At 50.2% G+C, this 72,089-nt stretch overlaps 1 protein-coding gene across 2 annotated transcripts; it reads right to left on the reverse strand.

Annotated features, from left to right (window-relative positions):
* Positions 1 to 518: 518 nt before the first annotated feature.
* BTF3 (basic transcription factor 3) lies at positions 519 to 15,933 on the reverse strand. 2 transcript variants are annotated; one of them, XM_040341450.1, is made up of 6 exons: positions 15,829 to 15,933; positions 9,866 to 9,934; positions 8,279 to 8,392; positions 5,966 to 6,167; positions 3,403 to 3,459; positions 519 to 793 (listed from the first exon to the last, which is right to left on the reverse strand). In XM_040341450.1, exons 2-6 carry the CDS (start codon positions 9,932 to 9,934, stop codon positions 747 to 749), a joined length of 489 nt encoding a protein of 162 aa, XP_040197384.1. In that variant the 5' UTR covers positions 15,829 to 15,933; the 3' UTR covers positions 519 to 746. The 2 variants fall into 2 exon arrangements, with proteins under 2 accessions (XP_040197384.1, XP_040197385.1); XM_040341451.1 differs by lacking the exon at positions 15,829 to 15,933 and adding an exon at positions 15,587 to 15,710.
* Between the last annotated feature and the right edge of the window lie 56,156 nt (positions 15,934 to 72,089).

The raw sequence follows: 72,089 nt of genomic DNA on the forward strand, positions 1-72,089 counted from the left end.
AAAATTTTTTCTTAAACAAAAGTGTCCCATGATGTAGATCCATCAATCACGGCGCTGACAGTCAAGGAGAAGCAGGAACCCCCCCCACCCCCTCTCAGCCTCAATGGGAGGCATACCACCGACTGCAGCCTTTTCACGGCAATCCAGGCACCCTAGTAGGCTCAGTTTTAAAATGTATGATTTTATAGAAAAACCCACATACCATCAAAATAGAAGGTTGCACTTTACTTATTGTTGGCATTAGCTTGGGTCAATAAATACGATTGGACCTTCATATGCATGTTGTGTCATACAGCAACACTATATTGTATATCGACAAAACAGTCATTTTGCTGTGCCTTTATCTCTGTAACAAGATGATACACAATACCCTTGTATTGATGTTGGAAAAACTGCAGTGTCAATATTATGCCATGTCCAACTCCAAAAATGTTTGCAGAGAGTAAATAAACCACGGTGTTCAATGGGATATCAGCCAATCCCATCAACTATACAGAACACTAAAACACACAGCTCAGTAAAGTTTTACGCATGATCAATCTTTATTTCTAGTGGTCTTCAGTTGGGCTGGGCCGCAAGGGGTCTGCACAGAATGCGACTGAAGCGAGCTGCTACATATTGGGCATCTTTAAAAGGAATTCAAACTTTAATCTCATCGGGTCAAAAACAAAAAAAGCACAAATAGATAAATCACAATATAAAATAGCAGCTCTGTTCAGCTTATTAAGCTCCATAGTGGTTTCAGTTTAGACCGCTTCATTCTTTGAGGCTTCATCAAAGTTCTCAACCAAGTCTGCAAAAAAGAAACAAAATTTAAAAAAGGAAAGCTCTTTTCAAAGGACTACAGCTGTTCACAGATAAGTCAAATGGCTTTGTGTGCCATTGAGAAGGCGATTAGCTACACCTGATTAAAGCAGTTTACCGTTGGGAACATGTTACATGCTCCACTAGATTTTAGGGTGGAACATGCAACACATTCCCAGCGCTCCAGCTGCCCCCCATTCCCTGTGGCAGTACAGGGAGCCACCGGTAACGGCACAGTCACTAAAAGCAACGTCACATACATGCCATTGCTTCAGTGCCGATTACGTCAGCACATGCAAATACAGGAGTCTGAGATATCCAGGGTAGCTACAGGCTTACCTGTAGAGAAGGAAGAAAAAAAAATAAAATAAAAAAAAAAAAAAAGTGTTGTAAGGGTTTCACAACCACTTTAACCACTTAAGACCCAGACCAATATGCAGGTAAAGGACCAGGCCTTTTTGAGATTCGGCACTGCGTCGCTTTAACTGATAATTGCATTCGTGCGACGTGGCTCCCAAATAAGATTGGTGTCCTTTTTCCCCCCACAAATATAGCTTTTTTTGTGGTATTTGATCACCTGTGCGTTTTTTTTTTTAAAACAAAAAAAAAAACAAAATATATAAAAAAGTTTTCCTCAGTTTAGGCCGATACGTATTCTACCTACCTATTGTTTATATAAAAAAAAAAAAAAAAGTGTTTAACGATTTGTTTGCGCAAAATTTATAGCGTTTACAAACTAGGGGATAGTTTTATGGCATTTTTATTATTTTTTTACTACTAATGGCGGCGATCAGCGATTTTTTTGTGTGACTGCGACATTATGGCAGACACATCGGACAATTTTGACACATTTTTGGGATCATTGTCATTTTCACAGCAAAAAGTGCTATAAAAATGCATTGTGAAAATGGCAATTGCAGTTTAGGAGTTAACCACTAGGGTGGCGCTGTACGGGTTAAGTGTGACCGCATGTGAGTTTCTAACTGTAGGGGGTGGAGCTGGACTTGTGAAGTCACTGATCGTCTTACCCTATATCAGGGAACAGACGATCAGTGATGCTGCCAATGTGAAGAATGGGGAAGGTGTGTTTATACACACACACACACACACACACACACACACACACACCTCTCCCCGTTCTTCAGCTCCTGTGACCGATCGCCGGCGATTGGGTCCCACGGCTGGGCACTTAAAAAGGACGTACAGGTACGCGATTGTGCCATTCTGCCGACGTATATCGATGTTAGGCGGTCCTTAAATGGTTAACCCTTTCACGTCGACGGAACGCATATATGTTTCCCCGGCTTTCGGGGGTAATACTGGGATGATGCCTGCAGCCGCAGGCATCATACCGGTACCGTTGTTTAGAGCCGGCGATCGGCTATCCAAACATAACAACCGATGCGGCTAAAAGCCACTCGGTTGTTATGCCGGAGGAGTGGGAGGGGACATCATCCCCTCTGACTGGGCCTCCCGTTCCACCGGGAGACCCGATCCGGCGCCCTGCATCGTCCAGGCGCGCTCTGAAACAAAGCCGTAAACTGCTTTGATTCAGTGTCCACATTGAAAACACGGAAGCGATGTCATGACGTCACTTCCGGGTTTCTCGGCTGCCAATGGCGCCAGATTTAAGAAAGTACACAGTATTCAGAATCGCCGTTTTCGGCGATCTGAATACTTTGAAGTGCAAAGGAGGGCTCGGGGGTCTTTTAGACCCCCGATCCCTCCATAAAGAGTACCTGTCACCACCCATTACTGTCACAAGGGATTTACATTCCTTGTGACAGCAATAAAAGTGATCAAAATGTAAAAAACACAAAGAACACATACGGAAGTCGTGCCCGCATATGAAAACGGTGTTCAAATCACACATGTGAGGTATCAGAGCGAGAGCAATAATTCCAGCACTAGATTTCCTCTAACCTGGTAACCGTAAAATAATAAAAAAAAAAAAAAAGTTTAAAGCGTCGCCTATGGAGATTTTTTAGGTACCGTAGTTTGTCGCAATTCCACGAGTGCGTGCAATTATAAAGCGCGACATACTTAGTATCCATTTACTCAGCGTAAAATCATCTTTCACATTATGCAAAAAAAATTAAGCCAATTTTATTTTCATTTTTTTAAAATTCGTGAAAGTTAATTTTTCCCAAAAAGTTGTGTTTAAAACACCGCCGCACAAATACCGTGTGACATAAAATATTGCAAAAAAAAAAAATCGCCATTTTATTCTCTAGATTATGCGATATAGAATATATATATAAAATTTGGGGGTTCCAAGTAATTTTCTAGCCAAAAATATGGATTTCAACGTGTAAACACCAAATGTCATAAATAGGCTTAGGCACGAAAGGGTTAAACAAACTACATAAATACGTAGACAGCCATATTTTTTATTACCGGTCTAGAATTCAGCTATAAAAACTCCAGTAACCAAACTGCACTCTACAGATAACCATTGTCGAATTTCCAATATAATTACACTTCAGGTGGAGAGCTGAATGACATTCACAATACAGTTTTGAGTCCCTTGATCACCAAGCACTCAAAAAAAAAAAAAAAAAATTTTTTTTTGATAAAACATAAGATCTAAGAACTTACCAGGAACTTCATCGTCTTCTTCCTCCCCAGTGGCAAGTGGTGCTCTACCATCTAAAGCTAAAATAATAAAGTCCAATTGTTAACACAAGACATATACATATATATATATATATATATACACATACATATACACATACATATACACATACATATACACATACATATACATATACATACACACAAAACACTCATTGTATTTAAAATGGCATGCTGTATGTGTTTTGCGCATTGCTTTTTTTTTTTAGAAAACAGGATACTTTATCACGCAAGTACATGGTACAGCAGGCACAGATCAGGAATATTAATTGTTGGGGGTTACAAAAACGTGCCATTTTCTATTTAAAGTGGTTGTAAAGTCTTAAATAAAACCCACACAAACACTTACCTCCTATGTGCAGTTGGATTTGCACATGGCAGCATGGATCTTCTGACTTCTCCCTCCTGTTGAGTGCACCCACAGCAAGCAGCTTGCTATGGGGGCACCTGAGCCAAGCTGCAGCTCCATGTGTCTATTCAGACATGGAGCTGCAGCTCAGCCCCACCCCCTGCACCCCCACAGCTGCGAGAGCCAATGGCACCGTTGCTGTGTCTCAGCCAATCAGGAGGGAGAGTCCTGGACGGCCAAGGGACTCGTGGACATCGCAGGACAGAGGGGCTCACGTATTAGGGGGTGCTGGGGAGGCTGCTACACATAATGCATTAAGATAAAAAGAAAAATTCTGCAGAAAAGTAATAAAGGGAAATCGGGTCCACCAATGAATTCCCTTAATTTGCAGGGAATTCCCCATGTTTACTATATGGGATATGTTTGTTACTAGCAATGGCGCCGATTAGCGACTTAAAGCAGGACTGCGATATTGCCACGGACAAAATCGTGACACGACACTCGGTGCTAAAAAAAATACTGCATTAATGACACTGGCTGGGAAAGGGGTTAACAGCAGGGGTGAGCAAAGGGTTAACTGTGTGCCTAGCTGGTGTTTTAGTGTAGTGGGGAGGGGGTGCCTTTACTAGTGGAAGGCATGGATCGTGTACCCGCTTTCTTACTTCTGCTGTGTGTGTGTTACAGGAATTGGAGAATTCCCTCTACTTTTGTTGTACAGGCAGCAAACCCTGTCAGACGTTTATCTCCTCTCTACTCCATCCCAATCTACAAAAGGGTTTTGCTATACATACACTTTAAAATCCATGCAATGTAGAGGAAACATTACAGGAAGATACATCCTAAGACAGGAACAGAAGCAGGCTTCACTGCTAAAGGCCAATGGTTAAAAGCCAGTACAGTTTTCATCAATAAGGAAAATGATCTTTTGATGCCAGTAGTGTGTTAGCTATCCCACTAGACAAACTATTTGGCCTCATGCATTTTTTTCTATAGTTGCTTCTTGGGCATATTTTCCTGCTTCTAAAAAACCCTGCATGTTAGCCTGTGTCCATGCACACAGACTTGGCAGCGTTTAGTGGCGGGGGCTCTTAGAGGCAGGAGAAAAAAAAAAAAAAAAAAAAAGACGCTGCTAAACACACCTATATTGCTAGTGCATTAATTGCAATGGCCAGACAAATGATTTTATTCTGGTCAATGAAATGAACACCCAAGTGCGTGACACCTAAAAGCTTTAGAGACATTTTTCTGCAAAAAGGCTGCTGGCTTCTCGGCAAGTTAAATGTCCTGTGTGCATGAGGACTTCAGCTGAAATCTTTTGGGTGTACAAAATCAGTTTTTCAGCACATTTGTATTCAAAAGCCAATCCAATATTACATGTCAAAAATGCACAAGGTTTTCAAAGCCCAGTAAAAAATACATAACCAGATCATATACATTTTACAGAAAAAACAGTCAATGAGGACTTCAAAGATCCAAACCTTCAAGCAGTCCCTAAATCTAATGACCTTAATGTCGTATTAAACCCAAAACTAAAAGTGTAATATATTGCAGCTGACTAATCCTTAGATGTGGTCACCGCTTTCTCCCCCTCAGTTTTCACCTGCTGATGACGCCAGTAACTCACATCTTGTATGTGCGCTAATGAAACTGCACCGATTATCAGTGTAAATGCTCCCCGTCAGACTTACTGGCTCTCCTTTCCTCACGTTGCAACAGCAGGTGAGGAAAGGAATGCCTATAACTTTGCTTGGCCCTTTACCTAGATCACAGAGCATGTGCAGGTGGGTGTTCTGGGAGGAATTCTAAGGACACCCTGCCATAACAAGCACACAGGTTGTCAGCACATGCCAGCTGCTACAGAACTCTTAGTGACCCTCAAAGCCTTGGACAATTACTGTACTTCCTTCCCAATGCACAATCAGTAGACTCCTGGTGGCTTAGAGGAGTGTACCTGTGCAAGAAAGAAAGACTTATACCCTTTGCTGATCTCCCCTTTTAATGCTAGTTTCCTGGCTTCCTTTGTTTGGACCTTGATCTGTTCACTAAAAAAAGAACACGAGGCAGCAGCCAGTTAAACATTTTTTGTTTTTACCCAGACATGCGCGCACACACACTGCACAGGCATGTGAAATAAGACTGTCACCTCTTGAAGACTCACTATTTGCTGCATCCACTTACATTGTTTTGGCAGGGCCTCTGCAAGTCTTCGCAGGCTGGTGAGGCTGTCTGCCCCAAGCTGGTTCAGAATGCTGGGTAACATCTCTGTAAGCTGTTTGGTCTCAGCGTGACCTGTAATGGTGAAGGTATTGGCAGCCAAGGAAGCCTGTACTTTGGGATTGTTGAAGTGTATAACTGTCCCTTGGTTTGTAAACATGTTGACCTGCAAAGACATGATCAAGACATCTTACTATAAAACATGTCCTCCGCCTATTTGTGCATTTTCTACATTTGTAGAATGGTGTGCTCTAAAGCAGAGTGAAATATATATCACACACTTATATTAAATCAGTGTGCAAAACTCCACTAAGTTTTTTTCCCCCAAAAACGTGTGAGCACTGCAATACTGAGACTATAGTTCAAGGTAACGATCAGAATATAAAATTAAAACGTTTATTATTCAATAAGCCTTAGAACCAATTCCTTAGAAGGATATTCTCATAAGGCTCGTTAAGCATTTCAACAGATAATAGCAAGCCACAAATGCATGTACATTTATTAAATCTTCTGCCCTCGTTTTAACTTTGGATGGTAAAACTTTTTTTTGCCAGTAAATACCTTATACAGCCTACTTTGTTTGTCTGGTAAAAGCCTAGACTTATGACATCAAACACAGCTCTCTGAGAGTTTGCCAGGGAGGGGGATGAGTCACAAGAGGGCAAATAAGAGCTGCAGGTGTTTCTGTAAATCCAGGAAGTGAACAGGCAGCAGCTTCAGCTGCCCACAATTAAAATGTATGTAGCCAGACTGTGGAGGGAGATTTCTGCAGCATATTTGCTAAGAACAGAACCACAGTATATATAAAAATAAGCTTCCCTCCAACCAATTTGCATAAGAATGGTAAAGGTGTTTTTAATACAAATTATGTGAGCAGACTGCAGTTCCTCAATAACAGAAGGGGTAAAACACTTTGAGTGCTGCTAGAGATCCCCTGCAATGCTGTCATCAGGTCTGAAGAGAGCCAAAGTGAACTACAACAGACCCCTTAAAGCGGTTATAAAGGATCAGCTTTTTTGCTTTTTAAACGTGCTATACTTACCTGCTCTGGTATTGCACATAGCAGACCTGAACCTCTTCTGGGGACACCCGCTAACACTACTTGGTGCATCCCCATAGGAAGTTGCCTATGGTGGTGCACCTGCGGGCACTCTCCCAAGACAGACTGTGTGCATCCACTGACACAGTATGGCTTATCCCCGCCCTCCAGCTCCCTCATCAAAGGATTTGATTGACAGCAGCAGAAGCCAGTGGCTCGCCCTGCCTCAGCAAAGCATGCACTGCCTTTTGGTCAGATTAGGAGTACAGGAGGGACCCTGGAGCATTGCCAGTATCTCATTTTACAATATACTTTTTTTTTTTCCCTGTAATAAAAAAAAAAAAAAAAAAAAAAAAAACACACACCAGATGCTGCTGGCCCCCCGTTTTACTTACCTGACCCTTCAAAAAGTCCGGCGCTGGCTCCCATCATCCTCCTTGAGTTGAAGCCCGGGCGTTGATTGGCTGCAGTGGATGGAATGAAAGCAGCGCAGCCATTGGCTGGCGCTGCCGTCAATCACATCCAATGACACGCCGGGGGCAGGGCCGAATGATACAGCGGCAGCTATGGCCGCCAATATCACGGGAGCGTGCCCGCAACAGTTACACACCGTGCTCGCTCGCATGTGTGTGTAGTTGCTGCGGGGGAGGAGCCGCAACAGCTGCCAAAGGACCCCAGAAGACCAGGATCGGGGCCACTGTGTGCAAAACAAACTGCACAGTGGAGGCAAGTATAACATGTTTGTTATTTAAAAAGAAAAAAATAAATTCCTTTGCAACTCTTTAATAGTAGTTGAGAGTACTTGGAAGATCTCAACCAGTGCACTAGGTGACCCAGATTTAGAAATCCATTCAGCAGCACCTAACAGATGCCAGAAATGAAACGCAAACATTTTAATTGCAGCTTCCAGGAATAAAGCGCAGGCTATACTTCCATTTTAAATACAGCTTCCAGGCACTATTAAAAATATGAAGTGTGGATCTATGCACTAGAAAGAATTTAATACCCTACACAGAATATAAAAGGTTGAGGGATCCATCTGTTCCCACAATCAAGGATACTTCATATGAGCAAAGCCACAGTACTAGTCACATGGTGTCTATATTGGCATAACAGGAAGCATTCTCTAGTCATGTAAAATGCCATCATTACAAACTGCACTGACATTTGTGACCAATATAGGCAACATTGTCCACACAATGTACAACTCTGCACAGTTCCAATTCTACACAACTCACCTCTTCTATGCCAGAGATGTTGTTCACACCCAGCTTTTTCAAGGAGAACTGTAGTTTCTTATCGTCTGCAGTAGCTGTTCTGTGGACAACCTTCTTCTTTCTGCGGGCTGTCCCCTTAAAGTGTGGAGGAAAAACAAAGTTTAAAGATGTTTTGCTTCAAAGCAACACAGACAGCTCAGCCTCAGATAAAAATAAAAGGTTATTTAGTAAATATAATTTCTATAGTTTGACAGTACTACAATTCTAGAGATCTGCATTAATTGTGGTGGCCATAGTTTGTGAAGAACAAGCCCACTTGCACTGAGCCGCCCCAGTGTGAACTGACACACACACATATTTTTTTTTTCCCCCTGCAAACACATATAGGGAGTTTCTGCACAGGCATTTGAGCATTTAGTGTTTGATACCAGAAATGCAAACCAGGTTTTTTTTGTTCAGCCTCGTAAACGCAGAGCTTAAAATATGCCTCTAAAACTTCCTAATGTGCATATACCCATAGGATAACATTGAGCTGCTTCTATAGTGCCTTCAAAAAGTATTCATACCCCCTTGAAATTTTCCACATGGTCATGTTACAACCAAAAATGCATGTTCAGTGTTATGTGCAGTGTTGGTTTTCCACCACACATAGCATTTTGCTTTTAGGTAAAAAAAAAAAAAAGTACAGTTTTGATCTCATCTGACCAGACCACCTTCTTCCACATGTTTGCAAGAAGCCATGTGGGGGATGCAAACAGGGCTCGGGGCTTTCTTCTTGCCACTCTTCCATAAAGGGGGGGGGGGGGGGGGGGGGATTCGTGCCGATTGATTTTTAGTTGTTGCGCGATCTCGCACAGCGCACTGTGAACCAGCCCTAAGTTCATTCAGCCTTACTGGGTGCAAGTATAAAATGTGAGAAATCCACCACTCCCTCACATAATACATCCTGGTAATATAGGAACGTTGCATATGTGATCAGGTGACCTCAGACACACCACATTGCAATATAACGATAATAAGAAGATCACTCAAGCTCTGACTAAATACATCTCCCCTAATAACTTGTCTATGAATATTCTGATGGCTGTTCACTGCAGCATTTCCTCATCACACTAAACTGTGGATCACACCCCATATTATGAAAACATCTAGTCAAAACACAGGAAAGGCAGCCAATCCTGGGAGAGCTGGAGGGGAGATGTGAATTGTGAACTCCAGGCTAGTGCACGAGATATGTAAATAACCTGTCACTTGAAGCAAGAGGGCGAAAAGGACTGTTTTTTATCTGCAAGTCTTTATTTTCACTGAATAAAGAGGATTGCTCAGAGCTGGATTAACTGTGTGGCAAGACTGGGCACAGATGATGGGAAATATCTATATTATTATATAAAAAAAAATAATTGGGTTTACATCCACTTTAATGATTGTAGAAAAAACAGTCTACAGCCAAAAACAGCTGCTGTAAAAAACCTCCAGCGTGCATGAGGCCTTGAAGTGAAAAATCAAAGCACCATTTCAAATCTGGGAGACGGGATAACTAGAACAAAAAGATGTTTAGGATATGTTGGTACAAAAATTATGCATTGTATTTGTAGAAAATTAGCTTACCTTTCCACCAATGCGCACTTGTGCTTGCAGTTTGGCTAACTTTTCTTGATTCATGATGGTTTCTTTCATCTAAAAGGCAAAAAAAAAAAAAATATATTTTAATACTTAAAATATCCTGACAGTTTGTATTTTACTTTACCCCCTTCCAAGGCTGGGGATCTAAAGGCAGAAATATAAAACAATCCAGCGTAATCACATAATCCATTCAATAAGGTATGCTCTTTTCCCTCTCACTGGCTGGTATGTCACTACAGGACTTACAAGCCTCTGGAACGAAACCAGCAAGCATTAGAATTCAGCAGGACTGGCCAATATTGGATCCATGTAGGGCCCACTTGTTGAGAAAAAAAAGCCATGCATAGCCAGCTTTAGTAACAGACATACAAGCCAAGAATCTGAAAAAAACCCCCACACAATCAGGATAAGCTCCAGGAAAGCAGCTAAATACACAAAATTGAAATAAATGTTCGTTTACCATTTTATCTTCCAAAGGATTTGCATTTCTGTCCAGATAGCCTTGAGATTTAAACAGTGCTGTCAGATGGCACTGCCAGTACAGTCACCCCCACACTTCTTGACTGAAGCCAAGCAAATAATGATCAAACTCTTACACCCAGTCTGAAAGCTCAGTGATGAAACAGTAAGAGGAGCTCCTGTCAGCATGTTCCCTGTCAGCACATCTGATAAGCTATTAGGTCTGCCCTCCCTCTGTGACAAGATTGCTACTGTGCAAAATAGAACATGGAGGTAAAGACAAGTCAACACCAAGTAGTTACACCAATCACAAAATTCATAGTTTAACCCCTTCGTGACAGAGGGTAACAAATAATAATGCTTGAACACAACTTTGACATGTGTTAGTACAACTGTACATATCACAACTACTTTGTGTATCCAGGTGGCTTATACCTTGTTTTACAGGACAAATTGCAATCCTTTTTTTTATTATTATTCTCAAACAAAAACTAGCCTAAAACGGTTTTTAATGAAGCCGGTAATTTCTTGCTATTGGCATCATTTACACCCAAAGAACCACCCAACATGTCTCCTGCTCATCACAGCGATACCATATACTGGCAAAAGTATTGGGACGCCTGCATACGCACACTTGGTGGAGGGGGGGATTATGGTGTGGGGTTGTTTTTTCAGGGGTTGGCTTGGCCCCCTTAATTCCAGTGAAGGGAACTCTTAAGGCGTCAACATACCAAGACAATTTCATGCTCCAAACTTTGGGAAACAGTTTGGGGATGGCCCCTTCCTGTTCCAACATGAACGCACCAGGACACAAAGCAAGATCCATAAAGACATGGGTGAGAGCTTGGGGTGAAGGAACTTGACTGGCCTGCACAGAGTCCTGACCTCAACCCGATATTTATCCCAAAGGTGTTCTTAGAGTAGAGACTGTGAGCCAGGTCTTCCCTTCCAACATCAGTGCCTGACCTCACCAATGCTATTCCGGAAGAATGGTGAAACATTCCCATAGACACACTCCTAAACCTTGTGGACAGCCTTCCCAGAAGAGTTGAAGCTGTTATAGCTGCAAAGGGTGGGCCAACTCAATATTGAACCCTACGGACTAAGACTGGGATGCTATTAAGGTTCATGTAAAGGCCGGTGTCACAAAAACTTGACAATAAAGTGTATGTTAGTTGTTTTTTGTACCCATAGTAAGGCCCAGAAACAACAGTTACAGAACACACTGACACCAATAATAATGAATATATAATTGCATCAACTCTTAGGCTTCATTTCCATGGACGTTTTTACAGCCACTTTCTTTAGCCTTTTTTACAGCTTAAAAACGCATGTCCATGTTTATTTTTTAATTGTTTTTTTTTTTTTAAATGGAGCTTAAAAACGCTGCGGTAGCGTTTTTGCACGTTTGAGCGTTTAACGTCTGGCGTTTTTACAGCTCTACTCTGGAGCTTCAGAACGCACTGGTCCTGTTTTTTTTTTGCAGCTTAAAAACGGCTCAGCCATCTACAGGTCAAAAACGTCATGGTGGGCATGAGGCCATAGACTAACATGGAGAGCCGTTTTTAAGCTGCAAAAAACAATCTGCCTGGAATTCAGCATTTAACTGAGTGGAAAAGAGGCGAGAGCCACTGTGGATCAGAGTTAGGAGGAGGACAGGTGTGGCCGTCTGTCACACGGATTCTAAATGTTATATTGTGAGCCAGACAAGGAATAGAACGCCAGTGCAGGGAATACAGGGAGTGCAGAATTATTAGGCAAATGAGTATTTTGACCACATCATCCTCTTTATGCATGTTGTCTGACTTACTCCAAGCTGTATAGGCTCGAAAGCCTACTACCAATTAAGCATATTAGGTGATGTGCATCTCTGTAATGAGAAGGGGTGTGGTCTAATGACATCAACACCCTATATCAGGTGTGCATAATTATTAGTCAACTTCCTTTCCTTTGGCAAAATGGGTCAAAAGAAGGACTTGACAGGCTCAGAAAAGTCAAAAATAGTGAGATATCTTGCAGAGGGATGCAGCACTCTTAAAATTGCAAAGCTTCTGAAGCGTGATCATCGAACAATCAAGCGTTTCATTCAAAATAGTCAACAGGGTCGCAAGAAGCGTGTGGAAAAACCAAGGCGCAAAATAACTGCCCATGAACTGAGAAAAGTCAAGCGTGCAGCTGCCAAGATGCCACTTGCCACCAGTTTGGCCATATTTCAGAGCTGCAACATCACTGGAGTGCCCAAAAGCACAAGGTGTGCAATACCCAGAGACATGGCCAAGGTAAGAAAGGCTGAAAGACGATCACCACTGAACAAGACACACAAGCTGAAACGTCAAGACTGGGCCAAGAAATATCTCAAGACTGATTTTCTAAGGTTTTATGGACTGATGAAATGAGAGTGAGTCTTGATGGGCCAGATGGATGGGCCCGTGGCTGGATTGGTAAAGGGCAGAGAGCTCCAGTCCGACTCAGACGCCAGCAAGGTGGAGTACTGGTTTGGGCTGGTATCATCAAAGATGAGCTTGTGGGGCCTTTTTGGGTTGAGGATGGAGTCAAGCTCAACTCCCAGTCCTACTGCCAGTTTCTGGAAGACACCTTCTTCAAGCAGTGGTACAGGAAGAAGTCTGCATCCTTCAAGAAAAACATGATTTTCATGCAGGACAATGCTCCATCACACGCGTCCAAGTACTCCACAGCGTGGCTGGCAAGAAAGGGTATAAAAGAAGAAAAACTAATGACATGGCCTCCTTGTTCACCTGATCTGAACCCCATTGAGAACCTGTGGTCCATCATCAAATGTGAGATTTACAAGGAGGGAAAACAGTACACCTCTCTGAACAGTGTCTGGGAGGCTGTGGTTGCTGCTGCACGCAATGTTGATGGTGAACAGATCAAAACACTGACAGAATCCATGGATGGCAGGCTTTTGAGTGTCCTTGCAAAGAAAGGTGGCTATATTGGTCACTGATTTGTTTTTGTTTTGTTTTTGAATGTCAGAAATGTATATTTGTGAATGTTGAGATGTTATATTGGTTTCACTGGTAAAAATAAATAATTGAAATGGGTATATATTTGTTTTTTGTTAAGTTGCCTAATAATTATGCACAGTAATAGTCACCTGCACACACAGATATCCCCCTAAAATAGCTAAAACTAAAAACAAACTAAAAACTACTTCCAAAAATATTCAGCTTTGATATTAATGAGTTTTTTGGGTTCATTGAGAACATGGTTGTTCAATAATAAAATTAATCCTCAAAAATACAACTTGCCTAATAATTCTGCACTCCCTGTATCTTTTTTTTTTTTTTAAAGAACTTCTATCTTTTCTAATCCTGAGCCAATGATTGTTTTCCTATTCTACCGATAGTCAGGTTTCCGATGTAAACCTTACATGGGCATTTTACCAATCTGTTCATACATTATAATGAGGAGCTTTATTTTCATCTTCTATCTAGACAAATCTCTACACCCAATATATTCCCATACTTGTGCCAGGAGCCCCAGTCACTGTAGATCAGGGGGTCTCAATCTGGGGGTCCTCCAGCTGTTTTTCAAACACCCCACCTTGCTCCTGTCTCCCAAGTCCTCATACCCCCCAATCTGCTCCTGTCTCCCAAGTCCTCTCCCCCCCCCCTCTGCTCCTGTCTCCCAAGTCCTCCCCCCCCCCCCTCTGCTCCTGTCTCCCAAGTCCTCTCCCCCCCCCCTCTGCTCCTGTCTCCCAAGTCCTCTCCCCCCCCCTCTGCTCCTGTCTCCCAAGTCCTCTCCCGCCCCCCCTTGCTCCTGTCTCCCAAGTCCTCTCCCGCCCCCCCCTTGCTCCTGTCTCCCAAGTCCTCTCCCGCCCCCCCCCTTGCTCCTGTCTCCCAAGTCCTCTCCCGCCCCCCCCTTGCTCCTGTCTCCCAAGTCCTCTCCCGCCCCCCCTTGCTCCTGTCTCCCAAGTCCTCTCCCGCCCCCCCTTGCTCCTGTCTCCCAAGTCCTCTCCCGCCCCCCCTTGCTCCTGTCTCCCAAGCCCCCCCCCCTCTGCTCCTGTCTCCCAAGTCCTCACCCCCCCCCTTTGCTTCTGTCTCCCAAGTCCCCCCCCTTGCTTCTGTCTCCCAAGTCCTCACCCCCCCTTGCTTTTGTCTCCCAAGTCCTCACCCCCCCCCCCTTGCTCCTGTCTCCCAAGTCCTCTCCCGCCCCCCCCTTGCTCCTGTCTCCCAAGTCCCCCCCCCTCTGCTCCTGTCTCCCAAGTCCCCCCCCCTCTGCTCCTGTCTCCCAAGTCCTCACCCCCCTTTGCTTTTGTCTCCCAAGTCCTCACCCCCCCCCCCCTTGCTCCTGTCTCCCAAGTCCTCTCCCGCCCCCCCTTGCTCCTGTCTCCCAAGTCCTCCCCCCCCCCCTTGCTCCTGTCTCCCAACCCCCCCCCCCTCTGCTCCTGTCTCCCAAGTCCCCCCCCCCCCCCCTTTGCTTCTGTCTCCCAAGCCCCCCCCCCTTGCTTCTGTCTCCCAAGTCCTCACCCCCCCTTGCTTTTGTCTCCCAAGTCCTCACCCCCCCCCCCTTGCTCCTGTCTCCCAAGTCCTCTCCCGCCCCCCCCTTGCTCCTGTCTCCCACGCCCCCCCCCCTCTGCTCCTGTCTCCCAAGTCCCCCCCCCTCTGCTCCTGTCTCCCAAGTCCTCACCCCCCTTTGCTTTTGTCTCCCAAGTCCTCACCCCCCCCCCCCTTGCTCCTGTCTCCCAAGTCCTCACCCCCCTTTGCTTTTGTCTCCCAAGTCCTCACCCCCCCCCCCCCTTGCTCCTGTCTCCCAAGTCCTCACCCCCCTTTGCTTTTGTCTCCCAAGTCCCCCCCCCCCCCCTTGCTCCTGTCTCCCAAGTCCCCCCCCCCCCCTTGCTCCTGTCTCCCAAGTCCTCACCCCCCCTTGCTTCTGTCTGCCAAGGCCTCACCCCCCCCCCCCTTGCTCCTGTCTCCCAAGTCCTCACCCCCCCCCTTGCTCCTGTCTCCCAAGGCCTCACCCCCCCTTGCTCCTGTCTCCCAAGGCCTCCCCCCCCCTTGCTCCTGTCTCCCAAGTCCCCCCCCCCCCTGCCCCTGTCTCCCAAGTCCCCACCTCTCCCTCCCCCCCATTCATACACTGACACTCCCGGGCTCAGCCCAGCGCCCGGATAACACACACTATGCCGGGCACTACAGCCCATAGACAGGCCCGGTTATAGGGCGAGCACAGGGCGCCCCCTTTTCATCACACCGCAGAAAGCCGTCTCCCCTCGCCACTCCTCACCTTCTGCAGCCTGCAAGCGGGTGTGTGTGTGGACTGGAGTGGGTTTAAAGGCCTCCGGGAAACCGCGGCACCAAGCGCGTACACACGCGGGGAGAGAGATGGAAGCCAAGAGGGCGGGCAGGAAGTGACGCCGAACCATGTGACCCGCGCCTCTCCCCACGTGCTGTGCCGAGTGTCGCCGCTAGTGGCTGCGCCATGCGTCTGGTGGGATGCGCTGATTAGGATAGGGTTGGGTACTGTACCTGTCTGGTGGGAGCATGGACAGCGGTGTGGAGGCGTGCTCCTCAATGGCTTTGTGTGGCTGATCCTCTGTGCTGTCCTCCTCCAACCAGAGCGCTATCTGAGGGGGACACCCTACTGACCACGCCCAAAGTTGATAGGAAGGGGCAGGGCTATTAGTGTTACACATTCAAAGCACATGTCAAGTGATAGGTAATGGTATAGTCCACAGGTGTCAAACTGGTGCAGTGTCATATTCTGCTCCCTATCACAGAATGCAGCCTAAGTCACGTGGCGGCGAACTGCGCATGCGCAATGCGTTCCAATGCCAAATGTGATGCGTTCCAGGGGATTCACGACACTACCCCTCAGTGAACCCATCACAATTTGTCACGGAAGTGACGAGGAACCATAACGAGGAGGTGCAGTGTCATATTCTGCTCCCTATCACAGAATGCAGCCTAAGTCACGTGGCGGCGAACTGCGCATGCGCAATGCGTTCCAACGCCAAATGTGATGCGTTCCAGGGGATTCACGACACTACCCCTCAGTGAACCCATCACAATTTGTCACGGAAGTGACGAGGAACCATAAACGAGGAGGCATACACAGAGCGGGGGGGGGGCGGGACAGAACATGCAGATCCAATGAGAAACCTACAAAGAGCGGGGGGGAGACGGAGGAGAAAGAGACATGCAGATACATTAGGCTGCATTCTGTGATAGGGAGCAAACGGTGACACAGCCCCGCCTCCAGCCCCGCCCCCAAAGCAGAGGCTTATTGAGGTCCGGAAAAAACATAGACTCTCTGGCTTTTAAAGCATCCCCCGTGTATAATAAAATGTCACATTGTTTTGGTGTGCGCAATAAAGACTGTGAAGAAAATGTGTATGTAGGAGGAGGAGCTTCTGAATACCAACAATCACATTTCCATTTTATTCCTCATTTCAATGGGAAAGTTTAAGGTGGAACTTTAGGTTTGATTTATCTTTGAAGTGAAATGTTACCCAAAAAGTAAAGTTCCGCTCTTCTGTATTTTTTTAGGCTCCATGTACACGGGACCATCCTCCCAGCTGCAGGGAACACCCCCCCCCCCCACCGCCATCCTCCCAGCTGTACGAATCACCCCCCCCCCCACCGCCATCCTCCCAGCTGCAGGGATCACACCCCCCCCCCACCGCCATCCTCCCAGCTGTACGAATCACCCCCCCCCCCACCGCCATCCTCCCAGCTGTACGAATCACCCCCCCCCCACCGCCATCCTCCCAGCTGTGCGAATCACCCCCCCCACCGCCATCCTCCCAGCTGTACGAATCACCCCCCCCCCACCGCCATCCTCCCAGCTGTGCGAATCACCCCCCCCACCGCCATCCTCCCAGCTGTACGAATCACCCCCCCCCACCGCCATCCTCCCAGCTGTACGAATCACCCCCCCCCCACCGCCATCCTCCCAGCTGTGCGAATCCCCCCCCCCCCCCACCGCCATCCTCCCAGCTGTGCGAATCACCCCCCCCACCGCCATCCTCCCAGCTGTACGAATCACCCCCCCCCCACCGAATCACCCCCCCCCCACCGCCATCCTCCCAGCTGTGCGAATCACCCCCCCCCCCACCGCCATCCTCCCAGCTGTGCGAATCACCCCCCCCACCGCCATCCTCCCAGCTGTACGAATCACCCCCCCCCCCCACCACCATCCTCCCAGCTGTACGAATCACCCCCCCCCACCACCATCCTCCCAGCTGTACGAATCACCCCCCCCCCCACCGCCATCCTCCCAGCTGTACGAATCACCCCCCCCCCCACCACCATCCTCCCAGCTGTACGAATCACCCCCCCCCCCCCCCACCACCATCCTCCCAGCTGTACGAATCACCCCCCCCCCACCGCCATCCTCCCAGCTGTACGAATCACCCCCCCCCCCACCGCCATCCTCCCAGCTGTACGAATCACCCCCCCCCACCGCCATCCTCCCAGCTGTACGAATCACCCCCCCCCCACCGCCATCCTCCCAGCTGTGCGAATCACCCCCCCCCCCACCGCCATCCTCCCAGCTGTGCGAATCACCCCCCCCACCGCCATCCTCCCAGCTGTACGAATCACCCCCCCCCCACCGAATCACCCCCCCCCCACCGCCATCCTCCCAGCTGTGCGAATCACCCCCCCCCCCACCGAATCACCCCCCCCCACCGCCATCCTCCCAGCTGTACGAATCACCCCCCCCCCCCACCGCCATCCTCCCAGCTGTACGAATCACCCCCCCCACCGCCATCCTCCCAGCTGTAGGGATCACCCCCCCCACCACCATCCTTCCAGCTGTAGGGATCACCCCCCCCACCGCCATCCTCCCAGCTGTAGGGATCACCCCCCCCCCCCACCGCCATCCTCCCAGCTGTAGGGATCATTCCCCCCCCCACCACCATCCTTCCAGCTGTAGGGATCAGATCTGTAGTAAAAAATCCTCGGACCTGTGAAAAAATCGTACCGCGTCACTTCCGGTGCTCGTATGCCAGGAGCACAGCTGATCGCGGGTCCACGGCGCATGCGCAGCTGCTTTTTCTTTGGTCCGTGAATATCCTAGACTGGGGTAGGTCACTTGTGCCCGTCATACGCAGCCAGTGTGCCCTCTATTTGCAGCTACTTGTGCCCGTCATACGCAGCCAGTGTGCCCACTATTTGCAGCCACTTGTGCCCATCATACGCAGCCAGTGTGCCCACTATTTGCAGCTACTTGTGCCCATCATACGCAGACATTGTGCCCACTATTTGCAGCCACTTGTGCCCGTCATACGCAGCCATTGTGCCCACTATATGCAGCCACTTGTGCCCATCATACGCAGCCAGTGTGCCCACTATTTGCAGCCACTTGTGCCCGTCATACACAGCCATTGTGCCCACTATTTGCAGCCACTTGTGCCCGTCATACGCAGCCATTGTGCCCACTATATGCAGCCACTTGTGCCCATCATACGCAGCCATTGTGCCCACTATATGCAGCCACTTGTGCCCATCATACGCAGCCAATGTTCCCACTATTTGCAGCCACTTGTGCCCATCATACGCAGCCATTGTGCCCACTATTTGCAGCCACTTGTGCCCGTCATACGCAGCCATTGTGCCCACTATATGCAGCCACTTGTGCCCATCATACGCAGCCATTGTGCCCACTATATGCAGCCACTTGTGCCCCTCATACGCAGCCAATGTGCCCACTATTTGCAGCCACTTGTGCCCATCATACGCAGCCATTGTGCCCACTATTTGCAGCCACTTGTGCCCATCATACGCAGCCAGTGTGCCCACTATTTGCAGCCACGTGTGCCCATCATACGCAGCCATTGTGCCCACTATATGCAGTCACTTGTGCCCGTCATACACAGCCAGTGTGCCCACTATATGCAGTCACTTGTACCCGTCATACGCGGCACTTCCTTCTTCTTCTGTAGCGGCGGCTGTGGCTCCTGTGTCCGCTTGGCTCCTCAGGCTTCCTCCGTCATGTCTCCTTTTCCGCCAATGCGTTAGGCATCCAATAGGATCGCCTAAAGCTTTGGCCAATCGGGAGACAGGTTTTACTGACCTGCCTGCTGATTGGCAAGGAGGAACTTTAGTGTGAAAATAGCTTCTGGCTCTTATCACGTGCTTCGAAATACACACCCCGCCTATTCCCGCCATAGTATTTCATGTGTCCGGCATCCTGAAAGGGGCCAGGCACATGAATAGGGAGGGCGGCAGAGGTGACGGGGGCGGTGCCCATGCATTGTGGGCCCACCATGCAACCATGCAGGGGCCACCACTGGTCTTTGATCTCTGTCAAGTGCTGGGGTCTGGATCGCCTCCGCTGCTTTTCCTCCAATCGGGCCAAAGAAGCTGAGTGCGAGTTTACCTATAGCCCTCACACTGGAGACTTGTACACCATCATCATGGCATCCCAGGACGGTGGGTATCAGGTCACAGGAGGGCAGAGCGCATGCGTGTCCCGCTTTGGGGTCACTGGTGGCTTAGGGAGAAGGCATCATTTACACCCAAAGAACCACCCAACATGTCTCCTGCTCATCACAGCGATACCATATACTGGCAAAAGTATTGGGACGCCTGCATACGCACACTTGGTGGAGGGGGGGATTATGGTGTGGGGTTGTTTTTTCAGGGGTTGGCTTGGCCCCCTTAATTCCAGTGAAGGGAACTCTTAAGGCGTCAACATACCAAGACAATTTCATGCTCCAAACTTTGGGAAACAGTTTGGGGATGGCCCCTTCCTGTTCCAACATGAACGCACCAGGACACAAAGCAAGATCCATAAAGACATGGGTGAGAGCTTGGGGTGAAGGAACTTGACTGGCCTGCACAGAGTCCTGACCTCAACCCGATATTTATCCCAAAGGTGTTCTTAGAGTAGAGACTGTGAGCCAGGTCTTCCCTTCCAACATCAGTGCCTGACCTCACCAATGCTATTCCGGAAGAATGGTGAAACATTCCCATAGACACACTCCTAAACCTTGTGGACAGCCTTCCCAGAAGAGTTGAAGCTGTTATAGCTGCAAAGGGTGGGCCAACTCAATATTGAACCCTACGGACTAAGACTGGGATGCTATTAAGGTTCATGTAAAGGCCGGTGTCACAAAAACTTGACAATAAAGTGTATGTTAGTTGTTTTTTGTACCCATAGTAAGGCCCAGAAACAACAGTTACAGAACACACTGACACCAATAATAATGAATATATAATTGCATCAACTCTTAGGCTTCATTTCCATGGACGTTTTTACAGCCACTTTCTTTAGCCTTTTTTACAGCTTAAAAACGCATGTCCATGTTTATTTTTTAATTGTTTTTTTTTTTTTAAATGGAGCTTAAAAACGCTGCGGTAGCGTTTTTGCACGTTTGAGCGTTTAACGTCTGGCGTTTTTACAGCTCTACTCTGGAGCTTCAGAACGCACTGGTCCTGTTTTTTTTTTGCAGCTTAAAAACGGCTCAGCCATCTACAGGTCAAAAACGTCATGGTGGGCATGAGGCCATAGACTAACATGGAGAGCCGTTTTTAAGCTGCAAAAAACAATCTGCCTGGAATTCAGCATTTAACTGAGTGGAAAAGAGGCGAGAGCCACTGTGGATCAGAGTTAGGAGGAGGACAGGTGTGGCCGTCTGTCACACGGATTCTAAATGTTATATTGTGAGCCAGACAAGGAATAGAACGCCAGTGCAGGGAATACAGGGAGTGCAGAATTATTAGGCAAATGAGTATTTTGACCACATCATCCTCTTTATGCATGTTGTCTGACTTACTCCAAGCTGTATAGGCTCGAAAGCCTACTACCAATTAAGCATATTAGGTGATGTGCATCTCTGTAATGAGAAGGGGTGTGGTCTAATGACATCAACACCCTATATCAGGTGTGCATAATTATTAGTCAACTTCCTTTCCTTTGGCAAAATGGGTCAAAAGAAGGACTTGACAGGCTCAGAAAAGTCAAAAATAGTGAGATATCTTGCAGAGGGATGCAGCACTCTTAAAATTGCAAAGCTTCTGAAGCGTGATCATCGAACAATCAAGCGTTTCATTCAAAATAGTCAACAGGGTCGCAAGAAGCGTGTGGAAAAACCAAGGCGCAAAATAACTGCCCATGAACTGAGAAAAGTCAAGCGTGCAGCTGCCAAGATGCCACTTGCCACCAGTTTGGCCATATTTCAGAGCTGCAACATCACTGGAGTGCCCAAAAGCACAAGGTGTGCAATACCCAGAGACATGGCCAAGGTAAGAAAGGCTGAAAGACGATCACCACTGAACAAGACACACAAGCTGAAACGTCAAGACTGGGCCAAGAAATATCTCAAGACTGATTTTCTAAGGTTTTATGGACTGATGAAATGAGAGTGAGTCTTGATGGGCCAGATGGATGGGCCCGTGGCTGGATTGGTAAAGGGCAGAGAGCTCCAGTCCGACTCAGACGCCAGCAAGGTGGAGTACTGGTTTGGGCTGGTATCATCAAAGATGAGCTTGTGGGGCCTTTTTGGGTTGAGGATGGAGTCAAGCTCAACTCCCAGTCCTACTGCCAGTTTCTGGAAGACACCTTCTTCAAGCAGTGGTACAGGAAGAAGTCTGCATCCTTCAAGAAAAACATGATTTTCATGCAGGACAATGCTCCATCACACGCGTCCAAGTACTCCACAGCGTGGCTGGCAAGAAAGGGTATAAAAGAAGAAAAACTAATGACATGGCCTCCTTGTTCACCTGATCTGAACCCCATTGAGAACCTGTGGTCCATCATCAAATGTGAGATTTACAAGGAGGGAAAACAGTACACCTCTCTGAACAGTGTCTGGGAGGCTGTGGTTGCTGCTGCACGCAATGTTGATGGTGAACAGATCAAAACACTGACAGAATCCATGGATGGCAGGCTTTTGAGTGTCCTTGCAAAGAAAGGTGGCTATATTGGTCACTGATTTGTTTTTGTTTTGTTTTTGAATGTCAGAAATGTATATTTGTGAATGTTGAGATGTTATATTGGTTTCACTGGTAAAAATAAATAATTGAAATGGGTATATATTTGTTTTTTGTTAAGTTGCCTAATAATTATGCACAGTAATAGTCACCTGCACACACAGATATCCCCCTAAAATAGCTAAAACTAAAAACAAACTAAAAACTACTTCCAAAAATATTCAGCTTTGATATTAATGAGTTTTTTGGGTTCATTGAGAACATGGTTGTTCAATAATAAAATTAATCCTCAAAAATACAACTTGCCTAATAATTCTGCACTCCCTGTATCTTTTTTTTTTTTTAAAGAACTTCTATCTTTTCTAATCCTGAGCCAATGATTGTTTTCCTATTCTACCGATAGTCAGGTTTCCGATGTAAACCTTACATGGGCATTTTACCAATCTGTTCATACATTATAATGAGGAGCTTTATTTTCATCTTCTATCTAGACAAATCTCTACACCCAATATATTCCCATACTTGTGCCAGGAGCCCCAGTCACTGTAGATCAGGGGGTCTCAATCTGGGGGTCCTCCAGCTGTTTTTCAAACACCCCACCTTGCTCCTGTCTCCCAAGTCCTCATACCCCCCAATCTGCTCCTGTCTCCCAAGTCCTCCCCCCCCCCCCTCTGCTCCTGTCTCCCAAGTCCTCTCCCCCCCCCTCTGCTCCTGTCTCCCAAGTCCTCTCCCGCCCCCCCCTTGCTCCTGTCTCCCAAGTCCTCTCCCGCCCCCCCCTTGCTCCTGTCTCCCAAGTCCTCTCCCGCCCCCCCCTTGCTCCTGTCTCCCAAGTCCTCTCCCGCCCCCCCCTTGCTCCTGTCTCCCAAGTCCTCTCCCGCCCCCCCTTGCTCCTGTCTCCCAAGTCCTCTCCCGCCCCCCCTTGCTCCTGTCTCCCAAGTCCTCTCCCGCCCCCCCTTGCTCCTGTCTCCCAAGTCCCCCCCCCTCTGCTCCTGTCTCCCAAGTCCCCCCCCCCCCCCTTTGCTTCTGTCTCCCAAGTCCCCCCCCTTGCTTCTGTCTCCCAAGTCCTCACCCCCCCTTGCTTTTGTCTCCCAAGTCCTCACCCCCCCCCCTTGCTCCTGTCTCCCAAGTCCTCTCCCCCCCCCCCCTTGCTCCTGTCTCCCAAGTCCCCCCCCCTCTGCTCCTGTCTCCCAAGTCCCCCCCCCCCTCTGCTCCTGTCTCCCAAGTCCTCACCCCCCTTTGCTTTTGTCTCCCAAGTCCTCACCCCCCCCCCCTTGCTCCTGTCTCCCAAGTCCTCTCCCGCCCCCCCTTGCTCCTGTCTCCCAAGTCCTCCCCCCCCCCCTTGCTCCTGTCTCCCAAGTCCCCCCCCCTCTGCTCCTGTCTCCCAAGTCCTCACCCCCCCCCCTTTGCTTCTGTCTCCCAAGTCCCCCCCCCTTGCTTCTGTCTCCCAAGTCCTCACCCCCCCTTGCTTTTGTCTCCCAAGTCCTCCCCCCCCCCCCCTTGCTCCTGTCTCCCAAGTCCTCTCCCGCCCCCCCCCTTGCTCCTGTCTCCCAAGTCCCCCCCCCTCTGCTCCTGTCTCCCAAGTCCCCCCCCTCTGCTCCTGTCTCCCAAGTCCTCACCCCCCTTTGCTTTTGTCTCCCAAGTCCTCACCCCCCCCCCCTTGCTCCTGTCTCCCAAGTCCTCACCCCCCTTTGCTTTTGTCTCCCAAGTCCTCCCCCCCCCCCCCTTGCTCCTGTCTCCCAAGTCCTCACCCCCCTTTGCTTTTGTCTCCCAAGTCCTCACCCCCCCCCTTGCTCCTGTCTCCCAAGTCCTCACCCCCCCCTTGCTCCTGTCTCCCAAGTCCTCACCCCCCCCCTTGCTCCTGTCTCCCAAGTCCTCACCCCCCCCCTTGCTCCTGTCTCCCAAGGCCTCACCCCCCCTTGCTCCTGTCTCCCAAGGCCTCACCCCCCCTTGCTCCTGTCTCCCAAGTCCCCCCCCCCCTGCCCCTGTCTCCCAAGTCCCCACCTCTCCCTCCCCCCCATTCATACACTGACACTCCCGGGCTCAGCCCAGCGCCCGGATAACACACACTATGCCGGGCACTACAGCCCATAGACAGGCCCGGTTATAGGGCGAGCACAGGGCGCCCCCTTTTCATCACACCGCAGAAAGCCGTCTCCCCTCGCCACTCCTCACCTTCTGCAGCCTGCAAGCGGGTGTGTGTGTGGACTGGAGTGGGTTTAAAGGCCTCCGGGAAACCGCGGCACCAAGCGCGTACACACGCGGGGAGAGAGATGGAAGCCAAGAGGGCGGGCAGGAAGTGACGCCGAACCATGTGACCCGCGCCTCTCCCCACGTGCTGTGCCGAGTGTCGCCGCTAGTGGCTGCGCCATGCGTCTGGTGGGATGCGCTGATTAGGATAGGGTTGGGTACTGTACCTGTCTGGTGGGAGCATGGACAGCGGTGTGGAGGCGTGCTCCTCAATGGCTTTGTGTGGCTGATCCTCTGTGCTGTCCTCCTCCAACCAGAGCGCTATCTGAGGGGGACACCCTACTGACCACGCCCAAAGTTGATAGGAAGGGGCAGGGCTATTAGTGTTACACATTCAAAGCACATGTCAAGTGATAGGTAATGGTATAGTCCACAGGTGTCAAACTGGTGCAGTGTCATATTCTGCTCCCTATCACAGAATGCAGCCTAAGTCACGTGGCGGCGAACTGCGCATGCGCAATGCGTTCCAATGCCAAATGTGATGCGTTCCAGGGGATTCACGACACTACCCCTCAGTGAACCCATCACAATTTGTCACGGAAGTGACGAGGAACCATAACGAGGAGGTGCAGTGTCATATTCTGCTCCCTATCACAGAATGCAGCCTAAGTCACGTGGCGGCGAACTGCGCATGCGCAATGCGTTCCAACGCCAAATGTGATGCGTTCCCAGCTGTACGAATCACCCCCCCCCACCGCCATCCTCCCAGCTGTACGAATCACCCCCCCCCCACCGCCATCCTCCCAGCTGTGCGAATCACCCCCCCCCCCACCGCCATCCTCCCAGCTGTGCGAATCACCCCCCCCACCGCCATCCTCCCAGCTGTACGAATCACCCCCCCCCACCGAATCGGGGGAGAGAATGGTGTCCCAGTCCTCCAGGGGAGAGAATGGTGTCCCCGTCCTCCGGGGGAGAGAATGGTGTCCCCGTCCTCCGGGGGAGAGAAGGGTGTCCCCGTCCTCCGGGGGAGATAGGGGTGCCCTCTCCTTCTGCCACGGACACCCAGGGGCCCGCTCCTTCTCCCTAAGCCACCAGTGACCCCAAAGCGGGACACACATGCGCTCTGCACTCCCGTGACCTGATACCCACCGTCCTGGGATGCCATGATGATGGTGTGCAAGTCTCCAGTGTGAGGGCTATAGGTAAACTCGCACTCAGCTTCTTTGGCCCGATTGGAGGAAAAGCAGCGGAGGCGATCCAGACCCCAGCACTTGACAGAGATCAAAGACCAGTGGTGGCCCCTGCATGGTTGCATGGTGGGCCCGTCACCTCTGCCGTGAAGCACGAGATAAGAGCCAGAAGCTATTTTCACACTAAAGTTCCTCCTTGCCAATCAGCAAGCAGGTCAGTAAAACCTGTCTCCCGATTGGCCAAAGCTTTAGGCGATCCTATTGGATGCCTAACGCATTGGCGGAAAAGGAGACATGACGGAGGAAGCCTGAGGAGCCAAGCGGACACAGGAGCCACAGCCGCCGCTACAGAAGAAGAAGGAAGTGCCGCGTATGACGGGTACAAGTGACTGCATATAGTGGGCACACTGGCTGTGTATGACGGGCACAAGTGACTGCAAATAGTGGGCACACTGGCTGCGTATGACGGGCACAAGTGGCTGCAAATAGTGGGCACACTGGCTGCGTATGACGGGAACAAGTGACCCACCCCAGTCTAGGATATTCACGGACCAAAGAAAAAGCAGCTGCGCATGCGCCGTGGACCCGCAATCAGCTGTGCTCCTGGCATACGAGCACCGGAAGTGACGCGGTACGATTTTTTCACAGGTCCGAGGATTTTTTACTACAGGTCTGATCCCTACAGCTGGAAGGATGGTGGTGGGGGGGGGGATGATCCCTACAGCTGGGAGGATGGCGGTGGGGGGTGGGTGATCCCTACAGCTGGGAGGATGGCGGTGGGGGGGGGGGGTGATCCCTACAGCTGGGAGGATGGCGGTGGGGGGGGTGATCCCTGCAGCTGGGAGGATGGTGGTGGGGGGGGGGAGTTCGTACAGCTGGGAGGATGGCGGTGGGGGGGGGGGGGTGATTCGTACAGCTGGGAGGATGGCGGTGGGGGGGGTGATCCCTGCAGCTGGCAGGATGGCGGTGGGGGGGGGGGTGATTCGTACAGCTGGGAGGATGGTGGTGGTGGGGGGGGGGGTGATTCGTACAGCTGGGAGGATGGCGGTGGGGGGGGGGTGATTCGTACAGCTGGGAGGATGGCGGTGGGGGGGGGTGATTCGTACAGCTGGGAGGATGGTGGTGGGGGGGGGGGGGGGTGATTCGTACAGCTGGGAGGATGGCGGTGGGGGGGGGGGTGATTCGCACAGCTGGGAGGATGGCGGTGGGGGGGGGTGATTCGTACAGCTGGGAGGATGGCGGTGGGGGGGGGGGTGATTCCCACAGCTGGGAGGATGGCGGTGGGGGGGGGTGATTCGTACAGCTGGGAGGATGGCGGTGGGGGGGGGGGTGATTCGCACAGCTGGGAGGATGGCGGTGGGGGGGGGGGGTGATTCGCACAGCTGGGAGGATGGCGGTGGGGGGGGGTTGATTCGCACAGCTGGGAGGATGGCGGTGGGGGGGGGGGTGATTCGCACAGCTGGGAGGATGGCGGTGGGGGGGGGGGTGATTCGCACAGCTGGGAGGATGGCGGTGGGGGGGGGGGGTGATTCGCACAGCTGGGAGGATGGCGGTGGGGGGGGGGTGATTCGCACAGCTGGGAGGATGGCGGTGGGGGGGGGGGGGGTGATTCGCACAGCTGGGAGGATGGCGGGGGGGGGGGGGTGATTCGTACAGCTGGGAGGATGGTGGTGGGGGGGGGGTGATTCGTACAGCTGGGAGGATGGCGGTGGTGGGGGGGGGGTGATTTGTACAGCTGGGAGGATGGCGGTGGGGGGGGGGGATGATTCGTACAGCTGGGAGGATGGCGGTGGGGGGGTGATTCGTACAGCTGGGAGGATGGCGGTGGGGGGGGGTGATTCGTACAGCTGGGAGGATGGCGGTGGGGGGGGGTGATTCGTACAGCTGGGAGGATGGCGGTGGGGGGGGGGGATGATTCGTACAGCTGGGAGGATGGCGGTGGGGGGGGGATTCGTACAGCTGGGAGGGTGGCGGTGGGGGGGGGGTGATTCGTACAGCTGGGAGGATGGCGGTGGGGGGGTGATTCGTACAGCTGGGAGGATGGCGGTGGGGGGGGGTGATTCGTACAGCTGGGAGGATGGCGGTGGGGGTGTTCCCTGCAGCTGGGAGGATGGCGGTGGGGGGAGGGTGATTCGCACAGCTGGGAGGATGGCGGTGGGGGGGGGGGGGTGAGGATGGTCCCGTGTACATGGAGCCTAAAAAAATACAGAAGAGCGGAACTTTACTTTTTGGGTAACATTTCACTTCAAAGATAAATCAAACCTAAAGTTCCACCTTAAACTTTCCCATTGAAATGAGGAATAAAATGGAAATGTGTTTGTTGGTATTCAGAAGCTCCTCCTACATACACATTTTCTTCACAGTCTTTATTGCGCACACCAAAACAATGTGACATTTTATTATACACGGGGGATGCTTTAAAAGCCAGAGAGTCTATGTTTTTTACGGACCTCAATAAGCCTCTGCTTTGGGGGCGGGGCTGGAGGCGGGGCTGTGTCACCGTTTGCTCCCTATCACAGAATGCAGCCTAATGTATCTGCATGTCTCTTTCTCCTCCGTCTCCCCCCCGCTCTTTGTAGGTTTCTCATTGGATCTGCATGTTCTGTCCCGCCCCCCCCCGCTCTGTGTATGCCTCCTCGTTATGGTTCCTCGTCACTTCCGTGACAAATTGTGATGGGTTCACTGAGGGGTAGTGTCGTGAATCCCCTGGAACGCATCATATTTGGCATTGAAACGCATTGCGCATGCGTAGTTCGCTGCCACGTGACTTAGGCTGCATTCTGTGATAGGGAGCAAACGGTGACACTGCAGGGGCATACACAGAGCGGGGGGGGGGGCGGGACAGAACATGCAGATCCAATGAGAAACCTACAAAGAGCGGAGGGGGGGGGGGGGGGGGAGACGGAGGAGAAAGAGACATGCAGATACATTAGGCTGCATTCTGTGATAGGGAGCAAACGGTGACACAGCCCCGCCTCCAGCCCCGCCCCCAAAGCAGAGGCTTTTTGAGGTCCGTAAAAAACATAGACTCGGGTGGGCGGGCGGAGGCTTACATCCCCCATGTATAGTAAAATGTCACATTGTTTTGGTGTGTGCAATAAAGACTGTGAAGAAAATGTGTATGTAGGAGGAGAGCTTCTGAATACCAACAATCACATTTCCATTTTATTCCTCATTTCAATGGGAAAGTTTAAGGTGGAACTTTAGGTTTGATTTATCTTTGAAGTGAAATGTTACCCAAAAAGTAAAGTTCCGCTCTTCTGTATTTTTTTAGGCTCCATGTACACGGGACCATCCTCACCCCCCCCCCCCCCCACCGCCATCCTCCCAGCTGTACGAATCACCCCCTCCCCCCACCGCCATCCTCCCAGCTGTACGAATCACCCCCCCCCCACCACCGCCATCCTCCCGGCTGTGCGAATCACCCCCCCCCCACCACCGCCATCCTCCCGGCTGTGCGAATCACCCCCCCCCCCCACCACCGCCATCCTCCCGGCTGTACGAATCACCCCCCCCCACCACCGCCATCCTCCCAGCTGTACGAATCACCCCCCCCCCCCCCTCACCACCATCCTCCCGGCTGTACGAATCACCCCCCCCCCACCACCGCCAACCTCCCGGCTGTGCGAATCACAATCCCCCACCACCGCCATCCTCCCGGCTGTACGAATCACCCCCCCCCACCACCGCCATCCTCCCGGCTGTGCGAATCACAATCCCCCCCACCACCGCCATCCTCCCGGCTGTACGAATCCCCCCCCCCCCACCACCGCCATCCTCCCGGCTGTGCGAATCACAATCCCCCACCGCCGCCATCCTCCCAGCTGTACGAATCACCCCCCCCCCTCACCACCGCCATCCTCCCGGCTGTGCGAATCACCTCCCCCCCACCACCGCCATCCTCCCGGCTGTGCGAATCAACTCCCCCCCACCACCGCCATCCTCCCGGCTGTACGAATCACCCCCCCCCACCACCGCCATCCTCCCGGCTGTGCGAATCACCTCCCCCCCACCACCGCCATCCTCCCGGCTGTACGAATCACCCCCCCCCCACCACCGCCATCCTCCCGGCTGTGCAAATCACCTCCCCCCCACCACCGCCATCCTCCCGGCTGTGCGAATCACCCCCCCCCCCCCACCACCGCCATCCTCCCAGCTGTACGAATCACCCCCCCCACCACCATCCTCCCAGCTGTACGAATCACCCCCCCCCCACCACCGCCATCCTCCCAGCTGTACGAATCACCCCCCCCCACCACCATCCTCCCAGCTGTACGAATCACCCCCCCCCACCACCATCCTCCCAGCTGTACGAATCACCCCCCCCCCCACCACCATCCTCCCAGCTGTACGAATCACCCCCCCCCCACCACCATCCTCCCAGCTGTACGAATCACCCCCCCCCCCACCACCGCCATCCTCCCGGCTGTACGAATCACCCCCCCCCCCACCACCGCCATCCTCCCAGCTGTACGAATCACCCCCCCCACCACCATCCTCCCAGCTGTACGAATCACCCCCCCCACCACCGCCATCCTCCCAGCTGTACGAATCACCCCCCCCCACCACCATCCTCCCAGCTGTACGAATCACCCCCCCCCACCACCGCCATCCCCCCCGCTGTACGAATCACCCCCCCCCCCCCACCACCGCCATCCTCCCGGCTGCGCGAATCACCTCCCCCCCACCACCGCCATCCTCCCGGCTGTGCGAATCACCCCCCCCCCACCACCGCCATCCTCCCAGCTGTACGAATCACCCCCTCCCCCCACCGCCATCCTCCCAGCTGTACGAATCACCCCCCCCCACCACCGCCATCCTCCCGGCTGTGCGAATCACCCCCCCCACCACCGCCATCCTCCCGGCTGTGCGAATCACCTCCCCCCCACCACCGCCATCCTCCCGGCTGTACGAATCACCCCCCCCCACCACCGCCATCCTCCCAGCTGTACGAATCACCCCCCCCCACCACCCTCCTCCCAGCTGTACGAATCACCCCCCCCACCACCGCCATCCTCCCAGCTGTACAAATCACCCCCCCCCCCCCACCACCGCCATCCTCCCGGCTGCGCGAATCACCTCCCCCCCACCACCGCCATCCTCCCGGCTGTGCGAATCACCCCCCCCACCACCGCCATCCTCCCAGCTGTACGAATCACCCCCTCCCCCCACCGCCATCCTCCCAGCTGTACGAATCACCCCCCCCCCCACCACCGCCATCCTCCCAGCTGTACGAATCACCCCCCCCACCACCACCGCCATCCTCCCGGCTGTGCGAATCACCCCCCCCCCCCCACCGCCATCCTCCCAGCTGTACGAATCAACCCCCCCCACCACCGCCATCCTCCCAGCTGTACGAATCACCCCCCCCCCCCCCACCACCGCCATCCTCCCGGCTGTGCGAATCACCCCCCCCCCACCACCGCCATCCTCCCGGCTGTGCGAATCACCCCCCCCCCACCACCGCCATCCTCCCAGCTGTACGAATCACCTCCCCCCCACCACCGCCATCCTCCCGGCTGTACCAATCTGCCCCCCCCACCACCGCCATCCTCCCGGCTGTGCGAATCACCCCCCCCCCCCACCACCGCCATCCTCCCAGCTGTACGAATCACCCCCCCCCCACCACCGCCATCCTCCCGGCTGTGCGAATCACCCCCCCCCCACCACCGCCATCCTCCCGGCTGTGCGAATCACCTCCCCCCCACCACCGCCATCCTCCCGGCTGTACGAATCACCCCCCCCCACCACCGCCATCCTCCCAGCTGTGCGAATCACCCCCCCCACCACCATCCTCCCAGCTGTACGAATCACCCCCCCCCCCCACCACCGCCATCCTCCCAGCTGTACAAATCACCCCCCCCCCCACCACCGCCATCCTCCCGGCTGCGCGAATCACCTCCCCCCCACCACCGCCATCCTCCCGGCTGTGCGAATCACCCCCCCCCACCACCGCCATCCTCCCAGCTGTACGAATCACCCCCTCCCCCCACCGCCATCCTCCCAGCTGTACGAATCACCCCTCCCCACCACCGCCATCCTCCCGGCTGTGCGAATCACCTCCCCCCCACCACCGCCATCCTCCCGGCTGTGCGAATCACCCCCCCCCCCCCCACCACCGCCATCCTCCCAGCTGTACGAATCACCCCCCCCCACCACCATCCTCCCAGCTGTGCGAATCACCCCCCCCCACCACCGCCATCCTCCCAGCTGTACGAATCACCCCCCCCCCCCACCACCGCCATCCTCCCAGCTGTACGAATCACCCCCCCCCCACCACCGCCATCCTCCCGGCTGTGCGAATCACCCCCCCCCACCACCGCCATCCTCCCGGCTGTACGAATCACCCCCCCCCCCACCACCGCCATCCTCCCAGCTGTACGAATCACCCCCCCCCACCACCGCCATCCTCCCGGCTGTAGGGATCACTGACCCCCCCACCGCCATCCTCCCAGCTGTACGAATCACCCCCCCCCACCACCATCCTCCCAGCTGTACGAATCACCCCCCCCCCCACCACCATCCCCCCAGCTGTGCGAATCACCCCCCCCCACCACCGCCATCCTCCCAGCTGTACGAATCACCCCCCCCCACCACCGCCATCCTCCCAGCTGTACGAATCACCCCCCCCCCACCACCGCCATCCTCCCAGCTGTACGAATCACCCCCCCCCACCGCCATCCTCCCGGCTGTACGAATCACCCCCCCCCCACCACCGCCATCCTCCCGGCTGTACGAATCACCCCCCCCCCACCACCGCCATCCTCCCAGCTGTACGAATCACCCCCCCACCACCATCCTCCCAGCTGTACGAATCACCCCCCCCCCCACCACCGCCATCCTCCCGGCTGTACGAATCACCCCCCCCCACCACCGCCATCCTCCCAGCTGTGCGAATCACCTCCCCCCCACCACCGCCATCCTCCCGGCTGTGCGAATCAGCCCCCCCCCCCCACCGCCATCCTCCCAGCTGCAGGGATCACCCCCCCCCACCGCCATCCTCCCAGCTGTAGGGATCACCCCCCCCCCACCGCCATCCTCCCAGCTGTAGGGATCACCCACCGCCATCCGCCCAGCTGTACGAATCACCCCCCCCCCCCCCCGCCATCCTCCCAGCTGCAGGGATCACCCCCCCCCCCCACCGCCATCCTCCCAGCTGTAGGGATCATCCCCCCCCCACCACCATCCTCCCAGCTGTACGAATCACCCCCCCCCCACCACCATCCTCCCAGCTGTACGAATCACCCCCCCCCCACCGCCATCCTTCCAGCTGTAGGGATCATCCCCCCCCCACCGCCATCCTCCCAGCTGTACGAATCACCCCCCCACCACCACCATCCTCCCAGCTGTAGGGATCAGACCTGTAGTAAAAAATCCTCGGACCTGTGAAAAAATCGTACCGCGTCACTTCCGGTGCTCGTATGCCAGGAGCACAGCTGATCGCGGGTCCACGGCGCATGCGCAGCTGCTTTTTCTTTGGTCCGTGAATATCCTAGACTGGGGTAGGTCACTTGTGCCCGTCATACGCAGCCAGTGTGCCCACTATTTGCAGCCACTTGTGCCCGTCATACGCAGCCAGTGTGCCCACTATTTGCAGCCACTTGTGCCCATCATACGCAGCCATTGTGCCCACCATATGCAGCCACTTGTGCCCATCATACGCAGCCATTGTGCCCACCATATGCAGTCACTTGTACCCGTCAAACGCAGCCAGTGTGCCCACTATATGCAGTCACTTGTACCCGTCATACGCGTCACTTCCTTCTTCTTCTGTAGCGGCGGCTGTGGCTCCTGTGTCCGCTTGGCTCCTCAGGCTTCCTCCGTCATGTCTCCTTTTCCGCCAATGCGTTAGGCATCCAATAGGATCGCCTAAAGCTTTGGCCAATCGGGAGACAGGTTTTACTGACCTGCCTGCTGATTGGCAAGGAGGAACTTTAGTGTGAAAATAGCTTCTGGCTCTTATCACGTGCTTCACGGCAGAGGTGACGGGCCCACCATGCCACCATGCAGGGGCCACCACTGGTCTTTGATCTCTGTCAAGTGCTGGGGTCTGGATCACCGCCGCTGCTTTTCCTCCAATCGGGCCAAAGAAGCTGAGTGCGAGTTTACCTATAGCCCTCACACTGGAGACTTGCACACCATCATCATGGCATCCCAGGACGGTGGGTATCAGGTCACGGGAGGGCAGAGCGCATGTGTGTCCTGCTTTGGGGTCACTGGTGGCTTAGGGAGAAGGAGAGGGCCCCTGGGTGTCCGTGGCAGAAGGAGAGGGCACCCCTATCTCCCCCGGAGGACGGGGACACCCTTCTCTCCCCCGGAGGACGGGGACACCCTTCTCTCCCCCGGAGGACGGGGACACCATTCTCTCCCCCGGAGGACGGGGACACCATTCTCTCCCCCGGAGGACGGGGACACCCTTCTCTCCCCCGGAGGACGGGGACACCCTTCTCTCCCCCGGAGGACGGGGACACCATTCTCTCCCCCGGAGGACGGGGACACCATTCTCTCCCCCGGAGGACGGGGACACCATTCTCTCCCCCGGAGGACGGGGACACCATTCTCTCCCCCGGAGGACGGGGACACCCTTCTCTCCCCCGGAGGACGGGGACACCCTTCTCTCCCCCGGAGGACGGGGACACCATTCTCTCCCCCGGAGGACGGGGACACCATTCTCTCCCCCGGAGGACGGGGACACCGTTCTCTCTCCCGGAGGACGGGGACACCGTTCTCTCCCCCGGAGGACGGGGACACCGTTCTCTCCCCCGGAGGACGGGGACACCATTCTCTCCCCCGGAGGACGGGGACACCATTCTCTCCCCGGAGGACGGGGACACCATTCTCTCCCCGGAGGAGGAGGACACCGTTCTCTCCCCCGGAGGACGGGGACACCATTCTCTCCCCCGGAGGACGGGGACACCGTTCTCTCCCCCGGAGGACGGGGACACCGTTCTCTCCCCCGGAGGACGGGGACACCATTCTCTCCCCCGGAGGACGGGGACACCATTCTCTCCCCGGAGGAGGAGGACACCGTTCTCTCCCCCGGAGGACGGGGACACCATTCTCTCCCCCGGAGGACGGGGACACCGTTCTCTCCCCCGGAGGATGAGGACACCATTCTCTCCCCTGGAGGACGAGGACACCATTCTCTCCCACGGAGGACGAGGACACCAGGGCTGGACAAGGAGAAGAGGTGAGCGCTGCGGGGAAACAGAGCATCATGAGGGACGGGGGATAGAGGAGCAGGAGAGGAACAGAGAAGCATGTGTGGGAACAGAGAAGCAGGGGGGGGTATCAGTGGAGCACAGGGGGGACCAGAGAAGCATGAGGGTAAGAGGAGCATGGGGGGGGGGGATAGAGAAGCATGTGGGGGAACAGAGAAGCAGGGGGAGAACCAGAGGAGCAGAGAGGGGGACAGAGGCGCATGGGGGCCGGCCGCCATGGGAGAGACTTGTCAAAGTGTATGAAGTCCAGGGCAATATTTTTGTCCCAGTCCAGCCCTGGTGTCCCTGTCCTCCAGGAGAGAGAATGGTGTCCTCGTCCTCGGGGGAGAGAATGGTGTCCTCCGGGGGAGAGAAGGGTGTCCTCCGGGGGAGAGAATTGTGTCCTCCGGGGGAGAGAAGGGTGTCCTCCGGGGGAGAGAAGGGTGTCCTCGTCCTCCGGGGGGAGAGAATGGTGTCCCCTACCTCGGGGGAGAGAAGGGTGTCCTCGTCCTCGGGGGAGAGAATGGTGTCCCCGTCCTCTGGGGGAGAGAATGGTGTCCCCGTCCTTTGGGGGAGAGAATGGTGTCCCCGTCCTCTGGGGGAGAGAAGGGTGTCCTCGTCCTCTGGGGAGAGAAGGGTGTCCTCGTCCTCGGGGGAGAGAATGGTGTCCCCGTCCTCGGGGGAGAGAAGGGTGTCCTCGTCCTCGGGGGAGAGAAAGGTGTCCTCGTCCTCTGGGGAGAGAAGGGTGTCCTCGTCCTCTGGGGAGAGAAGGGTGTCCTCGTCCTCTGGGGAGAGAAGGGTGTCCTCGTCCTCGGGGGAGAGAATGGTGTCCTCGTCCTCGGGGGAGAGAATGGTGTCCCCGTCCTCTGGGGGAGAGAATGGTGTCCTCGTCCTCGGGGGGAGAGAAGGGTGTCCCCGTCCTCCAAGGGAGAGAATGGTGTCCTCATCCTCCGGGGGTGAGAAGGGCGTCTGTCCCCGTCCTCCGGGGGAGAGAATGGTGTCCCCTACCCAGGGCCGATCCGCCCCATAGGCTCACTATGCAAGCCACTTAGGGCCCCGCAAAGCTGCGGAGGGCCCCCCAAATTACTAGAGCCCCCGCTTCTCACTTTAATGTAAGATGTCATTTCCGACAGCAGAACACCCCCTCCCCCGCTTCTCAACTTTAATCTTTGTGACACCATGTGACATGTCATTTTGCTTAGGGCCCCAGGGAGGTCAGGATAGGCACTAATGTATGTGATGTGGGCCCCAGGCAGAGCATTCTGTACTCGTACTGTGGTACTAGTCCTGACTCCTGGTGGGGTGATACTAAAATCTGGGGGCCACAGGTCACCCTATCACCACTCTAGGTCTGTCCCTCTTATGTGGTCGGGCGCTCTCCAAGGGGATTGGTGAAGAGTTATGGGTGACGGCATCACGGGTCAGGTAGAGGGCCCCTTAGCAAATTTTGCTTAGGGCCCCCGGTTAGGTCAGGATCGGCACTGCCCCTACCTCTGGGGAGAGACTGGTGTCCCCGTCCTCCGGGGGAGAGAATGGTGTCCCCGTCCTCTGGGGGAGAGAAGGGTGTCCCCGTCCTCCGGGGGAGAGAAGGGTGTCTGTCCCCGTCCTAAGGGGAGAAGGGTGGCACCCTCTCCTCCTCCAACCACCCAAGGATCAGCTCTTCCAATTTTGGCCAACACTGGGGCCCATCTGCTTCTCTTTCAAACAGCCAGGGGCCCACTCCTTCTCTGCCAACCACCCAGGTTCTCTCTCCTTCTCCCCCGGCCACCCAGGGGCCCTCTTCTTCACTAAATGGCCACCCAGGTGCCCTCTCCTTCTCCCACGGACACCCAGGGGCCCTCTCCTCCTCCAAACACCCAGGTGCCCTCTCCTTCTGCCACGGACACCCAGGGGCCCTCTCCTTCTCCCTAAGCCACCAGTGACCCCAAAGCAGGACACACATGCGCTCCCGTGACCTGATACCCACCGTCCTGGGATGCCATGATGATGGTGTGCAAGTCTCCAGTGTGAGGGCTATAGGTAAACTCGCTTCTTTGGCACGATTGGAGGAAAAGCAGCGGAGGCGATCCAGACCCCAGCACTTGACAGAGATCAAAGACCAGTGGTGGCCCCTGCATGGTGGGCCCACAATGCATGGGCACCGCCCCCGTCACCTCTGCCGCCCTCCCTATTCATGTGCCTGGCCCCTGTCAGGGCGCCGGACGCATGAAATACTATGGCGGGAATAGGCGGGGTGTGTATTTCGAAGTGATTAGAGCCAGAAGCTATTTTCACACCAAAGTTCCTCCTTGCCAATCAGCAGGCAGGTCAGTAAAACCTGTCTCCCGATTGGCCAAAGCTTTAGGCGATCCTATTGGATGCCTAACGCATTGGCGGAAAAGGAGACATGACGGAGGAAGCCTGAGGAGCCGAGCGGACACAGGAGCCACAGCCGCCGCTACAGAAGAAGAAGGAAGTGACGCGTATGACGGGTACAAGTGACTGCATATAGTGGGCACAATGGCTGCGTATGATGGGCACAAGTGGCTGCATATAGTGGGCACAATGGCTGCGTATGATGGGCACAAGTGGCTGCATATAGTGGGCACAATGGCTGCGTATGATGGGCACAAGTAGCTGCAAATAGTGGGCACACTGGCTGCGTATGATGGGCACAAGTGGCTGCAAATAGTGGGCACAATGGCTGCGTATGATGGGCACAAGTAGCTGCAAATAGTGGGCACACTGGCTGCGTATGATGGGCACAAGTGGCTGCATATAGTGGGCACAATGGCTGCGTATGATGGGCACAAGTGGCTGCATATGGTGGGCACACTGGCTGCGTATGATGGGCACAAGTAGCTGCAAATAGTGGGCACACTGGCTGCGTATGATGGGCACAAGTGGCTGCATATAGTGGGCACAATGGCTGCGTATGATGGGCACAAGTGGCTGCAAATAGTGGGCACAATGGCTGCGTATGATGGGCACAAGTAGCTGCAAATAGTGGGCACACTGGCTGCGTATGATGGGCACAAGTGGCTGCATATGGTGGGCACAATGGCTGCGTATGATGGGCACAAGTAGCTGCATATGGTGGGCACACTGGCTGCGTATGATGGGCACAAGTGGCTGCAAATAGTGGGCACACTGGCTGCGTATGACGGGCACAAGTGACCTACCCCAGTCTAGGATATTCATGGACCAAAGAAAAAGCAGCTGCGCATGCGCCGTGGACCCGCGATCAGCTGTGCTCTTGGCATACGAGCACCGGAAGTGACGCGGTACGATTTTTTCACAGGTCTGATCCCTACAGCTGGGAGGATGGTGGTGGTGGGGGGGGGTGATCCCTACAGCTGGGAGGATGGCGGTGGTGGGGGGGGGGTGATCCCTGCAGCTGGGAGGATGGCGGTGGTGGGGGGGGGTGATCCCTACAGCCGGGAGGATGGCGGTGGTGGGGGGGGGGTGATTCGTACAGCTGGGAGGATGGCGGTGGGGGGGGGGGTGATTCGTACAGCTGGGAGGATGGTGGTGGGGGGGGGGGTGATTCGTACAGCTGGGAGGATGGTGGTGGGGGGGGGGGGGTGATTCGTACAGCTGGGGGGATGGCGGTGGGGGGGGGGGTGATTCGCACAGTTGGGAGGATGGTGGTGGGGGGGGGGTGATTCGTACAGCTGGGAGGATGGCGGTGGGGGGGGGTGATTCGTACAGCTGGGAGGATGGTGGTGGGGGGGGGGGGTGATTCGCACAGCTGGGAGGATGGTGGTGGGGGGGGGGGTGATTCGTACAGCTGGGAGGATGGTGGTGGGGGGGGTGATTCGTACAGCTGGGAGGATGGTGGTGCGGGGGGGGTGATTCGTACAGCTGGGAGGATGGTGGTGGGGGGGGGGTGATTCGTAAAGCCGGGAGGATGGTGGGGGGGGGGTGATTCGTACAGCTGGGAGGATGGCGGTGGTGGGGGGGGGGGTGATTCGTACAGCCGGGAGGATGGCGGTGGTGGGGGGGGGGTGATTCGTACAGCCGGGAGGATGGCGGTGGTGGGGGGGGGGTGATTCGTACAGCCGGGAGGATGGCGGTGGTGAGGGGGGGGGGTGATTCGTACAGCTGGGAGGATGGCGGCGGTGGGGGATTGTGATTCGCACAGCCGGGAGGATGGCGGTGGTGGGGGGGGGGTAATTCGTACAGCCGGGAGGATGGCGGTGGTGGGGGGGGGGGTGATTCGCACAGCCGGGAGGATGGCGGTGGTGGGGGGGGGGTGATTCGTAAAGCCGGGAGGATGGTGGGGGGGGGGGGTGATTCGTACAGCTGGGAGGATGGCGGTGGTGGGGGGGGGGTGATTCGTACAGCCGGGAGGATGGCGGTGGTGGGGGGGGGGTGATTCGTACAGCCGGGAGGATGGCGGTGGTGGGGGGGGGTGATTCGTACAGCCGGGAGGATGGCGGTGGTGGGGGGGGGTGATTCCCACAGCCGGGAGGATGGTGGTGAGGGGGGGGGGGGTGATTCGTACAGCCGGGAGGATGGCGGTGGTGGGGGGGGGTGATTCGTACAGCCGGGAGGATGGCGGTGGTGGGGGGGGGGGTGATTCGTAAAGCCGGGAGGATGGTGGGGGGGGGGGTGATTCGTACAGCTGGGAGGATGGCGGTGGTGGGGGGGGGGGTGATTCGTACAGCCGGGAGGATGGCGGTGGTGGGGGGGGGGGTGATTCGTACAGCCGGGAGGATGGCGGGGGGGGGGGGGGGGTGATTCGTACAGCCGGGAGGATGGCGGTGGTGGGGGGGGGGCTGATTCCCACAGCCGGGAGGATGGTGGTGAGGGGGGGGGGGGTGATTCGTACAGCTGGGAGGATGGCGGTGGGGGGGGGGGGGGGATTCGTAAAGCCGGGAGGATGGTGGGGGGGGGGGGGATTCGTACAGCTGGGAGGATGGCGGTGGTGGGGGGGGGGGATTCGTACAGCCGGGAGGATGGCGGTGGTGGGGGGGGGGTGATTCGTACAGCCGGGAGGATGGCGGTGGTGGGGGGGGGTGATTCGTACAGCCGGGAGGATGGCGGTGGTGGGGGGGGGTGATTCCCACAGCCGGGAGGATGGTGGTGAGGGGGGGGGGGGTGATTCGTACAGCTGGGAGGATGGCGGTGGTGGGGGGGGGTGATTCGTACAGCCGGGAGGATGGCGGTGGTGGGGGGGGGGGGTGATTCGTAAAGCCGGGAGGATGGGGGGGGGGGGGGTGATTCGTACAGCTGGGAGGATGGCGGTGGTGGGGGGGGGGGTGATTCGTACAGCCGGGAGGATGGCGGTGGTGGGGGGGGGGTGATTCGTACAGCCGGGAGGATGGCGGTGGTGGGGGGGGGGTGATTCGTACAGCCGGGAGGATGGCGGTGGGGGGGGGGGGGCTGATTCCCACAGCCGGGAGGATGGTGGTGAGGGGGGGGGGGTGATTCGTACAGCTGGGAGGATGGCGGTGGTGGGGGGGGGGTGATTCGTACAGCCGGGAGGATGGCGGTGGTGGGGGGGGGGGTGATTCGCACAGCCGGGAGGATGGCGGTGGGGGGAGGGGGTGATTCGTACAGCTGGGAGGATGGCGGTGGTGGGGGGGGGTGATTCGTACAGCTGGGAGGATGGCGGTGGGGGGAGGGGGTGATTCGTACAGCTGGGAGGATGGCGGTGGGGGGAGGGGGTGATTCGCACAGCCGGGAGGATGGCGGTGGTGGGGTGATTCGTACAGCTGGGAGGATGGCGGTGGGGGGAGGGGGTGATTCGTACAGCTGGGAGGATGGCGGTGGTGGGGGGGGGGTGATTCGCACAGCCGGGAGGATGGCGGTGGGGGGGGGGGGGTGATTCGTACAGCTGGGAGGATGGCGGTGGGGGGAGGGGGTGATTCGTACAGCTGGGAGGATGGCGGTGGGGGGGGGGGGGGGTGAGGATGGTCCCGTGTACATGGAGCCTAAAAAAATACAGAAGAGCGGAACTTTACTTTTTGGGTAACATTTCACTTCAAAGATAAATCAAACCTAAAGTTCCACCTTAAACTTTCCCATTGAAATGAGGAATAAAATGGAAATGTGATTGTTGGTATTCAGAAGCTCTCCTCCTACATACACATTTTCTTCACAGTCTTTATTGCACACACCAAAACAATGTGACATTTTATTATACACGGGGGATGCTTTAAAAGCCAGAGAGTCTATGTTTTTTACGGACCTCAATAAGCCTCTGCTTTGGGGGCGGGGCTGGAGGCGGGGCTGTGTCACCGTTTGCTCCCTATCACAGAATGCAGCCTAATGTATCTGCATGTCTCTTTCTCCTCCGTCTCCCCCCCCCCCCCCCCCTCCGCTCTTTGTAGGTTTCTCATTGGATCTGCATGTTCTGTCCCGCCCCCCCCCCCGCTCTGTGTATGCCTCCTCGTTATGGTTCCTCGTCACTTCCGTGACAAATTGTGATGGGTTCACTGAGGGGTAGTGTCGTGAATCCCCTGGAACGCATCACATTTGGCATTGGAACGCATTGCGCATGCGCAGTTCGCCGCCACGTGACTTAGGCTGCATTCTGTGATAGGGAGCAAACGGTGACACTACACCGGCGAGCCTCCAGCTGTTAAACTACAAGTCCCATGAGGCATTGCAAGACTGACAGTTAGAAAGCACGGCTCCCTCAGGCAGAGGCATGATGGGACTTGTAGCTCTACAAAAGCCGGAGGGCTGCCAGTTTGACACCCCTGGTATAGTCACACTGTGATTATTGAAACAGGAGGGGCTTAAATAAAACCTGCGCTCTAGGTGAAGGACGAATAACAGAGTGCGAAGGTCAGCAGAAAGTACACACAGAGTGCAGTGGTCAGGAGTAAGTACACACAGAGTGCAAAGGTCAATAGTAAGTACACACAGCATGCAGGGGTCAGGAGTAAGTAAACACAGAGTGCAGGGATCAGGAGGAAGCACACACAGAGTGCAGGGGTCAGGAGTATATACACACAGAGTGCAGGGATCAGGAGGAAGCACACACAGAGTGCAGGGGTCAGGAGTATATACACACAGAGTGCAGGGGTCAGGAGTATATACACACAGAGTGCGAAGGTCAGGAGTAAGTACACACAGAATGCAGGGATCAGGAGTAAGTACACACAATGCAGTAATCAGGAGTAAGTACACTCAGAGTGCAGGGATCAGGAGTAAGTACACACAGAGTGTGAAGGTCAGGAGTAAGCACACACAGAATGCAGGGATCAGGAGTAAGTACACACAGTGCAGGGATCAGGAGTAAGTACACACAGAATGCAGGGATCAGGAGTAAGTACACACAATGCAGTAATCAGGAGTAAGTACACTCAGAGTGCAGGGATCAGGAGTAAGTACACACAGAGTGTGAAGGTCAGGAGTAAGCACACACAGAATGCAGGGATCAGGAGTAAGTACACACAGTGCATGGATCTGGAGTAAGTACACACAGAGTGCAGGGATCAGGAGTAGGTACACACAGTGTGCAGGGGTCAGGTGTAAGTACACACAGAGTGCCGGGATCAGGAGGAAGTACACACAGAGTGCAGGGATCAGGAGGAAGCACACACAGAGTGCAGGGATCAGGAGTAAGTACACACAGAGTGTAGGGATCAGGAGGAAGTACACACAGAGTGCAGGGGTCAGGAGTAAGTACACACAGAGTGCTGGGGTCAGGAGTAAGTACACACAGTGCAGGGATCAGGAGGAAGTACACACAGAGTGCAGGGGTCAGGAGTAAGTACACACAGAGTGCAGGGATCAGGAGTAAGTACACACAGAGTGCAGGGGTCAGGAGTAAGTACACACAGAGTGCAGGGATCAGGAGTAAGTACACACAGAGTGCAGGGGTCAGGTGTAAGTACACACAGAGTGCAGGGGTCAGGAGTAAGTACACACAGAGTGCCGGGATCAGGAGGAAGTACACACAGAATGCAGGGATCAGGAGTAAGTACACACAGTGCAGGGATCAGGAGTAAGTACACACAGAATGCAGGGATCAGGAGTAAGTACACACAATGCAGTAATCAGGAGTAAGTACACTCAGAGTGCAGGGATCAGGAGTAAGTACACACAGAGTGTGAAGGTCAGGAGTAAGCACACACAGAATGCAGGGATCAGGAGTAAGTACACACAGTGCATGGATCTGGAGTAAGTACACACAGAGTGCAGGGATCAGGAGTAGGTACACACAGTGTGCAGGGGTCAGGTGTAAGTACACACAGAGTGCCGGGATCAGGAGGAAGTACACACAGAGTGCAGGGATCAGGAGGAAGCACACACAGAGTGCAGGGATCAGGAGTAAGTACACACAGAGTGTAGGGATCAGGAGGAAGTACACACAGAGTGCAGGGGTCAGGAGTAAGTACACACAGAGTGCTGGGGTCAGGAGTAAGTACACACAGTGCAGGGATCAGGAGGAAGTACACACAGAGTGCAGGGGTCAGGAGTAAGTACACACAGAGTGCAGGGATCAGGAGTAAGTACACACAGAGTGCAGGGGTCAGGAGTAAGTACACACAGAGTGCAGGGATCAGGAGTAAGTACACACAGAGTGCAGGGGTCAGGTGTAAGTACACACAGAGTGCAGGGGTCAGGAGTAAGTACACACAGAGTGCAGGGATCAAGAGTAAGTACACACAGAGTGCAGGGATCAGGAGGAAAGGAACAGGACAACTTCACTGCATCAAAGGGAAGATGGACGGGGCCATGTCCTGTCAAATCTTGGGTGAGAACCTCCTTCCCTCAGCCAGGACATTGAAATTGAGAGTCGTGGATTGAGAGTCGTGGATTGAGAGTCGTGGATAGGTCTTCCAGCATGACAATGACCCAAAACACACGGCCAAGGCAACAAAGGAGTGGCTCAAGAAGAAGCACATTAAGGTCCTGGGATGGCCTAGCCAGTTTGCAGACCTTGATCCCATAAAAAAATATGTGGAGGGAGCTGAAGGTTCGAGTTACCAAATGTCAGCCTCAAAACCTTAAAGCGGTTGTAAACCGCATAAACTTTTTTTTTTTTCCCCCAAACCTGCAATGCAAAAGGCATAATAGGCTAGTATGCACCGCATACTAGCCTATTATAAAAATACTTACCTCGGAACGAGGTGTGTACCACTTACCTGGTCCACGCCGAGCAGGATGTCATCTTGCTCCGGCGTGTCTTCCGGGTATCGCCGCTCCAGCGCTGTGATTGGCTGGAGCGGCGATGACGTCACTCCCGCGCGTGCGCGCGGGAGATTTAAAATCGGCAGGGTCCGGCGGATGCCGGTCCTTCAGCCGTGGATTCCCCCCTGCGCATGCGCCGCCCGCATTGCGGGGGGAATATCTACTAAACCGTGCAGGTTTAGGAGATATTCTCCTTACCTACAGGTAAGCCTTGTTATAGGCTTACCTGTAGGTAAAAGTCCAAATAGTGGGTTTACAACCACTTTAATGACTTGGAGAGTATCTGCTGAGACTAGTGGGACAAAATCCCTCCTGGGCTGTGTGCAAACCTGGGGGCCAACTCATGTTCTGCAAAGGGGTCAAATACTTATTTTACTCATTAAATTGCAAATCAATTTATAACTTTTTGGAAATGTTTTTTTTTCTGGATATTTTTGTTGTTATTCTGTCTCTCACTGTTAAAATAAACCGACCACTAAAATTATAGACTGATCGTTTTTTTGTCAATGGGCGAATGTAGAAAATCAGCAGGGGGTCACATACTTTTTCCCCTCACTATAGGTGTGCGCAGCGTATTGCATCAGAGTGTTCACCCCAAAATCTCAAACTTTTCTCTGCAGCCTCAGCTGCACTGGGCAGTGAATGAATAGGAAGTGCTCTCATTTGTGCTTACATTTGTTTGCTAATTCTCTCCAGTGTTTCCTAAAATTCTTACAATGTATCTCTTACTAACTACTAATAGCTAGATTCAGGATGGCGAGCGCATACTTGCAGCGGCGTAGCTTAAGGCATTTAAGCTACGCCGCCATAAGTTAGCGAGGCAAGTACATGATTCACAATGGTGTAGATTCAGGTACGGGCGCGCAATGATACGGCGGCGCAGCGTATCGTATTTACTCTACGCCACCGTAACTTACAGGAGCAAGTGCAGTATTCACAAAGCACTTGCTCCGTAAGTTGCGGCGGCGTAGCGTAAATGGGGCCGGCGTAAGCGTGCGTAATTCAAATGTGGAAGGGGGCGTGTTTTATGTAAATGTATGATGACCTGACGTGATTGACGTCCGTGTACACATCCCAGTGTGCATTGCTTCCAAGTACGGCGCAACAACGTATTGGTTTCAACGTGAACGTAAATTACGTCCAGCCCTATTCGCGAACGACTTCCATACTTAACATTGGCTGCACCTCATAATAGCAGGAGCAACGTTACGCCGAAAAAGCCTAACGTAACCGACGTAAATACATTGCGACGGGCGTACGTACGTTTGTGAAACGGTATATCTAGGTAATTAGCATATTCTACGCCGACAACAACGGAAGCGCCCCTAGCGGCCAACGTTATATATTGCACACAATTCTACGCCGCCGCAATCAAGTTATGTCGGTGGAGGAAGTCTATTTTTTAAGAGTATCTGCCTTTGAGAATCGGCGTAACGATACGCGGGCGCGGATTTCAAATTACAGCGGCGTATATGGAGATACGGCGCCGTAAAAGGTACGTGAATCTACCCCAATGTACTTGCCTGCTAAGTTACGGCGGCGTAGCCTAAAGCGGGCGGGCGTAAGGGCGCCTAATTCAAATTTGTCTGAGGGGGTGTGTTTTATAATAATGAGGCTTGACCCGACGTGATTGACGTTTTTTTTTAACTGCGCATGCGCCGGGCGCCTATATTTCCCAGTGTGCATTGCGGCTAAGTCCGCCGCACGGGCCTATTGATTTAGACGTGGACGTAAACTACGTAAATCCCTATTCACGGACGACTTACGCAAACGACGTAAAATTTTCGAATTTCGACGCAGGAACGGCGGCCATACTTAACATTACTATTCCATCTATTTGATGGAATAATTTTAGGCCGCTAATGCGTTACGTAAACGGCGTATCTGTACTGCGTCGGCCGGGCGTACGTTCGTGAATAGGCGTATCTACTGATTTACATATTCTACGCCGACCGCAATGGAAGCGCCACCTAGCGGTCAGCCTAAAAATTACACTTTAGGATACGAGGGTGTAAGACACTTACGCCGCTCGTATCTGAGCCTAATTTAAGCGTATCTGGTTACCAGAATACGCCTAAATTAGCGCCGACGCAAATTCTGACTTAGACTGACGTATCTACTGATACGCCAGCCTAAGTCTCTCTGAATCTGGCTATACGTTACTAAGATGTTTTTTTTTTTATATATATATATGACCCTCAGCTCCATCTCAGGTCCCATTCACACTGGCGGACTGAATCTCTGCGATTTTGCCTGCAATTCCAAATCGCGTGGCAATTCCTGCAAAACACGCAATGTGCCTTTGAGTGCCATTCATTCAAAATGGTACCCCAAACGTGGTGCAATTTTGCCGCTATTGTCGCGTGACAGAATCCCTCTGCAATTGTGGCAAAACACGCCTTTAACCAATTAAGGACCGCCTCCTGCACACAGGGCCGGTGCAAGCTTTTTTTACACCCTAGGCGAAACCAAATTTTGCCGCCCCCCCCCCCTATTGACTCCACTCCCTTTGCCCTGTTCTGTATACCCCACCTTTTTAATAAAGTGCCCATCAAATGCAGCCTCACCAGCACCCATCAATGAAGCCTCACCAGCGCCCATCAAATGCAGCTTTACTAGCGTCCATTAATGAATGTTTGCTTGCTTCTATTCATTTGGGAGTGGGCAACAGACACAGTCCTTCCCCACCCATGCGCCTCTAACACTATGTGCGAATGGATTGGCGACTGCCTGCTGCTGATGAGACTTAGTTGCTTGCTGCAGAGAGAAGAGAGTAGAAACATCAGTGGCCGGGCACCCTAGGGAGCAGTACGCCCTAGGCGGCTGCCTAGTTTGCCTAGTGGTAGCACCGGCCCTGATTACATGCCAATGACACAATACTTCAGGGTGCCTACGACTGCCATCATACACATAGTCATCCTCATCACATGCCAATGCTACGTGACATTAGGGCACCTACCACAGCCAGCTATATCTAATGGTGATGCTACCAGACACTGGGATACCTACCTCTACCATCCTTATCGCATGGCAACGCTATCAGACTCCAGGGTACCTACCAATTACATCTTACACATAGTCATCCCTGTCATGTGCCAAAGCTAAAAGGACATTAGGTTACCTGTCACTGCCAGCTAAAACACATGGAAATTCTACCAGATACTGGGGTACCTACCAGTGACACCATACACATGGTCATTCTCATCACATGCCAGTAGTAAAAGATATTATCTACCACTGCCACCTGCATCACTATAAGACAGAGTCCCCCCAGTCCATAGTATATACATAGCAGTATATGATATCACTGAGCTCCCCTCTGATGTCTTAAACTTCTAATACTCAGGGATGTATTTACTAAAGTTTCCTTTTCTGATGGTCCTGACTTCCTGTACATGTAATAGCAGTCTCTGGCCATCTCTTGTGAGATATAATCCAAGCCTTATATTCCTATTAGTGCCCAGGCACACGGGGCTGCCAGGACAGTACTCACCTCCAGCTCACAGGGGATCATGTCAGTGGGCGGAATCCTGATGCTGGCTCTGAGGCCTCGTACACACGGCCGAGGAACTCGACGTGCCAAACACATCGAGTTCCTCGGCCAGTTCAGCCCTGAAGCCGCCGAGGAGCTCGGCGGGACGAGAGCTCCCATAGAACAACGAGGAAATAGAGAACATGTTCTCTATTTCCTCGTCGAGCTCCTCGTCGGCTTCCTCGGCGAAATTGTACACACGACCAGTTTCCTCGGCAGAATTCAGCCAGAAACTCGGTCGGAAGCTGAATTCTGCCGAGGAAACTGGTCGTGTGTACGGGGCCTGAGCTCTCAGTGCTCTACGGTGAGTGGCTGAGCTGTGTGTAGGGTCTCTGTACAGGACACACATGGGCTGCGAGGAGGGGGAGCAACACAGTACAGGGAGAGGAAGAGCGCTGTGTGTCTGTCTGTCACACAGACTTTTTCCACAGGCCTCTTCCACTCGCTTTCTCCTTTGACTGGCTGCTGTTAGAGGGAGAAGACAGTAACAAAAACTCCCTCCAACAGCTGTTGTAGTTCCTGCTCAGTGCCCGTTCACCAGCTACCCAAATGTAACGGTGGCGCCACTCCCATCATACAGCGGGATAGAGAGCAAGGAACTGACAAGCTCTCAGTGCCTCCTCCTCCATAGTACTGCATGGCGCTCCCTTGACAGCGGCATCACTACTGACACAGGCGGGTAGAGAACAAGACACTGACAATTACCCGGCGCCCATTCCTCCTGGTGGAACGTAGGTAGGGAAGCCAGTGACAGTGGCTGCGCTCTAGGTGGCAGTGCGCTCTAGGCGGCTGCCTACTTCGCCTAGTGGTAGCGCCGGCCCTGCCTGCACATATACGTTGGCAGAATGGCACGGCTGGGCACAGGCACGTACCTGTACGCGTGGACGACCCGGTCCGAAGCTCCGTGACCACGCCCGTGGGACCCGCCGACCCAATTGCCGCCGGTGTCCCGCGATTGGTCACAGGAGCTGAAGAACGGGGAGAGGTGTGTGTAAACCTGTTATAGGGAACGACGATCAGTGACGTCACACCTACAGCCACGCCCCTTACAGTAAGACTCACTCCCTAAGGGCCCTTTCACACTTATACGACTTGTCTCATGATTTTGGACTGCAAAATCGTATGACAAGTCATTCTCCATTATTTTCAATGACTACCATTCATACTGGCATGACTTTAAGTAGTGCCGACTTCAAAGTAGTCCTTGCACTACTTTGGTCCGATTTTGATGCCACTTACACAGGCATTCATTGAAATTGCGGTCGCGAATCGCAGCAAAATCGCGGTAAAGTCGCGGCCGCGAAATCGCGGTAAAATCGTGCGACTTTGAAGTCGTACAAGTGTGAAAGGAGCCTTAGGGCACACTTAACCCCTTAGCGCCCCCTAGTGGTTAACCTTTTCACTGCCATTCTCAATTTCACAGTAACAGTGCATTTTTATAGCACTTTTTGCTGTGAAAATGACAATGGTTCCAAAAATTGGTCAAAAGTGTCCGATGTGTCCGCCATAATGTCGCAGTCATGAAAAAAAAACACCGATCGCCGCCATTACTAGTAAAAAAAATTATTAATAAAAATGTCATAAAACTATCCCCTATTTTGCTAACGCTATAACTTGCGCAAACCAATCGATAAACGCTTATTGCGATTTTATTACCAAAAATAAGTAGAAGAATATGTATCGGCCTAAACTGGGGAGAATTTTTTTTTTTTTGGGGGATATTTATTATAGCAAAAAGTTAAAAATATTTACAAAATAGGGGGTATTTTTATGTCATTTTTATTAATATATATTTTTTACTAGTAATGACGGCGATCAGCGTTTTTTTTTTCGGTATTGCGACATTATGGCGGACACTTCGGACACGTTTGACACATTTTTGGGACCATTGGCATTTTTATAGTGATCAGTGCAATAAAAATGCATTGGATTACTATAAAAATGCCACTGGCAGTGAAGGGGTTAACACTAGGGGGCGGGGAAGGGGTTAAGTATGTTCCCTGGGTGTGTTCTTACTGTGGGGGGGGGGGTGACCTCACTAGGGGAAACACTGATCCTCTGTTCATACATTGTATGAACAGAAGATCAGCATTTCCCCTGCTGACAGGACCGAGAGCTGTGTGTTTACACACACAGCTCCCGGTCCCCGCTCTGTACCGAGCGATCGCGTGTGCCCGGCGGCGATCGCGCCCGCCGGGCACACGCACGGGAGTCGGGGGCGAGCGGGGGGCGCGTGCGCACGCGCGCCCCTAGTGGCGGCTGAGAGAGAGGACATTATACTACGTGCTCTCGCCCAGCCGAGCCGACCTGCCGACGTAGAACGGCGGTGCGCGGTCGGCTAGTGGTTAAATGCCACTTTAAAGAGTTAAATTGCGCTGTTCTGTATGTTCACGTGCAGCTTTAAAGCAGAGTTCTGCCCGCCCTTTAAAAATTAAGTCAGCAGCTATATTATAGCTGCTGACTTTTAACACTAACTTGTCCTGGAGTCCAGCGATGTCGGCACTGCAGCTGATGTTACCATCGGGTGGTTGGGTGCTGCCGCCGCAATTGCGGGTAAGGGAATCCAGCAGTGTAGCCTTTCGGCTTCACGGTCGGATCCCTACTGCGCATGTGCAAAGCGTGCTGCTCCCTCTCACTGGCCTGTCAGAAGGGGAGAGAGGAGAGGAGAGGGGAGAGAGGACCAGCAGCAGAACTAGAAGCTTCTCCTTCCACTGTTCCCTGGAAAAAATTGTCTGTATATACAGCTGAATATAAATATATCAATTGTGGAAAAAAATGTACAACAGTGTGTGTTTAAGATAGAAAATAGTGCTGGTCAAAAGCCAGCCTTTCCTGCAACTGCTTGATTCTCCCATCAACACAGTCAGGGAATCCCTCCCATGAAGCCACAGTGATTACTGCTACTGGCTACAATAGCCGCTAGCAATAATTGCATATAAAATCCGACAGGCTTGATCTATTCTCCTTGATCTAATTCGTCTTTAAGATGGCATGGCAGAGGGTGTAAAAATCCTGGACGCTAGCAATAATTGCATATAAAATCCGACAGGCTGGTTGTACCCAAGTTTAACTATTCTCCTTGATCCTTTAAAGTGGTTGTAAACCCCCAAAACCAAAAAAAAATGTAAGACAAGGCATAATGAGCTAGCTCATTATGAATTATTTACTTTAGATCGAAGCCCCCAAAGCCGTCCTCGTCTCCCCCCCGGGCATGCAGACATCTGCCCCGGAGGTTACTTCCGGGTATCGCCGCTCCAGGGCTATGATTGGCGGGAGGGGCAAAGACGTCACTCTGCGCATGCACGGGGGAGCCGTCAAAACCAGCATTCTCAGTGCGCCTGCGCAGTTATCTACGGCGCGCATGCGCCGTAGACAACGGTGCATCCTTTGTGGCAAATATCTCCTAAACCGTGTAGGTTTAGGATATATTCCAAACACCTACAGGTAAGCCTTAATCTAGGCTTACTTGTAGGTAAAACAAGTAAGAGAGGGTTTACAACCACTTTAAGATAGCATGGCAGAGGGTGTAAAAATCCTGGATGGCCGCACACCGTTGAAGTCATCTTTATTAATATCTTGTATGACATATAAAATCCAATACAGTTACTTCATGTTACAGAAACCAGGGAGAAGCCACTGACGCATTTCACACCGAATAGTGGTGCTTAATCATGCTATGATTAGGCACCACCATTCGGTGTGAAACACGACAGCTGCTTCTCCCTGTTTTCTGTAACATGAAGTAACTGTATTGGATTTTATCTGCCATACAAGATATTAATAAAGATGCCTTTAACGATGTACGGCCATCCAGGACTTTTTTTTCCCTCCTCATTCATTGCAGAGCCAGCACCTGTAAGTTCTTAATAGTGCGTGTGCTTTAGAGGTCTGAGGCTTGGAGCGGCAATTCTTTCCTATGGCAGAGGGTGTGTCCTATGCCTACATACTTTTTCTAATAGGTGTCCCTCATTCCCTTCTCAAAAAGTTGGGAGGTATGCATGTACATTCCAACCCAGAGGCAGACTGACATTACTTGCCAACATACTTAAAGGGGATGTAAAGGTACAATTTTTTTTTGGTGTGGAGTGTCATGCTCGCCCCCTCCCTTGGACTACAGGAGAGACAGGACACTCTCTACATTGCAGATAGAGAAAGGAGCTGTGTGTTAGTGGGCGTCCTGACTCTCCTGCAGTCCAAGGGAGGGGGCGAGCATGACACTCCACACCAGGGAGAAAGCCTCACATTACTGTGTGTAGTTACAGACAGAAGAACAGGAAGTGAGGATTTCTCAGAAGAAAGAAGGACATTTAAAAGCAAAATGGAAGGATGAGGTAAGTGAAGGAGGACTGCACTACGGTAAAGGAAGCTATTTAGGGGGGAAAAATTGTACCTTTACAACCCCTTTAACCACTTAAGGACCGCCTCCTGCACATATATGTCGGCAGAATGGCACGGCTAGGCACAAGCACGTACAGGTACGTCCTCTTTAAGTGCCCAGCCGTGGGTCGCGGGCACGCCCCCGCGGTGCGCGACACGGTCCGGAGCTCCGTGACCGCGGGACCCGCGGACCCGATCGCCGCTGGAGTCCCGCGATCGGTCCCCGGAGCTGAAGAACGGGGAGAGCTGTGTGTAAACACAGCTTCCCCGTTCTTCACTGTGGCGCCGTCATTGATCGTGTGTTCCCTTTTATAGGGAAACACAATCAATGACATCACACCTACAGCCACACCCCCCTACAGTTAGAAACACAAATGAGGTCACACTTAACTCCTTAAGCGCCCCCTTGTGGTTAACTCCCAAACTGCAATTGTCATTTTCACAGTAAACAATGCATTTTTTGCTGTGAAAATGACAATGGTCCCAAAAATGTGTCAAAATTGTCCGAAGTGTCCGCCATAATGTCGCAGTCAAGAAAAAAAACGCTGATCGCCACCATTAGTAGTAAAAAAAAAAAAATTAATAAAAATGCAATAAAACTATCCCCTATTTTGTAAACCCTATAAATTTTGCGCAAACCAATCGATAAACGCTTATTGCAATTTTTTTTACCAAAAATAGGTAGAAGAATACGTATCGGCATAAACTGAGGAAAAAAAACAATGTATATATTTTTGGGGTATATTTATTATAGCAAAAAGTAAAAAATATTGAATTTTTTTCAAAATTGTCGCTCTATCTTTGTTTATAGCGCAAAAAATAAAAACCGCAGAGGTGATCAAATACCACCAAAAGAAAGCTCTATTTGTGGGAAAAAAAGGACGCCAATTTTGTTTGGGAGCCACGTCGCACGACCGCGCAATTGTCAGTTAAAGCGACACAGTGCCGAATCGCAAAAACTGGCCAGGTCCTTTAGCTGCCTAAAGGTCCGGGTCTTAAGTGGTTAAAGTAGGAATTTCACTGCAGCAAAGAGCCTGGGTATTTGTAGCTGATGGCAAGACTTCTAAGAAATAACATAAGAAATACCTGTCACAATGCAAGAGGGTTGAACCATCTGGCCTGACTTCAGTCCAAAATTGAAAATGAAAGTTTAAACATGTTGGTCTTCTTCTTTTTTTTTATGTTTTAAGATGTTACCATGGTATAGCTAGACAGACGTTGAATGCAGAGGAAGAAGCGTCACAATCTTATCCTCACCGAATCGTAGAACACCTTATATTCATTGAAAAAATGCAAGGCATTCTGTGAATGGTGGAGGTGCCAAGCGAGTGACCCCCTGTGATCAGTGCAGAGGGAAAGCTACTCGCACAGAACCCGAAAGATCACAGCTCTCACTGTATGTAACGCAGACTACTGAAAGACTGTCTGTGATTTACACCATCCCCAGTTGCCCGTTTGATATCAGATATGTTTACTTACAACGAGCCAAGTTGATCCAATGTAAGCGTCCAAAAAATAAAATTCCTGGAGTTACGTTTTAAATATCACTTTTGGGTGAACTGGCCCTTTAAATATTTGCCCTCCTGCCCATGAGCACAGACCAAGAAAAGTGCCAAATAAAAAAGTGTGCAGCCAGTTCAAGACTGAAGATAATGAAAAAACCCAATTGTGAATTATAAACCTTTAGAATCACTTTAACCAGTTCCTTACTGAGCAATACTAAAATGACGTTGGCACAAACCTTCTCTCCCTCCGGGTGGAAGTCATATGACGTTCTGGGCTTCTCTGCTGTCTAGGGGGTGCACACGCGTGCACCCGCAGCATCACTCAGGACCCGGTGCGCGTGCCGGGTGGCCGAAATGGCCACCGGGCACCCGCGATTGCCCGTGATCACAGCAGGACCGTGAATCTATGTGGGTAAGCACACAGATCCATGTCCTGTCAGAGGAGACCGATGTGTGTTCCCAGTACAGAGGAACACACATCGGTCCCCTCCCTTTGTGAGTCCCCTCCCCCTACAGTTAGAATCACTCCCTAGGGAACATATTTAACCCCTTGATCTTCCCCTAGTGGTAACCCCTTCACTGCCAGTGACATTTACACAGTAATCAGTGCAGTTTTATAGCACTAATCGCTGTATAAATGTGAATGGTCCCAAAAACATGTCAAAAGTGTCCGATATGTCCGTCGCAATGTCACGGTCACAATAAAAATCGCAGAACGCTGCCATTACTAGTAAAAAAATAAAAATAAATTAAAATGCCATAATTCTATCCCCTATTTTGTAGACGCTATAACTTTTGAGCAAACCAATCAATAAACGCTTATTGCATTTTTTTTTTTTTTTACCAAAAACATGTAGAAGAATACATATTAGTCTAAACTGAGGAAAACATTTATTTTTTTTAATTTGGCTATTTAGTAAATCAAAAACTAAAAATGTTTGTGTTTTTTTCAAAATTGTTGCTTTTATTTTGTTTATAGCGCAAACAATGAAAATCGCAGAGGTGATCAAATACCACCAAATGAAAGCTCTATTTGTGGGGGAAAAAAATAAAGATTTCATATGGGTAACAGTGTTGCACAACCGCGCAATTGTCATTCAAAGTGCGACAGTGCTAAAAATTGGTCTGGGCAGGAAGAGGGTGAAAATGCCCGGTATTGAAGTGGTTAAAGAGGAACTGCAGTTTGCTCATATAATTTGTAATAAAAAGGTCAATGGAATACACACACCGCATAGGAGGGAGGAGTCTAGGAATGGCGCGGTCGGAGTGGAGGAGTTGCTAGACGGGAGCCCTCGCTCTCCAGCCCTGCGCTGACCGTGGAGCCGTGAAGGGAAGCGAGGGGCCCGGACCTCTCCCCGCTTGACCACCTCCCCCCCGCGGCTCAGAGATGCTGTCCCTGCGCTGTAAACTCACCCCCTTCTTTCGGATCCCGGCTGCCTGAGATTCTCCTGGCCTGCAGCGTGGACGGCGTGTACGGCTCTTCCTGTGTTGCGGTGATTGAGGCTTGCAGCGCAGAGCGGTGAGGACGGCGCTCGTAAAGCCCAAACACACAGAACACACAGAGCGGGAGGGGCTGCAGGGAGGGAAGCGAGGTGAACCGAGCCCTTCGTGAGAGCAGAGCAGCTCGTGCGCTCGGCGGCCCCCCCCCCCCCATTCCCTGGGGTGCGCGTGCAGCTGTACTAAGTCGCGGTGGACCGCGGCATGTGGGCCCCCACATGGGGAGCAGTGGTTGACAGGAAAGAGACCCAGCACCTCATAGCTCAAGTATCCCAAAGTAAATTAAAAGAAAGAGAAGCGTGTAAGTAAGGAGCTGGCTCCAAGAAGATCTCCAATAAGCGGGTAAGATTTAAAAATGTTACACCAATCGTTTCTCCAAGGTTTTTTCAAAATCAATGGACCTGTGAGCACACCATATTCATCAAAGCGGTGAGTACAACGCTTCTCACATGAACTAATATTAATGAGATACCTGCAATAGAGGTGGTAATGTTTCATATGAGATTGGGATGAAGATAAGAAATTGGTGACATAAGCGACATGTGCTTAGTAAGATAACTACCAGGGTGGATAAACTATATTTGTCTGTCGGAGGTCACCTCCCTTGTTAATTTTCCATTTCTATTTTTTATTCCGATAACGCGGACATTTGGATATTTGAGCGCTGGGACACTTGGATAATCAATTTATATTATACTTTGAGAAAGCTCCAGACAGAATAAACAGGCAGTAGTGGGTGCTCGCGAGTAAATGTCATAGGCAACTTGAACAGCTAAATGGCATATTGGATATATATTTATGTGGCACCCAGGAATTTTTTTTTTTTTTTTTTTTTTTTTTGAGAAACACGCTCGAAAAGCCTGTCAGCCGGATGTAAGCCTCATTGCTCACAGCAATACCTCACTGAAGGAAATACACTGAGATAAAAAAAGAGTTTATTTAAAAAAAAAAAAAAAATATATAAATAAATAAAATGTGTAGCTCAACTCAGTAGAAAAGTGCTGTGTAGACGCGAGACTTATTCAAGTGACGGACCCAGTAGGATCCTCTTGGGCTATTACCCCCAAAACTCCCTGCCAGCTCTGTAACCTCAAAAAAAGAAAAAAAAAAAAAAACAGAAAAACCTCTCGGAGCTCTGTTTTTTTCTCCCCTGTCCTCTCCCCCCCCCTTTTTTTTCTTTTTTTTCTCCCCTCTATTAGAGAGAGAAAGGGGGTTCACATAGACTGGTATGCCCCCCTGGCCCAAAACGAAATTACTATAAAACGTCCATAAACCTCTGGTTGGCATATCGTGGGCGCAACACGGGCACAGTAAAGAGCGGTTGTAAACAAGATTACTGTAAAACCAAGAGGGTTGTAAGATGACCACAAGGGGAAGGGGAGCGAAAGGGGGGGCAATCCCAAAGGTTCCCCGGTTAAGTCAAAGCCCAGGCCCGATGTGTAAATTTGTGACACATGGGACAAACGGAGATAACCAGCCCGTTGAAAAACTACTAACGGGTAGAGGAAGCCAGGTAGAAAAAGATAAGAAGAGAGACAAGAAAAAAGGGGCTACCAACACACTGGCCGACTTAGAAACACTCTCAGAAACATTCTTAGAGACTAGATCTGACCATGATGGAGAGAGTGAATTAGAACAGGGAAATAAGGAAGAAACCCAGGATATGACACTCCTACCAACAAAAATGGAAATGGAGGGAATGTTTGCTGCCCTAGAAAGATCAATCAAATCGCAAATGGAAAGAATGGAGAAAAATATGGGGCATATATTGGAAAGAGTTGAAGAAGTAGAGAAAAAAGTCGACTCAAATGTAACCTCAGTTAAAAAACTAGAAGATGAAATAAAAGCATTAAAAATTAATCAACGAGAACAGGCGTATAAAGTAGAAGATCAGGAGAATAGAGATAGAAGGAAGAACATTAGAATACGCGGAGTTCCTGATACCGCACAAACTGAGGACTTGCCAGAAATAATAAGGAAAATTTGTAACCCAATATTAGAAAGAGAAATAACGACCCCCCTTAGAATAGAACGAGCGCATAGGATAAGACGAGCCAGAGAGAGATCACAGGATTATCCAAGAGACATTATTGTGCGATTTGAAAGTTGGGAAGAGAAAAACCAACTTTGGAGAAACCTGAGAGGGAAGTCGCCATTGGAATATGATCAACATAATATCCAAATTTACCAAGACCTGTCCCAAGAGACGTTAAAAAGAAGAAGAAGTTTAAAACCATTGTTGGGGATCCTACAAGAGCAAGACATTCAGTACAACTGGGGATTCCCAGCATGTTTGATAGGGAGGAAAAACGGGACTTCGGCAAGACTGAGGTTCATCGAGGAAATACCAGAATTTTGTAATAGCTTAGGCATCCCAATACCAAAAAATTAATAATGATCTCGACTGCCGGAGAAGAGGGGGGGGAGAGGGGGGAGGGCGGGGGGACGGGACGGGAGGGGCTAAGATAGTAAGCAACTAGCAGGGGATGGGGGAGAGGGGAGACCCGGAGAGCACCCCTTCACCTAGTAAGCCATCGGAGTGGGAAGGGGGAGGGGGGAGACCCAGAAAGCGCTTCTTCACCACTTCCCCAGTATAGGGAGATAGGAGACCGGGCTAAAATAGAACTCCACCTCAGCCTGAGGAGCAAAAGAGCGCCAGGAGCGCCAAATAGAAAAAGCTCTAAATGACCAGAAGGTCAGGGATCGAATGGGGGGAAGGGGGGGAGGGGGTGGGGGGGAGAAAGCCCCAAATGAAGAACAAGGGGGCAAGATACGAGGGGAGGGGAGGGGGGGGAGGGAGAAGGGAGGGGGAGGAGGAGTTTGGGTGGGAAGGGAGAGGGGAGGATTGGGAAGGGGGGGGAAAGGGACTCAGATCTGTGTGTCATGTAGCAGGATAGAACATATATATCCGAGAAAGACAGAAAAGGGAAAAAAAAAAAAAAAATATGACAAACATAAATTTTTTAACATATAATGTAAGAGGTCTTAGTTGCCCTGAAAAAAGGCATATGGTATTAAGAGAAATTGAAAGGTATTCCGCTGAAATCGTTTTTCTGCAAGAGACACACATAACGTTGGATTCTAATGTTAGACTGTATTCTCGGGCAGTTCCCATTTGGTATTATGGGGACTCCCCAAAGAAAAGAGCTAAGGGGGTTGCCATAGGAATAGGGAATAATATCTCTTTTACAGTAGAAGATAGGAAGGTAGACCCGGACGGTCGTTATCTGTTCCTAAAAGGAGTACTCCAAGGAAAAAAATACACGTTAGCAAATATATACTGCCCAAATAACCAACCATACAAATATCTGAGGGGGATCTTGAACGCTTTAATGGACTTTAAATCAGGACATATAATACTAGCAGGAGACTTCAACCTCTCAATGGACTATCAACTGGATAGTACATCCGGGGCTCAGAGGCGAAATATTAAACAGTTTAGAATATTAAGAAAAAAAATGCATGACTACTGTTTAATAGATCCTTGGAGGATTACACATCCAAATAAAAGGGACTATACCTACTTTTCTCCCGTCCACGGAACATACTCAAGACTGGACTATATAATGGTAGACCACGAGTTACTGGAAGAGGTAGTTAAAACTTCAATAGGGGTAACCACAATTTCAGACCATGCTCCTGTAACAGTGGAAATTAGATTCAAAGAGACAGAGCAAAGAAAAGGATCATGGAACTTAAACGAAGAACTTATAGAGGATATAGAGGTAAACAACATAGTGAGAACGGATTTGGAGCAATATTTCACCCTCAATAACACACCTGAAGTAAGGGTAGCTACTGTATGGGAGGCCCATAAGGCATACATCAGAGGGAAACTAATCTCAATAGGAGCAGGGAAGAAAAAGATAAGAAAATTAAACATGAAAAAATTAACAACTGAGCTATTTGAACTGGAACAAATGCATAAGGAGCGAGGAGAAAATGAAATATACCAAGAAATTGTTGTAAAGAGGACCCAGCTTAGAGATCTTATGAAGGTTGAAACAAGAGACATATTTAAAAATGTTAGAAAGGAGAGGTATAAATGGGGGAACAAACCAGGGAAACTTTTAGCTAGAATATCTAGGGAAAAAAAAAAAAAAAACTACATAGAAAAAATAAAAAACCAAGATGGCCTTATGAAATATAAGACGTCCGAAATCGCGGAGTCCTTCCGGACTTTTTATAGCTCATTATATTCAATAAGAACTAATGAAACCCAAGAGCAAGAAAGGATGAGAAAAAGGAAAATCAGGGAATACTTAGAAGAAGTGAAATTACCTAAAATCTCCCAAAACGACATTGAATCCTTAGAGGCCCCAATAACTCAAGATGAGGTACACAGAGCCTTCCGGGAAACACCGTGTGGTAAGAGCCCAGGCCCCGATGGTTTGCCGATTAAATATTACAAAACATTTAAAGAACTTTTGATCCCAGAGATGTGCAACTATTTTAACAAAATAGGAGAGGAAGAGGAAATAAGAAAAGAATCTCTATTGGCAAATATTTCTATTATCCCTAAAACGGGAAAAGATGGAACGTTGTGCTCCAGCTATCGACCAATAGCATTGTTAAATGCAGATCTGAAAGTATACGCGAAAATATTAGCAACTAGGATAAAAAGTTTAATGCCGCAATTAATAAACCCAGATCAGGCGGGCTTTGTAGCGGGCAGAGAAGGAAGAGATAATAGCATAAGGACTCTGTTACTGTTACAACAAGATCCAAAAAAGAAGCCCCCAGTCGTACTCATGTCCTTAGATGCCGAAAAAGCATTTGACAGAGTCGACTGGGGGTTTATGATGGAAACCTTACAAAATATAGGCCTGGGACCAAGGTTCATGAAATGGGTAAAGAACTTGTATAGTCACCCGACGGCAAGGGTGAAGGTCAATGGGAGTATGTCGTCTGTGTTTAACATGGAAAACGGAACCAGACAGGGTTGCCCGCTCTCGCCTCTCCTATATGTAATAGCCCTGGAACCGTTGTTAGCAAAAATCCGGGAAAACCCGGGGATAGGAGGGGTGAGGGTGGGAGATGAAGAACACAAGGTGGCGGCGTATGCAGACGACATACTCCTATACTTGACCAAACCGAGAGTCTCCCTCCCTAATGTCATAAAGGAAATAAAAAGATACGGTGAACTCTCAAACTTTAAAATAAACCCGATAAAAACAGTAATTTTGAATTTAGGGATAGATAAAAAAGAAGCAGAAGAACTTCAGAAAGAGTTTCCATTTACATGGGAAAAAGAAGCTATAACGTACCTGGGTATAAAAATTACATCTACAGTTGAAAAACTCTATTCGGCCAATTTTGTCCCCTTAATCAACGACATTAACCAAGACCTGAAAAACCTAGCAAAAAAACATATCTCCTGGATAGGCAAGATTAATGCGTTCAAAATGATGATATTACCAAAGATAACATACAAACTTCAAATGCTCCCAATAAAAATACCGCAAAGCTTCTTTAAAGTAATTAAAACAGTAATTTTGAAATATATATGGGCAGGAAAAAAGGCTAGATTAAGCTATCCACTGCTGAGCATGAAAAAAAAAGGAGGGGGGTTGGGGCTCCCCGATATAAAAAGATATTATTTTGCTGTAAACTTAGCAAGGTTGGTAGAATGGACAAACGCATACACAAAAAAAAAATGGGTACGTATGGAAGAAATATTAAGTAGGACACAATTAAATAGAAATATATGGATACCACCGAAAATGAGGGAATTGAGCACGAACACACATAATATAACAAGGAACGTATTTAGAATATGGGACACAATATTTAGACGGGAAAAATGGGAGTATAACTCTCCATTAACCCCATTAGCAGGCACAAATTTTTTTCCACCAGGAAATGGAACACGTTTTGGAAAGCACCTAGGGGAGAAAAAATTAAAAGATATTGTTACACGTGGGAAAATTAAACTAAGACAAGAGATAAAAATAGGGGAAAAGGAACAAAATATGAGTGAATGGGAGTATTTGCAGTTAAAACACTTTGTGAGCACACTACCACAACCAATTAGGGAAGATAAGACACTATACCCAATAGAAAAAATATGCAGCATGGATAAGCCCCTGACACATGGAATATCAAAGGCATATGGGATATTAACAGAACTCGAGACTCAAGACACACTGCCTTTCTTAGAAAAATGGGAAAGCGATATCGGTAAAAAAATTGATAAAACACAAATGATAGGTGCAGTATACAATCATGCAGCGGACATTACCACCATAGAAGCAAACTATAAATGTATGGTGCGATGGCACCTGACCCCATCAAGAATGAGTAAGATTCATCCAAGAAATTCAGAGCTATGCTGGAGAAACTGTAAACAAAAAGGAACAACTCTACATATATGGTGGGACTGCCCGAGAATCCAGGAATATTGGAAAGAAATCTTGAAATATATTGTAGAAATAACAGGGGAGACGATTCTATGTAGCCCGCTGCCCTGTCTGTTTCATGGAACTGAAAAAACAAAAAAACAATATGGAACAACTCCGGTCCCAGTGTTATTAAATGCAGCTAAGGCTCTGATCCCAAAAAATTGGCTACATCCAAAGAGGCCATCAATTAAAGAGTGGATAGAAAGGGTGGAATATATAGAAGAGATGGAGTATCTGGCCTGCAGAGAGACAGGCGAAGAGGACAAATACAGGGTGGTTTGGGAAAAATGGAAAGTATTCAAATCCTCAGAAAAGTTTGCCCAGGGAATGATAGAAGCAGATAGCTGAGAAAGCATAAAGAAGATTACATGGCACACAGATCTGGGGGGGGGGGGGGGGGGGGGAAAGGGTTGGGACTAATAATGTTATACTAGCAAGGAATGCAGTCAGACTTGTTAAGCGGGGAAAGATTAATTAACAGTTTAAAAATGTTAAACCTGTAATGGAAAAAAAAAAAAAAAAAAAGGAAAGGAACTTAATCATAAGAAAAGGAAAAAAAAAAAACCCACGAATGATGCGAAGCCGCAAGAGAGACGCTAAGGGCGGGCGAACCGTGAGCTAGCCTCTCCGCTATATGTGAGCAGAGTCTGACGTGAAAAAAAAAAAAAAAAAAGAAAAAAAAAAAAAAAAAAAATAATTTGTAATAAAAACATGTTTGCCATTGTGAAGCTTCCCTCCAACCACAATGCATATTATTTTATCAGTGGCGGCTGGTGCTCAAAATTTTTTGGGGGGGGGGCACAAACAAATGAAAAAAAAAAGACAATTGCAGCCTCACTGTGCCCATCAAAGGCAGCCACTGTGCCCATCAAAGGCAGCCACTGTGCCCATCAAATGCAGCCACTGTGTCATGCCATCAATTGTCGCCACTGTGCCATCAATTGTCGCCACTGTGCCATCAATTGTCGCCACTGTGCCATGCCAAACGCAGCCACTGTGCCATCAAACGCAGCCACTGTGCCATCAATTGTCGCCACTGTGCCATCAATTGTCACCACTGTGCCCATCAATTGTCACCACTGTGCCATGCCAAACGCAGCCACTGTGCCATCAAACACAGCCACTGTGCCATGCCATCAATTGTTACCACTGTGCCCACATCAATTGTCGCCACTGTGCCCACATCAATTGTCGCCACTGTGCCCACATCAATTGTTGCCACTGTGCCCACATCAATTGTCCCCACTGTGCCCACATCAATTGTCCCCACTGTGCCCACATCAATTGTAGCCACTGTGCCCGCATCAATTGTCCCCACTGTGCCCACATCAATTGTCCCCACTGGGCCCACATCAATTGTCCCCACATCAATTGTCCCCACTGTGCCCACATCAATTGTCCCCCACTGTGCTCACATCAATTGTCCCCACTGTGCCCACGTCAATTGTCCCCACATCAATTGTCCCCACTGTGCCCAAATCAATTGTCCCCACTGTGCCCTGTAAAATGCTGCCAGTCAGATTGCCCCCCCGCCTGGCACTTACCTTTCTGGAGTTCGCCATCCTCCTTCCACGGTCCCTCGATGTCTTCTGCCGCCCTCGCTGGCTCTGATAGGCACTTTCGCACAGCCAACCAGCTGCCGTTATTCAGATAGCCGGCGCCCAATGTCCGGTTATCTGAATAGGCTGGCCACAATAACATACACTCATGCAGTGCATGAGTGTATGTTATTTCAGCGGTGCTGCAGAACGAAATTTTAAAAGCCTTAAAGGGCCCTTTTTTTCTTTTTTTTATGACTACAGGAGGGGGGGGGGGGGCGGCGCCCGGGCGCCCCCTATGGACGGGCTGCCACTGTATTTTATATATACTGTATGTAAAATATTCTCTCTCCACTGAGTCTGGCTACAACCATTTTAACTGTGGGCAGTTTAAGCCGCTGCCTATTTACTTCCTGGATTTACACAGACACACACCTCTAGCTCTGCAGCTCTGATTGCCCCTCTTATGACTCGTCCCCCCTCCCTTCCTGGCAAACTCTTACTAGAGTTAGAGAGAGAGTAGTGCATGATATCATAAGATTTGGCTAATGACCAGACAAGAAATATAAAGGGGGCTGTATAAGGTATTTACTGGCAGCAAAAAAAATGTTTTACTATCCAAAGTTAAAACAACAAGGGCAGAAGATTTAATAGATGGAAAGATGGAAAATGGCTGAAGTTCCTGCACCTGTACTCCATTTTAACCACTTAACCCCCGGACCATATTGCTGGTCAAAGACCAGAGCACTTTTTGCGATTCGGCCCTGCGTCGCTTTAACTGACAATTGCGCGGTCGTGCAACGTGGCTCCCAAACAAAAGTAGCGTCCTTTTTTCCCACAAATAGAGCTTTCTTTTGGTGGTAGTTGATCACCTCTGTGGTTTTTAGTTTTTGCGCTATAAACAAAAAAAGAGCTATATATAAAATTTGCTATAATAAATATAAATATATATAAAAAAAATGTTTTCCTCAGTTTAGGCCGATACGTATTCTTCTACATATTTTTCATAAAAGAAATCGCAATAAACGTTTATTGATTGGTTTGCGCAAAAGTTATAGCGTTTACAAAATAAGGCGTAGTTTTATGGCATTTTTATTAATATTTTTTTTTTACTAGTAATCGCGGCGATCAGCGATTTTTTTTCAGTACTGCGACATTATGGCGGACACTTCGGACACTTTTAACACATTTTTGGGACCATTGACATTTTTATAGCGATCAGTGCTATAAAAATGCATTAGATTACTATAAAAATGCCACTGGCAGGGAAGGGGTTAACACTAGGTGGTGGGGAAGGGGTTAAGTATGTTCCCTGTGTGTGTTCTAACTGTAGGGGGGGTGGACTGACATGGGGAAATTACTGATCTTCTGTTCATACATTGTATGAACAGATGGTCAGGCATTTCTTCCCTGACAGGACCGGGAGCTGTGTGTTTACACACACAGCTCCCGTTCCTCGCTCTGTAACGAGCAATCGCGGGTGCCCAGCGGCGATCGCGCCCGTCGGGCACTCGCACGGGAGCCAGGGATGAGCAGGGGGGGCGCGCGCGCCTCCGGCGGCGCTCACGCGCCCCTAGTGGCCGCTTCGAGAGCCAACGTATAGCTACGGGCTCTCGCGCAGGAGAGCCGACCTGCCGCCGTATAACTGCGGCGGCTGGTCGGCAAGCAGTTAAACTTCAAAAATCAAAGTTTTGCCTAAAAATTACACTAGTAGATGTATACCTCCCAAGTTTTTGAGATGCGAACAAGGGACACCTATTAGCAAAGGTATGTAGGTATAGGACACACCCCTGCCACTCCCCCTTAAAGGAGAATTATACAAAAAAATTGTTAAACCCATAAGTTTTCATTTTGAATTTCTTACCACCACTATTCCTTTTTATTGGCTTTGGAAATTAACAAATGTAGCCATTTAGAAACTGGATGAAAGGTTTAGCACTGGGAAACACTTTTTGAAAGATAAAAAATGCATTTTATATACAACTATATAGATCAGACCAAAAATGAGGGACAAATAAGGAGGAAAAAGGAACTTTGTTCTAAATCAGGGACAGCTGGGAGCTGTGGTAGATGCCATACCACTGCTTAAAAAATGCCACCGGAGTGCAACAAAAACAAGTGGAAAGACTAAAAAGAAAAGTCAAGATTAAAGCCTCATCATTTCACCTGTCAAAGTCACATGACTAGCTGCTCCATTCAAGGAGTGCTCTCTGCTCTGTTAAGAAGGCTGTACAATGCAGGCCACAGTGTGCGCAACTGGCAAGGGACACACCCGGGGCTCCCACTGATTCTGCATTATGGTGAGTTGAACTATTTCATTTTTTATAACAATGTAATAGTAATAATGCGCTTCAATCATCCTGACACCATAACAACCATGGTGCCGTGATGATTGAAGTGCCAACACCAGCAATTTTCCCGATAAATTTACCCCCAAAAAAACATATTTTAACATCTCGGCGTCTTTTTTCCTACCTCCCTTCTTCTCCTTCTCCTCAGAGCGTCTCATCTCTGAGGGGGGCGTGGCGGTGAGGATCTCCCTGCACCAATCGCGCTATTGTCGCGAATCGACGGCGCCATTGCTGCGGACCTGTCCTGGGGACCCCATCCTCCGTGTGCTAGACCGTCTCTCCCCATCGCCGCCACGCCAGGGTGCGGGCGGCTGTATGGTTGGAACTCTGTGTAGATCTCACTGATCTATGCGAATCACGTTAGGCCGTAGTCTCGCGAGACTACGGTCCCGAGCCTCACGTCTAGCTCCCCTTGTGGTGGGGAATATCTCCCCTCATCTAACTTCTGTCACTCACACCTAGCTGGTGGGGAATTCCTCCCCTCCCCTACTTCTGTCACTCCTTCACCTTCAGTTACATTAAACATCAGTTCTTGTTCTGGGAATTTATTCCCCTGTAGTCTATTCTACATATAATGAATATATTAATACAGGTAAATAAATAATAAATTTAAATAATTATACGAATGAATAAATTATTGACTTATTAAATAAATATAAATAAATCAATGAACATAAATGTCTATAAATAAATAATTTATACAATCTATATGATTGAATAAATATATAAATATATATAATAAACAAATTTTAAAATATAAACTATTAAACTATACTTTATATATAATTGAATAAATAAATAAATACATATATATATATATATATATATATATATATAAATAAATAAAAAATTATAACAATAATTGAATGAATTATAGAAATTACTATACAAGTTATAGTACATAACTTCCGTATCTTCCTGTGCTGCACGGCCGTGCTGTCCGCAGACAGCTGACTCCTCTCCTGTGGCTGGCGACAGATCCTTTACTCCCTACTGGTGCCACTGAAGTGGTGGACGCAGCCCTGGAAGGCCCTACCTACCTCAGTGCTGCACTGGTTCCTGAGCTGGTCGGTAGGTCCGTCTAGACTACCAGGGCATCGGTTGTTCCAACCCACATGCACCCCTATGTCCGGATCTCCCGGCAAGGATATAACGCCCCTGAGTAGGGCATGGCGTCCCGTATGCGCCGTCACAATAATGTGGCCTCCGTCTCCACGGCAGGGGAAGTAATTAACATGCCCCAGGCAGTACCCTCCCAGGACTGCCGACCCATTGACTCCCCGACAGGGGAAGTAAATAACATGCCCCAGGCAGTACCCTCCCAGGACTGCCGACCCTCTGACTCCCCGGCAGGGGAAGTACATAACATGCCCCAGGCAGTACCTTCCCAGGACTGCCGACCCACGGACTCCCCGGCAGGGGAAGTAAATAACATGCCCCAGGCAGTACCCTCCCGGGCCTGCCGACCCACTGCCTTCCCAGACTCCAATCGACCCCCGAGCCTCGGGGAGATGCACATGCAGAGGCAGCGATCCGCTAGACGGACTGAGCCAGACTCCTCGTGGACTCTTCCAGAGTCGTCCGCGGAGTACGAGGCGGCTAACACCTTTGAGTCTGAGGATGAAAATGATGATGATAATGATGATGATTATGTGAGCAGTGGGCACATGGCGCTCCATGACGACGCCAACCCTAGGTCCCAGGGTAAAACCTTATTGGACTCTTGTGGAGTACCATTTTTCGATCAGGAGGTGATTGGCCACCCACACTCCGGTGACTGGGCACCTCTACCTGAGGTGATCCAATAGATCGAATGCTGGACCCGGAGATCGATCGGTACGCTAACCGGACAAGTTGAGGGTGGAATACTCACCCTTCCATTACCAAATACGGTGGTGCTTACTCCAGAGGTGGATCCCATAATCATTCAGTATTCCAGGAAGGAAATAGAGAGGGCCTTTGGGACCTCACAGTACTGGGTCTTAGATCTCTGGACCTATCACCTAACCCTACGCCTTAGTAAGCAGGCTACCGCCTCTGTAAGCCGGTTGACCTAGCACAATGGGATCACGCTAATTGATGATATCTTTAAGACGGTAGGACAAATGGAGTTATATTACCAGGCGTATACCTGGTTCACCATCCCATTCGGTTTTTCAAACCTAAACACCGTCTCTTTGAACTTCCTCAACAACATCTTCCCGATCAGGAAGAAGAAAGGCGGTTTTTCGTCCGGTGGGAGCTTGAGAAATCTCACCAACTTACTGCCCTGTGGAACAAGGGTGAGGTTGAACATCTACTTGAACGACCTACTTCTAATGGCTGGTTCCCCTCGCCTAGCGAGCGAACACGCCTCCTGGATGGTCGGATCGCTTCGCGATCTGGGACTCCTCATAGATCACGAACACCTATTATCTCCCCATTTCAGGAGATAGAGTTTTTGGGGTACTTGGTGGACACCAACCGAGCGATCCTTCAGCTACCCATACCCAATTAGCCGCCATCCGCAAAGACATCAGTATCATGCTGGGCAGCAGCGAGTGTCCTTACGCGGACTGACTCGCTTAGTCGACCTGTTCCCGGTGTCAATCCAGGCCACTCTCCAGCCCCTCTTCACTGTCTAACCCTCCAGAGACTCGAGACTCTACATCTTCGCTAGGGGCTTCGCTATACAAACTAAGTGAAGCCATGGTGGACCTACGGTAGTGGTTACATCATATGTAAGACAGGGGGTGTAATGGCGCTTGCTAATGGGAAGTTAATAAATGATAAAGTGCAAAAGACAACGCACAGCGACGTATGAATACTAAACAATATTATTCAATAAACGTGTTCCACTCTTGAAGGCCCTTGGTAACATCCACAACTGAGATGTAAAGGGTGGAAAAAGTGGTAATAATGGGTAAAATCGAAGCTACAATGAAATAATCATAATCATTGAAAAAATAGGTGTTGAATCCAATCCTAATAAATTCCAGTGCTACCACAAAAACAAATAAAAATGGTGAGAAGAGTGAATAGTGATGACCTAGAAGTGGTCCAAATGATCCAAATGACACAAAATGAGACTCCTCTGTGTTTAAGAAAAAAAATTTGTGCTCCAAAAAATTAAGTGCAAGATGAGCATAAATATATAAATAAATAAATAAATATTCAAGCATTAATCAATAAATATGAAAAAATTATTTCCAATAGATAAAAATGTTCAAAGTGAATAAACACTAAATATATATAGTTCAAAAAAAGGTGTTCAAAGTGAATTCCAGAAACTTGCTGAAAAAATTCCAAACGTGCAAAAAAAACAGTGTGTAAAAGGGTGAAAGTATTCAAGTGATTAGTTCCACAGTTTCCCTGAGATGTAAAGAGTTGCTGTAATCACCACACTCTCCTCCAGTGTAGCTATGCAGGCACAAGATAGAAAATGCTAGCCTCTCACCTCAGAACAGGTCAAGCAAGCCTGTTAAAATATGGATGCAGCCCAGCAGCACACACTCTGAGTTCAGGAGAGCTCTGTTTGCTCCAATCCTTCAGACCTCTGTTACGTCCAGATCCCTCTCAATACAAATAAAGAGCAGGCTCCATGGTGCAGTATATCAAAAAATATTTAATACAACAAACAGTAGCACTCACATTTCAGTAGGCTGTGAACAGCATGCAAAATATTCCAGCGAATGTATAACGATAGGCAGCAGATCTCCGCTCTCGGCCGCGAGCGGAGATGACGTCACCAACGGCACTTCCCGGTCACCTGACGCGTTGCGTAGCAGTACAACGCTACTTAATCATAGGTAGGGAAGTGTCGTGGTGAGTGGTGACTTAAATAGGGCTGCGGAGGCGCGCTTCTCGGCACATCCGTTCCAGCAATCAGTAGAGCAGCATATAAACTTAAAAACGATTCATAATCCTAAGACATCTATTTAATTTCTTTAAGGTATTAAAAACACTTTGTTAATAATATTAAAAACATCAGAACTCATATATGATTACAAAGTGAGTCCCTCTGGTGGCTGGAGGGCATATTGATCACATTAAAGGGAAAATAATGAATTACATCAAGAGGTCATAACACTCCCTCTAGTGGATGTATAAGGAACTGAAGGTGAATAGAGAAAGCTATCAAGCCTATGTAAAGCTGACAAGTATTTCTGCTCCCTCTAAAAAAAGTAGGGAGACTGAAAGAATATTATATAGTATTTCTCACTTGTGCATGTAGCCTCATCACGTGTACATATGACAGGAAGGGTGGTAATAAGCAGTATGATAAAAAACCGTTAATATGATTTAAATTACCAATGACACAACAAAACTAAAATCTTTGTTTAAAAGACATAGGACACTGATAAAAAGGCTTAAAAATTAGAAATAAAACAATTAAGATCAAATTCTATGTTGTGGCCATTGGGGGATAAAGTGCACAATTCATGAATCCACCGAGATTCAGCCTGACTAATTTTTTGCACTTTGTTATCCCCCCTCCAATGAGGTTTATACTTTTCAATGCCCCATACTTTAAGGGAAGAGGGGTCTTTATTGTGATAACGCTCATAGTGGCGGGATAAGCTATGTTTTGGAAATCCGTTGATTATATTTTGTGTATGTTCACGCAATCTTTTCCAAAGGGGCCTTTTTGTTCTTCCCACATATTGAATTTGACATGGACACTCTAGGAGATATACCACTCCTTCTGTTCTACATGAAATAAAATCTTTAATTTTGTACTCTTTCCCTGTAAAGCTTGATTTAAAGGTTTCTTTTTTCTTCTTACTTTCATTAGTGCGTTTGCAAGTGAAACAAGCCTTACATGGATAATAGCCTTTTTCGTTAAAAAAGGAAAAACTTTTATTTCCGGGGGGATCCAGGACATTCTTTGCAATTAGATCTCTCAAAGTCGGGGCTCTCCTGTATGTGATAGAGGTCTCTCAGGAAGTACACTTGTCAAATGACGATCCCCCTTCACAATATGCCAGTACTTCCTACAAATGGTTTCCACTTGTTTATGTTGGACACTATAATCCATTATTAGGGGTACCCCCCCAGCAAAAGTATTATTTCTTGAAGAGTCCTGGATAAGGGAATTCCGATCTAAGGCCATCACATCCTGTATTTTCTTATCAATGAAATCCTGGTGGTACCCTTTTTCTACAAACCGCTTCCCAATAAAATCTGCCTGTTTTAAAAAAGTGTCATCCTTGGTACAGTTTCTCCTTAGTCTTAAAAGCTGCCCTTTCGGTATGTTTTCTAACCAAGGTGAATGATGGCAGCTATCTAGAGGTAGATAGCTGTTTCTATCTACAGTTTTAAAATGGGTCTGCGTTATCAGTTTAGTTCCTTCTTTAATAATTTCGAGATCTAAAAAATTAATTTTTTCTTCACTGATCTCCCAGGAAAGTACAATGTTCTTATCATTTGTATTCAAATAAAAACCAAAGTCCATCAGCTTTTCCCTATCCCCCGACCAAATAATTAAAATGTCATCGATAAAACGTTTATATAAAAGTAATTCTTTAGGTTTTCTATTATATAAAACTTCCTCCTCCCACTCTGCCATGTACAAATTTGCCACACTGGGTGCGTATTTGGCGCCCATGGCAATACCACATACTTGTTTAAAATAGTCATTCTGATACCAAAAGTAATTGTGATCCAAACTATACTCCAGGCAGTGTGTGATGAACCTCTTTTGTGTATCTTTGAGGTCACTTAAACCATTTAGTCCCCAACTGGTTGCCTGAACAGCTTCCTTGTGATCAATAATAGTATATAATGATGAGACATCGGCTGTAGCCATGTACACCGAGTCACCATCCAATACAAGAGTATCCAACAATTGTATCAGGTGTTTTGTATCACGTAGATAAGATTCAGTCTTCTTTACTAATGGTTGGAGGAACCAGTCAATATATTCACCGATTCTCGCTCCTACAGAGTTTATACCGTTGACGATAGGTCTTCCTGGGGGGTTCTCCCTGGATTTGTGGATTTTTGGAAGGGTATAAATGACTGGAATCCTACACCCCACTGGTTGTAGATATTTGCCTTCTTTTTTGGTTAGAAGTCCTTTGCTGATCCCTCCCTTGACTAGACTAGCCAGGTCATCTTTATAGCGAATTATAGGGTTACCAGGGAGTTTAAGGTAGGTGGTGCCATCACTTAACTGTCGTTCAATTTCTTTTTGGTAATCTACCTTAGATTGGACGACGATGGCACCCCCCTTGTCTGCTTGTCTCACAATAACATCCTTTCTTTCTTCTAGTTTCCGGATTCCATTCTTTATATCTCCTGGATCATGTATCTTCTTTACCTTTAAATCATGTAGGTCTTTCAGAACCAATCGTCTAAAGGCTTCGATATGGCCTTCATTACTCACTGGTGGATTGAAGACTGACTTATTTCTCAGATTGCTGTGTAGTATGTCATTGCTCGTGGTAATGTTTCTCACACATCCTTCACCCGGTTTGTTTAGCATGTACTTCTTTATATGTAAACTTCTGGCAAATTTATTGATGTCAACATAAGCGTCGAATTTGTTAAAGTTTTTCTTTGGGGCAAATTTTAGTCCTTTATCCAACACTTTCAGTTCCTGCTTTGTAAGTTCTACTCCACTAATGTTAATCACACCTTCTCCTATTATTCTCTTCTTCTTCTGTTTCTTGCTTCCCGCCCTGCATCCCCTCCTCGATCTTCGTTTCTTCCAGACCGATTGTCTTGGTTCCTTCCTGGTGATCTTGTTTTCCTCCTTTCCTTGTCTCGATTCCTTTGCGGTTCCTGGTTCCTTGGGCCATAGGACTTCATCTCCCATGTTCTGTGTTCTGGGCTTAAATGCCTCGGCCTCTGTACCCCATATTCTTGATAACGCCTCGGGGATTCTTGACGTCTCTGTTCTAAAAAATGTCTTGGTGAATCATTTCTGGTATCTCTTCCATATGGAACGTGCTGATTG

This window comes from Rana temporaria, chromosome 1 (genome assembly GCF_905171775.1).
Source record: "Rana temporaria chromosome 1, aRanTem1.1, whole genome shotgun sequence".
NCBI classification, from domain to species: Eukaryota; Metazoa; Chordata; class Amphibia; order Anura; family Ranidae; genus Rana; species Rana temporaria.

What these genes read in the sequence shown, in the direction of transcription:
- BTF3 (XM_040341450.1), bottom strand. Translation starts at nt 9,934, where the DNA reads ATGAAAGAAACCATCATGAATCAAGAAAAGTTAGCCAAACTGCAAGCA. An exon ending in AGAGGCCCTGCCAAAACAAT is followed by an intron (nt 3,460 to 5,965) that starts GTAAGTGGATGC and finishes TTATTATTTTAG; the next exon opens with CTTTAGATGGTAGAGCACCA. An exon ending in AGAAGACGATGAAGTTCCTG is followed by an intron (nt 794 to 3,402) that starts GTAAGTTCTTAG and finishes TCTTTTTTGCAG; the next exon opens with ACTTGGTTGAGAACTTTGAT.